At 43.9% G+C, this 72,089-nt stretch overlaps 2 pseudogenes; both read left to right on the forward strand.

Annotated features, from left to right (window-relative positions):
- Positions 1 to 6,161: 6,161 nt before the first annotated feature.
- On the forward strand, positions 6,162 to 6,825 carry LOC148033286 (uncharacterized; annotated as a pseudogene).
- A 204-nt stretch (positions 6,826 to 7,029) lies between these two features.
- Positions 7,030 to 17,563, forward strand: LOC148033287 (uncharacterized; annotated as a pseudogene).
- Positions 17,564 to 72,089: the final 54,526 nt, after the last annotated feature.

Below are 72,089 nucleotides of genomic sequence, written 5' to 3' on the forward strand. Positions count from 1 at the left end.
TCACATGAGATGTAAGCTACCTTTAAGCACTTATCACCAAGCTGCCCTTAATCGAATAATTTTTGTTTGAATACTTTTCCTTTGAACATAGGTTGAACAGGCAGGTCTTTGTCAAAGCAACGAACCTAGAGTTGGGGAAGCAAACATGCAACTACTGGTTTATGTTCTTCATTAACCTGTCTTCGTTAACATAATGTGCATAAGGAAGGAACGAAAACATAGGAGCTTCTTGCCACCAAGGGCAAGAAAGCCCATACACTAGCGTATGGGCTTTCTTGCCCTTGGTGGCAAGAAGCCCTTGGCGGACATCAGAACATCAGAACATTCCTTTTGAGCCCGTATTGCACCATTCTTGCTTGTTGCGATTAACAAGAGGGGTACGTGCAAGCTGCTTGAGTGACGGGTGGCCGCTACCTTTCTTTGATGTGAGATTGGTTGGGGATTTTCCTTATTAGCATTGGCTTTAGATTTGTGTGTTGTACTCCCTTGTGTTGCCTTTCCTTCACCCTTATGAGGGGGGACTTTGTAGGCCCGTGCTTGCTAGTGGGTTGGGGGTGCTCAATGTTGTTTTCTTCCTTCTTCTTTCCCTTCTCAACCATAATGCTCGATTGCTTGGGTGCCCCGCTTGTGACTTCTTGCATGTCAATCTTAGGCTGTTGCCCTTCTTGCTGAGTTGAAGAGACTCCTGCCTGGTCAAGAGTGCCATAATCTTTATCTTTTTGAGGGCAAGCTTTGACAAAATGACTCTATGCTTTGCATATGTAGTAGGCGTCAGGGAAAGAAGCAAACCGAACCTCAGTAGTGATCTCGATCCCATTAGCATCAAAGAGTTCAAGAACTTCACACTTCACACAGCTCTCTCTCTTCTTCTTTCTTCTTCCTTTGTCTTTGCACCTCGGTTTTTGCTGCAAGTGCCTTGTGCTCCCCGTGCCCTTGTCAAGACCCCGGTACACCCGGCCTTCCTCTTCCATGAACCCCTTCTGCACTCTGCCATGGCCCCTTCTTCTCCTTGTTATGCACTCCCCTTAGCTCCTTCCCACTCAGGGAAAGGGGCTAAGGTCTCATTGTCTGTGGCCTTAGCTTCTTCCTACCAAGGGCAAGAAAGCCCATACGCTGGGATATGGGCTTTCTTGCCCTTGGTGCTAGTGTGTGTGTATGGTGATGAGAGAGAGAGAGAGAGAGAGAGAGAGAGAGAGAGAGAGAGAGAGAGAGAGAGAGAGAGAGAGAGAGAGAGAGAGAGAGAGAGAGAGAGAGAGAGAGAGAGAGTTATATTAACGTCTTCTAAAGACCAAAACTGGCCTATGAGACAAACTGTGATACAACTGATGAGGTCCAGCTATCCAAAATAAAAGTGCTGAATGAAAAGCTAAAAACTGAAAACTGAAAATACGGTGCTGTGAGTGTGATAAGTGTCGTGTATGTGTATGTGCGTATGTAGCTCTGGTACTCCAGATAATGGGTACAAAAGGGGAACAAATGTCGGCTGTGATAGGGGAACAACTGTCGGCTGTGATAAAGTGGTGCAATGTGTATATGTAACAGATGCAGGGAGATATACTATCCTGGGATGTAGTAGCAGTCGTCGAAGTCGCTAATAGCAGGTGATCCCTCCTGGATGCAGGATGTGGTACATCGGCGGTGGAGAAAGAGCAAACTGGAGATCTGAGATCCAATGTATCGAGTGTCGTCGGATCTCAGTCTGCTGTCGATGTAGATCAAGAATCCTCCGGATCTCCTGTCGGTGTGGCTGTCGGGTCCGAAACCCACGGATCCTCATGCGGCGTCGGGTACGCTGGTCCTCAGCCTGCTGTAGTGTGAGCCTGGAGGTCTGGCTGGAGGCTGGTACAATAGCTCTCACTCTGTCTGTTTGAAAGAATTGTGTAATAGTCGTCTGGGTGGGCCCCTCTCTGACTGGGACCCGCTGTGTGCTCTGCTCTCTGATGTGCCATGCCTCTCCCAGAAAACGGCCAAATGATCTCTGATCCATATCAGTCATACATCCCTGAAGTGAGCTGCTCAATGTGTATCTAGATCTCAACTCTGAGTATGCCGGGCATCTGAGAACAAAATGCTCCTCACTCTCCACCTCTGATCTGCAAAGGGGGCATATCCTCTCGTCCCGCGGGATGCCACTGGCTCTGCCACTCTCAATCATAAGCTGATGTGATGATACCCTGAGCTGTCCAATAAGAGCTCTCAATCGATATGGCATATAGATCTGCATATATCTCAGAATCTCTATGAATCCCTGCTCTGATATCCTCAAGAACTGTGTATAATAATGTGCCATCTTCGATGGCAGTGGCTGTGCAGGGCTGACCCATGTCCTTTGTATATAAGTATGCCATATCTCCTGTCTGATGACTCTGTTCCTCTCAGAGAGAGAGAGGGTGTAAGTGGGAGCCTGAGTATCATATAGAAGAGGTGGGAGTCTATCAATGTCCAGCCCATGTCTGTCAAACCAAGCTCTAGTCTGTGCATACCATGATGTGGTATCCCCCGCTCGAGCCATCTCCTGAGATGCCATATATGCTCTATATGCAATGCGATCTCTGTCCATATCCTGAAATCTGTGTAGGAAGCAGACTGTCTGAAATAATGCCTCGACTAGCATGGGCGGTGTGGCAAGCTCTGCTCGCACAATGTCATGTGGGATTGAGGCCTTGCTGCGAATCAATCTAGATATCATGATCACCTGAGGTCTCTCCATCAATGTCCATACATAATCGGCAAGGCCTGGCCCCCATATAGCTGCTCCATACATCAGTGCTGGAGTGACTAGAGTATCAAAGAGCCACCCCTTGGTGCAGGGCTCCTGGAAATGTGCCTAATGACACTGTCGCTCCATAAGAGCCAATGCTGAGTATCCTCTAGTGAGGCGGTCACGAGCTGCCTGTGTCATCGAGAAAGTCCCTGAAGCTACTGTAAAGGTGACTCCCAAATATACATATGATCCAGTGACCTCAATACTCCCTCCTGCTGCCATGAAAATACTCTGTCTGCGTATCTGGGCTGATGTATGGAATATGAGAGAGAGAGAGAGAGAGAGAGAGAGAGAGAGAGAGAGAGAGAGAGAGAGAGAGAGAGAGAGAGAGAGAGAGAGAGAAAGAGAAAGTTATATTAACGTCTTCTAAAGACCAAAACTGGCCTATGAGACAAACTGTGATACAACTGATGAGGTCCAGCTATCCAAAATAAAAGTGCTGAATGAAAAGCTAAAAACTGGAAACTGAAAATATGGTGCTGTGAGTGTGATAAGTGTATGTGCGTGTGTAGCTCTGGTACTCCAGATAATGGCTACAAAAGGGGAACAAATGTCGGTTGTGATAGGGGAACAACTGTCGGCTATGATAAAGTGGTGCGATGTGTATATGTAACAGATGCAGGGAGATATACTATCCTAGGATGTAGTAGCAGTCGTCGAAGTCGCTAATAGCAGGTGATCCCTGCTGGATGCAGGATGTGGTACATCGGCGGTGGAGAAAGAGCAAACTGGAGATCTGAGATCCAATGTGTCGAGTGTCATCAGATCTCAGTCTACTGTCGATGTAGATCAAGAATCCTCCGGATCTCCTGTCGGTATGGCTGTGGGGTCCGAAACCCACGGATCCTCGTGCGGCATCGGGTACGCTGGTCCTCAGCCTGCTGTAGTGTGAGCCCGGAGGTCTGGCTGGAGGCTAGTACAGTAGCTCTCACTCTGTCTGTCTGAAAGAACTGCGTAATAGTCATCTGGGTGGGCGCCTCTCTGACTGGGACCCGCTGTGTGCTCTGCTCTTTGATGTGCCATGCCTCTCCCAGAAAACGGCCAAATGATCTCTGATCCATATCAGTCATACATCCCTGAAGTGAGCTGCTCAATGTGTATCTAGATCTCAACTCTGAGTATGCCGGGCATCTGAGAACAAAATGCTCCTCACTCTCCACCTCTGATCTGCAAAGGGGGCATATCCTCTCCTCCCGCGGGATGCCACTGGCTCTGCCACTCTCAATCATAAGCTGATGTGATGATACCCTGAGCTGTCCAATAAGAACTCTCAATCGATGTGGCATATAGATCTGCATATATCTCGGAATCTCTATGAATCCCTACTCTGATATGCTCAAGAACTGTGTATAATAATGTGCCATCTTCGATGGCAGTGGCTGTGCAGGGCTGACCCATGTCCTTTGTATATAAATATGCCATATCTCCTGTCTGATGACTCTGTTCCTCTCAGAGAGAGAGAGGGTGTAAGTGGGAGCCTGAGTATCATATAGAAGAGGTGGGAGTCTATCAATGTCCAGCCCATGTCTATCAAACCAAGCTCTAGTTTGTGCATACCATGATGTGGTATCCCCCGCTCGAGCCATCTCCTGAGATGCCATATATGCTCTATATGCAATGCGATCTCTGTCCATATCTTGAAATCTGTGTAGGAAGCAGACTGTGTGAAATAATGCCTCGACTAGCATGGGCGGTGTGGCAAGCTCTGCTCGCACAATGTCATGTGGGACTGAGGCCTTGCTGCGAATCAATCTAGATATCATGATCACCTGAGGTCTCTCCATCAATGTCCATACATAATCGGCAAGGCCTGGCCCCCATATAGCTGCTCCATAGAGAGAGAGAGAGAGAGAGAGAGAGAGAGAGAGAGAGAGAGAGAGAGAGAGAGAGAGAGAGAGAGAGAGAGAGAGAGAGAGAGAGAGAGAGAGAGAGAGTGAGTGAGTGAGTGTGTGTGCGCAGTAAGAGACGAGTGGTGTGAGGCTCAAGGTGTGTGTAAGAGAGTGCGGGTGTGTGAGTTAGACTGAGTTAGCATGAGTGTAGAGGACCATGATCTTAAATTTTTGACACCAATATAATATTAAGCGAAATGTTAGGGAATAATCATGCCTCCACGAAAGAGACAACAAGCAAAAAACATAGGGAGTTCGGGTAAGGAGTGTGCGCATCTAGTCCTACAATAGATGAGAGTGGCGGCGATGATTTCTCTCTTATCCAGGTTCTTGTTTGTATGCTTTTTCTAGGGAATATTTTATGTTTCTTGTATTAAGATTGCCAGTTTCTAAGTTCTATGTTTCAAATGTTTCTAGGTTTCTAAAAGAAGACAAAAAGAACAAGTATTGTCTCAACTGGCTAGTAGCACTATGCAGTCCATGTGTAGTGAGAAAGAAGAGCAAGGGGAAAATGAGGTGGTGGAAATTATGAAAGGCGGAGATGTATTGGCTAAATGCAAGGTTTTAGATGTTTCAAGGTGCCCACCCATTCCCTTTTATAGGATGTTTCCATACCCTAGGGTTCAAGGTTTGAGAAGTGACACTTCGCTACTCAAAATAGCCATAGAGGGTGAAACTTACTGTCTAGAGAAAGGTATTTTCATTGTCTCTGTTGTCTCCCCTTTGGGTGTTGCAATTTCGGTGACAAGTGAGACGAGGGCTTCATGGGATGCCCACTGGCAGGCTCTAGATAAAGAGTTTGAGAATGAGTTGAGAACCAAGAAGGGGTTGTCTTTTCTTTCCAATAAAATGTTCTATGTGTGGGAGGGGAACCATCGCATAGTGGCTTGGATGGAGCTCATTACAGAGAAGTATAAAGATGATAAAGAATGGCATTTGAGAGTCTTTAGCACTGTTGTTGATCCAGCTAGACTCAGTGAAGTCTCCTTACTTGCTAGCTTTCTTCTCATGAATGAGTAAGTTCCTCTCAAAACACAATGCACATGTGATCCTTCTCATTAAATGCATTTGTATTAAATTTTTGTTTTTTTTGGAAGCTTGAATGAGCATGCAGTCATAGTCACAAATATGAAGGATACATTGGTCAATGCTGCAAATATTTGTGAGTGTGACATTAAATCCTATTTGCGAGAGCAACTTGCTAATGTGGCTAAAACCTTGGAAGCCAAAAAGAAGCTTGAATCAAAGACTTCACCCCCATGGTTTTCGTTGGCTAGAGAGGATTTGGTCCAGCTTGTTTACCAGGTAGATATATATTTGGGCTCTTTCTTGTTATGAGAGGATTAGAAAGTATGATATGCAATGATTTTCCCAAAATTTTGCAGGTTGAGTTTCAAAAGGAAGTAAGGACCAAAGTAGCTGAAGTGATAAAAGGTCTAAGTGTGGAGGAGAGGGCTTTAAAAGAAAAGGATATCTCCACTGATTTGTGAGGAAAGTACGTTGATCATATGCAAAAAGTATTGCAATGTTTGATTTGTTTAGAATTATTATTGTTTTTTTTGTCTCCTACTAATATGAAATGGTTTTGGTATATTTATTAGGTTTTGAATATTATCAATCCATCCCTTGGTAAGGAATGGAGAGAAACTTTGTTTTCTCTTCAATTTGATGGAGCGAACACCATTGTGGGTATTGAAAAGTTGAATTTGATAGAAATCTCTTCTGTCAGTGCAGAGAAAAAGATAACTTGGTTGAGATTTCTTGAGAGTTCAAGATCTATTTGCAATACCCATGGTATGCCATCAACAAACACAGAGTTTAGAGCGTAAGAGTTTTTTACTTTTCTTGCTTTATCTCTATGCTTCATAGAAAAAGATTGTCTTTGCTTTGCATGTTTTTGTGCCTTTCATTATTTCTATCATTGTAGGTGGTTGTCTAGGGAACTATTGCTAGACATGATAGAAAAGAATGCACTTCATTCTTTGGAGCAAAAGATAAGAATAACATCTACCACAGAGCATCCAATTAATTTTCCTGATGAGCCAACTCTTCATGTTTACTTCGCATCCATACGATACGAGGGCAAAAAACATATTTTTGGAAACATTAAGAAAACTGGTGCTAAAGAAAAGTCCCAAAAAAAAAGGATCAACCTATTCAGTCCCATCTTGATGCAACTGCTTGTCGATTGCTCTATCGATTGGTTTTCTATTTTAATGCCTTTTGTTTGACATTGTAGTGTGTAGTTTGTGTTGGCTTGGATAAATTATCTTTGAATATTCCAGGTATTTTTTGCACTTGAGAGACCTCAAGCCGCTTGTTGATTTGCCCAAGGCTTGTAAAACATGGGTGGATATCATTAACAAAGAGTCCACTATGTATGGGGAGAATATGATTGCTCTCTCACCATTTGAGATTGAGACATGCCCTTGCCCCATGTATTGCCAAGTGAGAAAGCTAATTTTGAGGAATGGAAAAAATTAAAGAAAAAGGGTGCAAGTGGTGGCTGTGTGAGTCAAGGTAAAGTGGCTTCCACAACTGTCTCCTCTCTTTCCTTAAGCTTTACTTTTCTAACAAAGAAGTGGTTTTGAAGGTGATCAAATAAGGGGCAAGGAAGCACAAAGGGGTGAGCATGTTCAAAGAGGCAAGCAAGCTCAAAAGGGCAAGCAAGCTCAAATTAGTGAGACACAGAGTACATGTGACTTTTACTTATTTCACTTTACATATTCACGTCTCATGCAACTTAGAAAAGGCTAACTCTCTATGTTGGATACTTTATATACCTTCCTTGTAAAATAAAGATTTATGTTTCTTTATGTTTTTTGTTTTAGATCGTGAAATTTTTGTTGATGAAAATTCGCCACCACTTGATGTTGGTATGCATGGCAGCTTTCATAGTGGTATGCTTCTTTTTTGTAACATGGCCACCGTCTATTAGTCGTCCAAGCATGTTTTAAAGGTCCATCGAGAAACGAATCTAAGCATCGTTGCCCGGCACTCCCATAGAATGTTACGGGGTTTGTCGCTTAGGGTTTCCCCAGTCCGCCTTGCAACGGAACGTTCACGGTCCCACTAGGAACGACTTGAAATCTGGGTCCCTGGTGGTCAAGGTCTCCTGATAACATTTTAGCGTCGGGTCTCAGACATTCTACTTTATGTAGAGATGCTCAAGTCAAAGCAGATCCATGCCGCACTTGGTTCAAAGAGAATGGGAAATGAGAAGGATGCATTGCTCAACCTCTCTGCCCGTAGTGCATAGTCCCATTTCGGTCCCCTAAAATGACATGAATTGAGTTCTAACCTAACCATACCTAAAGGTAAAATGATGGTAAAACCTTATGATAAGCCTCCCAGTTCTCTGGGACCACCTTGCTGTAGGATGGACCCGTTGGGGATTCCGCCCACCTGCTTCCATTGATAGCTTTAGTTTTCTAATTAGGTCCTATCACATTAATGTGCGACATTTATAACTAGCTTCCTTAATTAAGCCTTTTTGGAAACATGGTTCATTCGTATAATTTACAATACCAACACACAAACAAAACAACCAATCCTTTTGACGATGATGTTCTTTAACTTATTTTCCTGTTAATCTTTGTCTCCTGCCCATACAGGAGAATTTATGTATCCCTTCTGTCCAACAGAAGTACCTGGTCCACATCACATGGCACCACAATTTCTACCCAATATCTAGAATAGGATCTTCCAACGCCCTAGACATTGGGCTTATGACACTCTACAGCTTCGTTCCGGACTCGACAAGGGGTGTCTAGAGCTCCACTGACCCCAAGCGACCTAGGAGTGAGACACACTTTCCGTGGTTGGCCTTTTCATCACTCGACCTTAGACCCTGAATAGAGCAGTGCCCTCTTAGGTTGAAACATGGCGTGACCTTGGAGATGATCCACCAACATAAAATATCCTTAATTAATCCAATTAGAAAACACGCACAATCAAGGCAATCAACCTAATTGTTAGGGGTAAAGGGACCTTTGCCTAGCCGCCCATGCATTACTACACTGATAGTCACCACCACTGCACATTGCAGGTGGCAGGCGCCCATCATGGTCACTTTATTCTTTATTCTTTTAGTGACAGTTTGAATAAAGGAAGGCCCGGTCACACATTGTGACTGTTGGAGTTCCCATTTCTAGTCTCTCCCTTTCTTGCTCTTGCTCTTGTTCTCCCGCCATAGCTCTCGAGCTAACTTTCAATCCGTCGCTCCCTTTCAACTAGTATCAAAGCTTTGTTTTTCGATTCTTGAGCCGGTAGCCATATTCGACTCCTTTGAGCTCTTGTCACTCCTCGGCTTCTCGAGCACCTTCCCGGCATTGTTGGGCACCTTCAAGACATTACATTAGAGGTATTTGATCATTTTCTTCAGGGTTTACTTCAGTTCTTAGGTCTCACAGGCTGTAAACAAGTTGTGGGCAGCCATAGCTCACACCTCTTGGAGCTTTCTTCTCCTGGATCTTGCTTTCAGCCTATCAAGGCTTGCTAAGGCTTGGTGTAGGCCTTCTTTGGTCCTCATTTGTGCCCCCTTTGGGCCCCATTGTTGACACGTGGGACAGCAGACCCCCCCAGCCAGCTCATGTTTTTTTTGCGTCTGTTTCAAAATCTGGCCCAAAAATCACTTTTTTGTCATATCTCGGGCATATTTAGGCAAGGTAAGAGTCTAAGTTGGGGTTTTGGCACGCTTTGGACGTGATGATGATGTTGGATTTGCCAAATTCTGATGACAAAATCTTTTGCAATAGATTTGAGGTCTGAGACAACATGTATTTATATGCCTATGCTTGTTTGGGCATGACTACATAATTGGTTTGATGCCTATTGCATCCCGATTGATTGGGGGATTGAAGCTACATGTAATGCTATGATTTTGGCCTGATTTTGGGGCTAGAAATATACAGTTTATAACAGTAAATGCATGCTGAATACTCTTGGGCTGAAGCTATCTTTCATGCTTTGACATATGCCTATTGGTTCTGGATGTATGTCTTGGGTTATGCTATGATGTATTGATCATCGAGGGACGACTTTGAGCTTGTCATTGAATCCGGATGCTTTTGGAAGCTTGAGCTTATTTCAGCCCGCACTTATTGACATTGGTATATGCTTTGACAGTGATGCTTCTTGGGTATATGCATACCCATTGTGCACGGCTTGATGCTCATGTCACGGTTGATTACCCTATGCATACGTTGAGCTTGAGTGCTCATTGAAGCTCCACCTTGGATGCATTTTGGATTATCTGGAGTAGTCTTCGATGTTACTTGGCTTGTCAGAGTTTGGATTGGGATGTATTTGATGTCTTACATGCTTATGGATGCTACATACGGATGCTCTACCGCCTACATGTTCGGGATGTACTATTGATGTATTGTCTTGGACTTATGTCATTGGCACTGTGTCTTGCCTTGGCTTGAGCTCTTGAGCTCGTACATCCGGCTTTTGTGCCAGTGGGAGCATTCTTGAATACTTATCAGACATTGAGCAGGTGATACTTTTATGCATTGAGCCGTTACATACCATTGAGCAGTTACAAACACTTGACATTGGGACTTCTTACCTTTTGGGATGATACATCATATGTCTTGGTTCACTGTATGCTTATGAGCTAAGTCTCAAATTTGGATGCGTATCTTTTTGAATTGACACCTACTTGTGTCAAGTTTTGGTAGGGCAGGAACACTTTGCCCTGTTGACTGGGGGGTGTGCCTACTCACTGGCAGATGTTTGTATGACATACTTGGGTGTTGGATTCATGCTTATCGAGTCATATGCTTATGCTATGCTCGTATGATGCCGGCTTTGGTCTTTGCAATATCTGATTGCCTTGGGATCTGATTTTGGCACTGTTAGCTCTTTTTACTGAAATCTAAAATTTATTACAGCAAGCATATATGTATGGATTGACATGGATTTTTCATACTGAAACACTCTGAAATGATGTACTTTCACTAGTACTTGGTGGACAGCAGCTTTGGTTCCACTTTCCTCGCCATTTTCCCTCGATTTTGGTGATTTTTTGGTCATTTTCTGTAGTAAATAGCAAGCAATTTTGGGCTATCTACAGTCTTCCAGCCTGCATTATGGCGAGTTCGCCGTCCATTGATCATGCTATTTTCAACATCACTAAGCTTGATGGTACGATTTACTCTTATTGGAAGAGCTAGATTTGGTAGGTATTGGTGCAGAAATCGCAGATTAAACCTTTGAGGTTAAGCGGGCATCCGCCTGCAACTATGCCAGATGAGGAATGGCTTGAGCTTGATGAGTTATGCAAGTCCACCATTGTATTGTCTCTCACAGAACATGATCACTACAATGTATTTTAGGAAGAACAGAGTGCATGGCAGTTGTGGGATAAAATCAAGAATCTCTATGACAAGAAAAGTCCAGCGAGTCAAATGTATTGGCTGAAGCAGCTTATGGATTTGCGCATGAAGGAGAATGTGACTATGTCTGCTCACTTGAGCCAGTTCCATTCTATACTCAAGAACTTGACTTCGCAGGACATCACTTTTGCAGAGGATGTCACTCCTCTTTTCTTGCTTGGTACTCTTAATGAGTCATGGGATGTATTCTACACTGCATTATGTGCCTCTACTGCTACCTTGAAATTATCTGATGTTGAGAGTGCTCTTCTGCAAGAAGAGGTTAACCGTAAGAATTTGGATGCCTCTCATGTGTCTCATGCTATGATAGTTAGAGGCAGGAATGATGGATATGGAAAGCATGGCAGTGGTAGTGGCCGTGGATGGGATTCTCAAAAATCTCGGTCCAAGTCTCGTGGGAAGTCACGTAACAAATCCCATGGCAGGAATGCCGATGTTACTTGTCACCATTGTGGGAAAAAGGGCCATATTAGGCCACAATGCCATGAATTACGCAATGAAAGGTGCAAAGATAAGGGGAAAGACAAAGTGCAAGATAAGTCTTCTGATCGCAGCATAGTACCTGCAAAGTCCAGTGTTAAAATTGAAGAGATCAATGTTATGCAGCCTGAGAATGTTGATGATGATGATTATATCCTAGCAGCCTCTTCTAGTACTTCGCAGATGAGAGAGATACACTCTACATATGCACAGTGTTGGCTCTTGGACTTAGGTGCGTCCTTTCATGTGACACCTTGCCAAGAGTGGTTTCATTCATACCATACTGTTTTGGGTTCTGTGCGCTTGGGTGATGACAGCTCTCTTGATATTGTGGGCATTGGTGACGTTAGGTTGCAGTTTCCTTTTGGCAGCAGTTTTGTTATGCAGGATGTACGTCATGTACCTGCTTTGACACGCAGTCTCATGTCAGCTGGATAGCTTGATGACGCACGTTATCATGTATCTTTTGGAGACTCTGCATGGAAGATCACTTATGGCAGACTTGTGATTGCGAGAGGTGCCAAGGCTGGCAGTCTCTACCCCTTGATTGTATCAGCTTCTTCCCTTGATCATGTTTTGTCTATGGGTTCTATCCCACATGTATCTCTTTGGCATGCCCGTTTGGGCCATATGTCTTTGAAGGGAATGAAAATGCTTTCTAGTTTGCAGTACTTACTACCCCTTGATTATGCATGTTTTGATTCATGTGAGCATTGTCTTTATGGCAAGCAGACTAGGTCTACACATAAGAAGTCTGGTAGGCCACGCATGAATGAGCCCTTGGCATTGGTACATTCAGATGTCTGTGGGCCTATGCCTTGTCAATCTATGGGTGGTGCAAAGTATTTTGTCACGTTCATAGATGATTTTTCATGGAAAGTTTGGGATTATCCCATTAAGCTGAAATCCAATGTCTTGGATGTGTTTCAGAGATGGCTTGCATTGGTTGAGAACCAGTTTGGGTGTAGGCTAAAATGCCTAAGGACAGATAATGGGTGTGAGTATGTCTCACGTGCTTTTGAGCAGTTATGTGATGAGAGGGGTATTAAGCATCAGTTGACCGCCCCCTACACCTCCCCCCCAGAATGGTTTGACTGAGCAGATGAATAGAACCATCCAGGAGCGTATACGCAGTATGCTTAGTCATGCAGGCCTACCATAGAGCTTTTGGGCTGAGGCAGTTAGTACAGTTGTGCATGTCATAAACATATCACCTTCTAGTGGTTTGGATTTCCAGGTTGCAGAGGAGGTATGGACTGGAAAACCCCCCTCTTATGCGCATCTCCATGTCTTTGGATGTGAGGCATTTTGCCATATGCCCAGGGACAAGAGAAGTAAGCTAGATCCCAAGAGTGTCAAATGTCATTTTCCTTGGTTATGGGGATGCAGGCGAGATGGGTTACCGTCTCTGGGATCTGCAGGCGCGGAAAGTCATTCGCAGTCATGATGTAGTCTTCCATGAAGACAAGATGCATAGGCAGCCTGAGAGAGTTGTTGAGATTCGCAGGGTCATATTTCAGGAGGAGCCGAGAGCTCCCGCATAGCCAGTTGGATAGTCTACAGCTGCAGTAGATGCTCATGGTCAGGGCATTGGACAACAGCTGGGCAGGTAGCTAAGCCTGCTGTGAGACGGTCTACTAGAGACAGACGTCCACCAGATCGATTTCAGCCCTCAATGCATTATGTCTTGGTTACAGATGCAGGAGAGCCTTTCACTTATGATGAGGCTATACGCAGGGGTGACTGTCACTCCTGGGAGAGGGCTATGCAGTCTGAGATAGACTCCCTGCATAAGAATGACACTTGGGATTTAGTTTCCTTGCCTATGGGCAAGAAGGCTTTGCCATGCAAGTGGGTGTACAAGCTAAAAAGTACCCCTGGACACCCCAAGCCAGCATACAAGGCTAGATTGGTAGCAAAGGGTTTTAAGCAGGAGCATGGTGTGGACTTTGATAAGGTCTTTTCTCCTGTGGTTAAGATGACCACCTTGCGCTTAGTCTTGGCTTTGGTTGCTCAACTTGACTTGGATTTATACGAGATAGATGTCAAGACGGCTTTCTTACATGGGGACTTGCATGATGAGATTTATATGGAGCAGCCTAAGGGCTTTGCAGAACCTGGCAGGGAGCACCTAGTGTACAAATTGAAGAAAAGTCTTTATGGCTTGAAAGAGGCACCTAGGGAGTGGTATCATAAGTTTGTTGCCTTTATGCAGTCATCACAAGGCTACAACCGGAGTGCTATGGATCCATGTCTTTACACAAAGAAAGCTCGTGATGGTTCTTTATTGATTTTGGTACTTTATGTGGATGATATGCTGATAGGCAGGGAAAGCTCATGATGAGCTAGATGCTCTTAAGGCTCAGCTCAAGAAGAGCTTTGAAATGAAAGATCTAGGACATGCCACTCACATACTTGGTATGCGCATTAGATGCGATAGGCATCAGGGACTCCTCTACTTGTCACAGAGGGAGTACATTCATAAAGTCCTTGAGCGCTTCCGCATGTCAATCCATCGCTCCCTTTCACTAATGCCATCTTTCAAGAAAACATTCATTTATTTCCCATGCGACCTATCATTGGAAAGTGCTTAAAAAATGGAATCTATTGAGCTATAGAGCACTCGATTTCAAGTTATCGTGTTCAAGTTATGACAAATCCAAAGATTTGACCACGTGTCCCAAACTTATGGAAAATTCCCATATTCCTCAATACGGTGTTTCTTGTCAAGCTTTAGTCCTCCCTAAATAATAGTGTACCAATATTGTGGCCTTTTGTAATATAGTCATGTCGTGTCCCCCAGGAGGTCAGTCATCATAAATATATATATGTATCACATGGGTTCAATATAATGGATTTTTAAAATGTCATTCTTACACATTTTTTACATACAAAAGGGTCCCATATAAAGGGTTGCTTATAGATTGAATACAAAAGGGCATTACTGACCCCGGCCATGTATTTACCATCAGACACAAGCACTTGGAATAATCATCCAGATCACATCCCAACAATCAGTTTAATGCAAAAGCATTTAGAACGTTATTCGATCAATCAATAAAAGCAATAGTGTCCTTTTCCAAACATTGCACGGATAGTCGCGATAACCATCACATATTCGCTCTCCCCCTTGGATCAAGAGTGATTCCATATAAAAATTATTTATCACACCCTTCTTTCAACTAAGGCATTTGTTAGGGGTTTTAACACTATACAAGACATAAGTTGCATTAGTCACTTATATTGATCGATAACCCAACCTTCTTTCGGAGGAGTAGTGGTCCTTCATTTTGACTTGATCTTCTCAATCCCTTGAGCTCTCTACTTGCCTTTGGGGCCTGGAGTTGTTTGTATCTAGCCCAATCCCCAAATTTGGATTGATAAACATAGTGTTTATTGGGTGGATCCCAAGGAAACTTTGCCTCTAATCCCTATGGTCATTGTATATACTAGTTAAGCACAACATCAAGATTCCCAATCTAATGGCATGAGCTATTAACAAGAGTTTGGCAAAGGTCTAGAGCTTTGAAAATGATTCCCTTCTAAAATAAGTTGCTTGCCATGCAATCTATCGGACATGCGAGTTGCGACATATACCTTTGAAGTGACAAAAAAATGTGCCTACTATTGCAAGGATGGCGGGAAGATGGCCATGCTTGAAGCCTTGCAAGCTGTTTATAAGTTTATCGTATGGCATCCAAATACAATTAACTTTTCTTAATACATGCATTTGGGCAAAATTCAATCTTTCAAATACTTACATGCAGTTTATCCTTTTCAATGTCCTATTCTTGAATGGCATAATACAGCCCTAACGTGTCTCACGCGATAATCGAGCAAGCATCCAATAATCTGGAAATACATTACTTACGACCGGTATTGCATGTGGATTGGCAGTGATGCCCTTTCCCGAGGCTTCGTTGCTTGTTGAGGGACTGCCATCTGGGTGCGACAATCTCTGCTTGGGTGCCATCTCGGATCTCTTTTCTTATAGACATGCTTCACACAGGACTTTCGCTTCTTGTACTTGATTAGCGAGGGTCGATTGGGGAGCAAGATGAGCTGGCAGTCGTAGGATAATCACGTGGAACGTGATATGGGTCCATGGCTAATGGGAGAGAAGGAATGCGTGTGTACACCCTCTTTCTCTTTCTCTCTTCCTCCCTCTTTCTCACCTTCTCTATCATTCTCTCTCTCTCTCTCTCTCCCTTCTCCATCTTCTTCTTCTCCTCTTCTCTTTCTCCCTACTCTTCTTCTTCTTCTCTCTCTCTCTCTCCCCCTTCTCTCCTTCTTCTTCTCTCCTTCTTCTCCTCTCTCTCTCTCCCTACTCTTCTTCTTCTTCTCTCTCTCTCCCTTCTCTCCTTCTTCTTCTTCTCCTCTTCTCTCTCTCCCTACTCTTCTTCTTCCTCTCTCCCTCTCTCCCTTCTCTCCTCCTTCTTCTTCTTCTTCTCTTCTTCTTCTCCTATCTCTCTCTCTCCCTACTCTTCTTCTTCTTCTCTCTCTCTCTCTCTTCCTTCTCTCCTTCTTCTTCTTCTCTTCTTCTTCTTCTTCTTCTTCTTCTTCTCCTCCTCTTCTTCTCTACTCTCTCTCCCTCTCCCTCTCCCTCTCCCTCTCCCTCTCCCTCTTCTTCTTATTCTTCTCTTCTTCTTCTTCTCTCTCTCTCCTTCTCTCCTCTCTCCCTACCTCTCTTCTTCTTACTCGAGTAGCAGAGCAGGTCGCAGCCTTCCTAGCCTTCCATCCCCTTGACGATGGGGGTCTATATAGGTATTTGGGGGGGGGGGATGTGGAATGAAGGTGGAGGGGTGGTCTTTCCCCACCCACCATCTGTCATGGCAAGTCGAGAGGTTGGGGGGGGGGGAATAGGCCAGTGGCCTTCCTCCTCCCACGTCGCCTCCTCGTCAACTCCGCTGACGGATGTCATCCCTGCCACCTTCTCTCTCCCCGCCACGTCCTCTTCATTGCGCTAACTCCCTCCTCTTTCCTGCCCTCTCACCACCTGTTGGTGACGACGGGGGGGTTTCGTGTGCCACAACGAAACGTTGCATTTTTATGGATATACGCAAGTTGATTGTTTTGTATGTTATGCTTGTTGTTCATTCATTATACTTGCCGTGATTATTTAGGTCCATCCTCACATCCTAGACCACCGTCCCAAAAAGAATATGTGCCACTCTTGTCCATACAAGGGGGGGCTTCTTTGTATTTCTCTATCTTTTTGTTTGGATGTGGAGATTATATTTCTATGGGTAAGGATTTTTCATCCTCTATTAGAAATGAGGATTATGCAAAGATCCATACATTTTTTTCTGAAATCAATAAATTGGGGTGGATTATAAGAAAAAGAAAAAGACGATGGCATGGGTTGCTGACTTTGTGCTCTTGGATCTTCCCATGGACTCTATGCATGGACGAGATGGTGTTCCATTGTGTTAGAAGGTGTCGGAGGATCATATTCGGCATGGACTTGGAGTGGCAACAACTTGTTTGGCAGACTCAGGATGGGTTGTTTGTCTTGCCTCCATTTCAAGTGATTCTTTGAGTCAGAAATATATAAATAGGATTGTCAGGTACTTGTGAATAAGATTGTTAGGTAATTATCAATGCTTAAAATGTATTTCTTTCTGTCAAGGGACTCTCCCCCGTGGGTGGAGAAATATGCCTTGCGGTGGGAGCTGGAGATTGAGCGTAGATTCATAGTTGAGGACTTAGAATTCATGGATAAGGTTACGATTGAGGGTATTGCCGTAGAGGTATTTGACATGGTTATTGTACACTTAGTTTTCTTGGTGCTTTGTTGTTCTTGATTAGTTTGTGACATGTCTTTATTTTTTGTCATTATTGTGCGACAGATGGATGCCTTCTACTTTTACATGCTACGACGTCGAGGCTACATGGCCTCTTTACGTCTTCAGGAGAGTGCCACATTACGACATGATCATGGTGTGCAGTTCTCACGGCATGTCATTCATCACTATTTGCCAGATATTGCGAGGGTATTGGAGGTTGGCGAGGATGCACATTTGAGATGAGGTGTGCATCAGAGTGTCAGATTTGTGTGATGCTTTCTAGAGGCTCTTTGTCCTCTTGGAGGATTGGCCTTGGAGATGGGTAGCGATACAACCTCTTTGATGCCGTGCATGCATTGCATCTAGCCGCCCCTGTTATTCTTTTGATAGTGACGTTAACATTGCTGGTCGCATTCTACAACCTTTGGTAGAGGGACCTTCTGCAGATACTAGAGATCAGTCTAGCTCAGACAAGGAGATTTCAGAGAGTGAGCCAGTGGATGATGCATATGTCTTCCCTTTTGATTAGTATGGTTACTACTATTGACTTGTGTTTTGTCATGGTTTGTCAAGGTTACTACTATTGAATTATTTAGGACATTATATGCACTCTAGGATGATATGCTTTTGTGTGTGAGTTTTTGCCATGTGCTTTGAAATGTTAATGAAATGTAGTTTATAAAATTCTTATTGTAGTGTACTACCATGTTATGTGGAGGAAGTTGCAAGGGAGATGAGCAAGGGTGCCTCCTATGATACAATCAAGACAAAAACCAACAAAGGGAGAAGAGTGGGATGTTGTTTTGTAGATGATGAGTGTGGAGAAGAGAGGGTGTGAAGTGTATTGAGCTTTTGGTGTTGTGTTAAGACAATGACTATTGTGCTAAGAGTATGAGTATTGTATGGGTTGATTTGAAAAATTTGATAACCTCGGGTCTTTTAATCTCTATCATATGGTTTAGTGATCAAATTTGAGCATGCGTGGAGTGTTTTTTGTTGCTTCAAGTCATGGTGTTGTAAGTAAGGTTTGAGAGTTTTCAATAAACAAATAGAGTAGATAAGAGGTGTGATTTTGGTTCTATAGTGATTGAATTCTATCACTTCTCTTCGTGTTGCCCTTTTTTACTACTCCGCTCAGTCTTTGCATGCTTGGTTTCTGTCTCTGCTTGGTTTATGCATGCTCAATTTAAAGTTAAACTCTCCTAGGTGAAGCTCCTTGTTGCTTCTACGGCCTGAGCTGCCCTCTTCCATGTCTAGGACTTCTTGTTTTGCCAAGTTGTCAATCAAGTTGATAAGGCCGGGTAGATCCACTTCCACAATATTGTCTATCCTTGTTGCATTTGGATTTTTGGTTGTGTCCTTCGCTTGGTCCTACTTGTGGGGATTCGATCACCCTTCTATGTCTTTGGGTCTTCTCTTACTACTGGTGGGTTCCTTCAAGTTCTTAAGTCTGGGTGTGTTCCTTGTTAATTACAACCAGTCCTCAACTTACCCTCACTCTATGCGTGTGTGTGTGCATGTACTCTTTTCTGTGCACTGTGCGAAATCAGGCTTTTACCTCTTCTCAACTATGCTTTGAGGGCTGGAAATCAGATGAGTGAGAAAACAAGTGCCTAGACGACTCTAGCACTCTCGTCATGGGTTTAGCTTGATAGGCTTGTACACTCGATTTTTGGCCATCCTCGCACGTTTATAGGGTTCTTTGCTATTCGCTCCGCTCAGTCATGATTCGTTAGTACTCTAAGACTCCACTCAATGCTGCTGCCGGGCTTGATCGCTAGATGGTTGACTAATGTTGCCTCTATGCCTGAGTCTCGCTGATCCCTTTGTTCCTTGTGCCAGAATGGTGTCTCAAGCATCTGTATGGTCTTCAGATATTCGTACGGTCGGTGTCTAGGTGGTTTGGTCCAATTTTCAAAACATTTTGGAAAGATCAAACTTGGCCCAATAGGTCCGAATTGCAGGGACCAACTGGCTGATTTAGACGGGCTGAGTGGTGGGTGTCCAAGCCGATTGGGCCAAGGGCTGAATACGGGATGGGCCGAGGGTTGAATTTTGATGTGTCTAAGTTGAGTGGAGCTTCCACCTGTCTGAGTTGATTGGGCTGAATGGGATCCGAGGGCCGAATACGAGACGGACTAAGGGCCGAATTTCGAAGTGTCCTAGTTGAGTGGGCCGAGGGCCGAGTTTCCAATTGTTTGAGTCGATTGGGCAAATGGACGAATGGGAGTGGGCCAAGGGCCGATTCTAGGATGGCCCAGAATCGCCGTTACTTGGACAGGGCTGAACGCGTTGCGTTTTTTTCTGAGTCAATGCAAAATTCGCAGCACCGAGCAATTGTGGCCTTCACACTAGTCGAGCACCTGTAGATCCTACCTACGCATGAAGGAGAAGGTGTGGGTATACCTGTAGTGGGCAATGAACTTGTCAACCATGTGATTGAAGTGGGTCTACGCAATGAAGCTCTCTCTCTCTCTCTCTCAAACAAACAAGGTTTCAAATGAGCTCCCCCTGGTCTCCTGGCTATTAAAACCCTCCTCACAAGGTTCTTGCCACTCCCTCTAACCTTAACCTACTCTAAATGCAATAAGAATCGAAAGCAAAGTATTGAACTAATTTTTCCTACTGAATTAACCATCAAAAACCAAAATTACTTACTTGTAGCACAGATTCAAGACCCAAAACCTCTTATCTATCTCAAGCTCCAGTTCTAAGATGAAACCCTTACGCCACAACCCATGGACCACTTATTGTTCAAGCATTTCGAGAGAGTATTAATGGCTATCTCTCACATAGTCGATGCGCTGTCCCTCTCTACGAGTATAGTGAGCTTACCTTGATGCCCGATTGAGTTGCTTCCTCTCTCAAGCACTCCGATAGATCCACGATTCTTGATGCAAGCTCAAGCATCCTCAAACCTCCACCTCTGAGCTCCATCCTCCATAACCATGTGTGAGATGAGAGAAGAGAAGAGAAGAAGAAGAAGAAGAGAGGAGATGGAGGAGGGCTTCACCTCCAAGATCCCTTACCCTCACACACTCACTCCTTCACTCACTCACACTCCCTCCCTCAAGCACTCACAAGTAAGCAAGAGAAGAGAAGAGAGAAGAAGAGAAGAAGAAGAGTCCACTTTGCCACACACCAAAGAATGAGCTCTCATTCACCTTTTGAACTTTATATGTAAAGCCTTGTCCTTTGCTTTAGATTTTTTGAATTTTCCACCTTATTCATCTGAGGGTTAACACTTATGTGCTCTTGCTACTATTTTGAACTTGCCTGATGTAGAGAGTGCTCTTCTGCAGGAAGAGATCAACCGTAATAACTTGGATGCCTCTCATATGTCACATGCTTTGATTGTTGGAGGCAGAGATGGTAATGGAAAGAATGACCGTGGGTATGGACGTGGTAGAGACTCGCAAAAGTCTAGGTCTAAGTCATGTGGTAAGTCATGCAGCAAGTCTCGTCGGAGAAATGCTAATGTGACATGTCATCATTGTGGCAAGAAGGGTCATATATGTCCATAGTGTCATAAGTTACGCAATGAGAAGTGCAAAGAGAAGGGGAAAGACAAAGTACAGAAAAAGTCATCTGATCGCAAGATGGGTCATATATGCCCATAATGTCATAAGTTACGCAATGAGAAGTGCAAAGAGAAGGGGAAAAACAAAATACAGAAAAAGTCCTCTGATTGCAACATTATGCTTGCAAAATCCAGTGTGAAAATTAAGGAGACAAATGTCATGTGGACTTATGACTTTAATGGAAAGTACATACTTGAAGCTAGTTCTTGTGATACGTCGTTGATCGAGGTTCACTCTATGTATGTGTAGTGCTGGCTTTTGGATTCTGGTGCTTCATTTCATGTTACACCATGCTGTGAGTGGTTCCATTCCTACCACACTGTCTCTGGTTCAGTTCGCTTGGGTAATGATAGATCACTTGCTATTGTTAGCATTGGGGATGTATGGCTACAATTCTCTACTGGCAGTACTTTTCTGTTATAGGATGGACGCCATGTACATGTGCTTACATGCAGTCTTATGTTTGCAAGGTAGCTTAATGATGTTGGGTTTCATATTGCCTAGAAGATCACACATGGTAGACTTGTGCTTGCTAGAGGTGCCAAGGCTGGTAGCCTCTATCCTCTTGTAGTTGATGGGTCATTTGTTGACCATGTTTTGTTAGTGGGTTCCATCCCACATGTATCTCTTTAGCATGCCCGTTTGGGCCATGTGTATTTGAAAGGAATAAAAATGCTGTCTGGTTTTGTAGTACTCACCACCCCTTGACTATTCATGTTTTGATTCATGTGAGCATTGTCTTTATGGCATACAGACTAGGAATAGGCATAAGAACTCTGGTCGGACACACATGGGTGAACCCTTTGCATTAGTACATTCGGATGTCTGTGGCCCATGCCTAGTCAGTCTATGGTGGGTGGTGCAAAGTATTTTGTGACGTTTATTGATGATTTTTTGCGTAAAGTCTTGGCTTATCCCATAAGCTTAAGCTAGATGTCTTGGTTGCGTTTCAGAGATGGCTTGCACTGGTTGAGAACTAGATTGGGCATAGGTTGAAATGCCTTAGGACTGACAATGGGGGAGAATATGTGTCACATGCCTTTGAGCAGCTATGTGACAAGAGGGGTATTAAGCATCAGTTGACCGCCCCCTATACCCCACCCCAGAATGGTTTGACAAACTGAGTGGATGAATAGAATCATCCATGAGCGTGTATGCAGTATGCTTAGCCATGCAGGCCTACATCGATGGGTTGAGGCAGTCAGTACAGTTGTGCATATCATAAATAGATCACCTTCCAGTGGTTTGGATTTTTAGGTTGCAGAGGGGATATGGACTGGGAAACCTTTGCCTTATGCACATCTACGTGTCTTTGGATGTGAGGCATTCTGCCATGTGCCCAAGGACAAGCATAGTAAGCTGGATCCTAAGAGTGTCAAATGAATTTTCATTGGCTATGAAAATGTAGGTGAAATGGGTCACCGCCTCTGGGATCCACAGGCGCAGAAAGTCTTCTGTAGCCATGATGTAGTCTTCCATGAAGACAAGATGCATAGGTAGCATGAGAAGGTGGTCGAGATACACATAGTTATATTCCAGGAGGAGCCACGTGCTCCAGTACAACCTACACAACTAGATGGTCAGCTTGCAATAACAGTTGGTACATATGGCCAGGGTGTTGGACAAGCAACAGAGCTTGTCGTAAGATGTGGTCTATTAGAGATAGACGTCCACTTGATAGATGTGAGTCCTCGATAGATTATGTCTTGGTTACAGATGCAGGAGAGCCTCTCACCTATGATGAGGGTATGTGCAGGGGTGACAGTCACTCTTGAGAGAGGGCTAATATGACTTGGGATTTGGTTTCCTTTCCTATTGGCAAGAAGACTCTGCCATGCAAATGGGTGTACAAGATGAAAAGTACCCCTGGACACCCCAAGCCAGCTTATTAGGCAAGACTTGTTGCTAAGGGTTTTAAATAGGAGCACGGAGTTAACTTTGATGAAGTCTTTTCTCTTGTGGTCAAGATGACTACCCCACGCTTGGTTTTGGCCTTAGTCGTGCAGCTTGACTTGGACATGTATCAGATGGATGTCTATAGTAGGAGTTCTATGGATCCGTGTCTTTACATGAAGAAAGCCCATGATGGCTCATTGCTTATTTTGGTACTTTATGTGGATGATATGCTAATAGCAGGGAAAGCTCATGATGACTTGGATGCTCTTAAATCTTAGTTGAAGAAGAGCTTTGAGATGAAGGATTTGGGATAGGCCTCTCACATTCTTGGTATGCACATTAAGCGCAATAGGCATCAGGGACTACTCTACCTCTCACAGAGGAAGTACATTCATAAAGTCCTTGAGCGTTTCCGCATGCATGACATGAAGCCTATTGGCTGTTCATTACCTTCTTATGTGAAGGTCTCACATGTCGATTATTTGCAAATAGATGAGTAGAGTACCGGGATGGCCAAGTTCCCTTATGCATCAGCCATGGGCAGTTTGATGTATGCCATGATAGCCACTCGTCCAGTATTACCTTTGCAGTTGGTGTTGTGGTACGCTATATGGCTACACCTGGCCAAGAAACATTGGGATCCTGCGAAGGGTATCATGAGATACCTAAAAGGCATAGTAGATATGTATATTTGCTATGGCAGCCAAGATATAGGAGTTGTGGGGTATACAAACTTCAATTATGTAGGACATGTAGATAATAGGAAGTCCACTTCTGGCTATGTATTCTCCTATGTTGGAGGTGCTATGTCTTGGATGTCTAGGGTTCAAATGTGTACGGCTCTCTCTACCACTAAGGCCAAGTATGTTGCAGCCACCACTAAGGCTTGCAAAAAGGCCATATGGCTGGGCCGTTTGGTTCATGACCTTGGGATTAATTCTATACCTACGCTGCATTCGGATTCTATGAGTGCTATTTAGCTAGCCAAGAATTTGGTCTTCCATGCGAAGACGAAATACATTGAGGTAAGGTATCACTTCATACGTGGGGTCGTTGGAGGACAAGTCTATTGACCTTATCAAGATTTCCATTGATGAAAATCCTATCGATTTGCTCACGAAAAGCCTCACTACTGAGCGCTTTGCCTTCCGCAAGAGATTGATGGGCATTGGATGAGATGATATTTTTCCTCATCTTGTTGTACATGTGTACATTGTAGTGTCTTTTCTATTTCTTTTTCACTCCTCACTGGGGCATATTTACCTTTAAGTGGGAGGTTGTTGGGGGTAAAGACACCTTTTCCTAGCCGTACGTGTATTACTACATTGACGGTACCTGCCATTGCATACTGCAGGTGATGGGCGCCCGTCACTGTCACTTTATTCTTTATTATTTTAGTGAAAAATTGAATAAAGAAAGACCGAATCACACATTGTGACTATTGGAGTTCCCACATTGTGAGTCTCTCTCTCTCTTGCTCTTGCTCTCCCATGCAAGCTTCTATTCTTCTCACCTTTCAAACAGAAGTACGCATGCTTCCTTGCTCCTAGGAAGAGTGGAAATTTGTATTCGTAAAGGCTTCCAAAGCAGTTGAGGAGTTAATTGCAACTAAGATATCCAAGGAACAAGAAACCACACAACGTCTCATTATGTCGTATAACAGAACCGCAGTCATGGCCACAAACCAAGAAATTGCTCGATTGCAACAGGTTGCCGACAACAAATCCTCCTTCTTGCAAAAATGGTACACTCTTCGATTGCAATGGGAACTAGAAGGATGCCAAATCATGACCAATGCTGAGCAACGACATGCAACGAAGTCATCAAAATACGACCCAATATATGTAGCTCCAACTTCCTATAGGGTATTGACTACCATTCGTAAAACCAACCTCTAGAAGAACACATTAAGGGACATCCTTATTTAGATCGCATCCTCATCGAGGAAGAGTTGCACATCACTAGTTGAGTGGACTTGGATGACTTCTTGCTTGATGTCCTCACTTATATTACGCATGTGGGCATACACCCTTTGGACATGGACAGCTATGCTACTTTAGAATATAACCTGAATTTCTATGCTTGGCTCATGCGATAGTAAAACACTAAGATTATGTGCTGCAAGCCCTTCATCCTCTAAACCTTTAATCCTAGGAAGGATTCTTCTCAATTCAAAAGGAGGGGGAGTAAGGTAAATTAAACCAAACACATAAGAAAAAAAATAAAGGAAAAGCACACATGGGGGATGCTAACTCTCAGATGAACAAGGTGAAAAATCCGTAAAATCTAAAGCAAAAGACAAGGCTAAGGCAAAAGTGAAACAAAAGACAAAGGCACGCCAAGAAGAATCTGGAAACACAAGAAGTGTAGAAAAGTCCTAAATTAAGGAGAAAGGTCTACAAAAAAAAGCGCATGTCAACACTTTTATAAAATAGCGCAAGGCGCACCATGATTTATTTCAAGAGCACCAGGCTCTCACCCGTGTAATTTGTAAAGATAGATGGGCGGTAGGAAGGAAGCTAGTGATGGGACCTGAAATGGGCCAGCACTGGCTATAGCACTAGCCGGACCTCATGCTCACGACACACAAACACCCTCACGGCCTCGCGGACCAGGAGCGTCAATATAAGACTGAAGGACAAACTGCCCTAAAGCTTAATTCCTGCATTTATAGTTCATAGTCCAACATTTCCCTAAAACTCCTCAGAGGGAGATCCCAAATACATTGGCAATGCCACGATCACACACACATAGGAGGCACTCCACCGACTAATAGTCGGAGCCCCACTGCAGCTCTCCTACATCTCAGGGATTGGCCCTTTGATGCGCTGCTAAACATATAACACAAACGAACACAAACTCCTCTCTTTTATATTTCTCGTATTTCCAGGAGATATACCATGCTTCCTCACTTCACAGTCCCTTAGGAAACCGACCCTCTACCCTACGGCAAGGGATAACCTCACACTCTCAATCGTGGCTCAAAGTCCTAAGAAAACAATTGCTATGTAGTCCAGGAGATTTTTCATTCGATACCATGAACCATGCATAGTGCATAATGTGAATGGTTTAGTGCACAAACAATAGAAAATCAGCATTGTATATCGTGCGAAACCAATCTTTTCATGATTTCCATGCTAATGTTTATGTATTGAAACAAGGAGAGACACCGAGCCTTACGCTCATGCTGCCTTTTCCTTTATCTTAAAACAACGTCCTATAGCCATGATGCAACACATAAATCAGATTTAAGATTGTACTTTAATGCTCAAACTCTCCTCTCACCCTACCGTTTAATGTTTTGCAATCGTTGATAGGTGTAAGAGTCATTTTTATGTGTATTTCTTTATAGAGAAAGTGATAAATACGGATAAAACCATAGAAATGAGGGTAAACGGAGGCTAACCTCATGCTCTACCTTCATTATACATTGCACAAACACTTATTTAATTTTCTGAAAATTTTCTTTTATCGTTTCCTAATTTTCTCCCATTTAAAATCTATTTTTCACCATTTTTGGTATTTTTCTTCTATTATTTTCAATAAAAAATGACTAGAAATTGAAATTGATTATGGGTTGTGGGCCTTAGGTTCTTTGATAGCAAAATTTCAGGTTTTATTGATGTTATATTTCATGTTTCCCCTTTATTTTGCAAAAATCCCCAATTTTGCCTCTTAAACGCATGTTTTACAGGTTTTATACCATTAATTTCGCTCTCAAAATTGATCACCCAAAATGGAAAAAATGGAATTTAAATTCTGCTCTCAGCTAGGAAGATAAGAGGACAATGGGAAAAATGGCCTAGCCACAGTCGGGGCAGCCATGTAAAAAAGGGGATAAGGGGATGACCACCCAAAAGGGATTTAGGGTTTTTTTATATAAAGTTGAAAAGTGAATGAGAAGCTCATTCTTGTGTGTGGCCAAAAGTAGCTCTCTTCTTCTTCTTCTTTTTCTTCTTGCTTGCTTGAGCTTGTGTTTGAGAGAGGGAGTGACGGTGTGAGGGTGAGGGACGATGGTGGGGGAGAAGCTCTCCATCTTCTCCTCTCTTCTTCTCTTCTCTTCTCTTATCTTGTCTTGCTCACGGCGATGGAGCTTGGAGCATGGAGCTTGATGATGGAGCTTGCTTGAAGCTTGCACTTGGATCGTGGAGCTACCGGAGTGCTCAAAAGAGAAGGCAAATCAATTGGGCGTGAGGTAAGCTCACTACACTCGTAGAGATGGATGGTGCATTGGCTATGTGAGAGATAGCCATCAGTGCTCGGCTTGGAACACTTGAAGCAATGAGCGGTCCGTGGGTCTTGGCCGTTGATCGCCTCTACGTTTTGGTTCCGTTGCCGAGACCAACGGATTCAAGCCTTGAGCACTTGCACGCTTCGAATAGTGCATTGAAGTAGGGTTTTCCCTGAATCGGTGCTTGAGGTAGATAGATAGGAAGCAAGGGAGTTTAAAGAGGTGTTTGATCTCCTTAGCAAGTAAGTTTTTGGTTTTTGGATTTGGAAAGATAGGTTGGAGTAGTGTAGGTGTTTTCCTTATGATTTTTGCTTGCATTTAGAAAGGGTAGGAGCAAAACATTTGAGCATGTAGTAGGGTTTTTTGTTGCTATATAACAGGCTGAAATAGAAAAAAGAAGGGCAAAAAAAAGAAAATTTGGGTTAAATGTTGGTAAGGGGAGCAAAACTAAGGTGAATGCAGGCACATTGTTGGGGTCAAGGCGTGGTGGCGTAGTCGTTGCCATGTTATGCCACGCCTTAAGGGAGGCAGCCCATTGAGTAGCTCCTTGCACCGGGCCTCCCTTTCTTCTTGCCATCGCCTTGGACCTTGGAGACTTGGGTTGCTTGGTTCGTTTACCAAGATGCTTTACTCTCATCGCCAAGTCAACTACTTGGGCTGTTTTCTTTGGCCTCTTTGCCAGATCTTTCTTGCTTGCTTTGTATTTGGACAAGCCAGTTGATTCAGCCTGCCTTCTTGCATGGAAGGTGCAGTCTTGATGCATGGCACCTCTTTGGCTCTCCTTAGCCTCATTTGGAGTTGAGGTTCTTGGTGGGGGGTAGACTAAGTCGTCACACTTAGCCCGGATTTTGGGTTGTGGAAGTAGAAGTATTCTTGAAGTTCTTGGGGTGATGCCCATTTGAGAGGTGCTTGGTGTGTCACGGATCCATATGATCGGGATGACAACTCCTTACACTGTTTGCAGCCTGAGTTCCAAGATTTCAATATTTGTTAGCATTGAGTATGGTCCCAATGGGTTCCAGAGTCCAAAGACATTCACCTTAAGAGTGAGTTGGAGAGTTCTCCAAGGCTCAACTAGCAAGGTTCCCTTCCGTGGCACTAAGTCACCTTGATCGGACCATATTGCAAGCACTCCCTTATGCTCTCCCTTATTTGAGGCTTTGCCATATGACTCCTTCTTTCCAAGCTCATAAGGGTTTGTCTCTTTGGGTTCAAAGGCATAGCCAATGACTCCATTGTTGAAGTGCAGTTGGTTCTTACTTTGATCCGATTTGGTTGGGATGGGGTATGGCCTTAGAGTTAAAGCTGGGGTTGCTTTGTCCTTAGCCACGATTTGAGCAGGGGGGTTTTGGAGGCATCTTCATTTTCCTCTTTCATCCTGGCTCTGTTGTCCTGCCTCTGTTTCTTGGCGTTTGGTTTTGCCTTCTTCGTCTCATTCTCATTCTCTTTCCCTTGCTTTTCTTCCTCTTGTTTGTTGTCTATCTTTTCTTATTTGGCCTTCCTACCTTGATCTATCTTTTCTTGCTCTTCTTGTTCTAGCCTATCTTCTTCCTTTGGCTTTCTAGCTCTCCATACTTGTTCTTTCAACTTGCTTTCTTTGTCTTTTTCTTTGTGCTCAATCCTTTTTCTAACTTTCTTCTTCTTGTTTTCTTCTACTTGTTTTCTCCTATCATGGTCTAGCTTCTCCTTTTCCTCTTGTTTCTTCCTAGCTAACTCCACTTGTTCTTCTATCTCTTTTGTTCTACTTTCTTGCCTCATCCTTTGCTTGATCTTCTCTATGGCTTCATCTAACAACTCTTTCTTTTCTTCTTTCCTATTATCTTCCTCTATCTCATCCCATATTTTCACGATTCTCTTCTTAAACTCTTTTCCTAGCCTATCATCATTGAACTGTGAGGGTTTGGTTGTCTTTTGTTGTTGGGGTTGTCAGGGTCGAGGTGTTCCAAGATCTGGGTTGAGATCATCCTCCCCCTCTTCTTCTTTCTTGTCTTCTATCTCCTCTCTCTTTTCTTTTTCTTCACCTATATCATCATCTAAAGTGGAAGTGTTGGTTCCATGTAGCGGATGCCCTGTCCCAGGTGCTTTTTCCCTTCCTTCCTCATCTTCTAACTCTATCTCTTCATCTACTTCCTCATCCTCTTCTTCATTAGAGGCATCATGTGCCTTGCAGGAGGGCGCCAACTTGGCCTCACCCTCCATCTCAACGGGTAGAGGTGTTCCAAGATCTGTATCGAGCTCATCCTCCCCCTTCTCTTATTCTAACACTGGTTCTTCAACCAACTTGGCTTCTTGTGGGTATAGTGGCTCATCCCTCTGACATGTCCACCTTGCTTCCTCTTCTTTTCGGTATCCTAACTCCATCATGATGTTTTCTACTTTTGAACTCACATCCATTTTCCAAGCTTCTCCCTTCACATAATATTCCATCATTTCTTCTTCTTCTGGGACTTCTTCAGTTTGGCATTCTTCGAGATAGGGGTAGTCGGTGTAGAGGTATTATCCTTCCGAGTGGTAGTTGTCAAGATTGTGGGAGAGAAGGAAGGAGTCTCGCTTGAAGCTTTCTTGCTTGCACAATGGGGGAAGACACACAAGGGTGGAGGCTGAAAACAGTTTTCCTCTTCTTAGTTGTGTAAGCCAAAAGAACTCAAGTACAAAGAAATAGAAGAACCCCATATATGGGTCTCAAACCAAACTCAACTAACTAAGGTGGCATACTAACTGAGCCACGAACTAGAGTAGATAAGGATAGCTATCATGTAGCTATTATTCATGGGCGGTGTACCAACCGCGTCTGCAACTGACAAGTCGGTGACATAAATGCACAACGGTCACCCTGGCGTATCACGAGTGGAGCTCGATATCTCAACACTCCCCCTCGAGCTCAATCCCAATTCCTGCACACCAAGCAGGTCTCTGAACTTGCGCAACTTCTCTGCGCCCAATGCCTTCGTGAATATGTCAGCAACCTGATCCTCTGTGCTGACATAAACTAGATCAATAAGACCTAGTAAAACCCTCTCTCGCACATAGTGATAATGCACCTCAATGTGCTTTGTTCTAGCATGATAGACTGGGTTATTTGCCAAGTGTATACTACTCATATTGTCACAATAAATGACAACTGGCCCATCTGTAGACTGATGCATATCATAAAGTAGCTTATGTAACCAAGCTACCTCACATGCAGCCATTGCTGCACCCCTGTACTCAGCCTCTGTGCTCGACAAGGCAACTGTAGGCTGTTTCTTGCTGCTCCAAGTGACTGCAGCACTCCCAAAAGAGAACACATATCCACTGGTAGATCGTCTATCAGAAATGCTACCAGCCCAATCAGCATCAGTGTATCCATGCAACTGTATTTGAACCCCAGTCTCATAAAATAGTCCATACTGCAATGTGGACTTCACATACCTAAGTATGCGTCTAGCCGCATCCAAATGTGGTTTCCTTGGAGCCTGCATAAATTGACTTACCAATCCAACAGCATAGCTCAAATCTGGCCTGGTAATAGTCATATAAATCAAACTTCCTACTATGCGTCTGTACATAGTAGGGTCTTCTAGAAGCTCACCTGCATCTGTGCTCAGCTTCACATTTTGCTCCAAAGGAACTGAAATAGGCTTACAGCCTGTCATCCCATATTTGGACAGCATGTCCAATCCATACTGCCTCTGCAAGAGCTGTATCCCACTTGGTGATCTAATCACCTCAATGCCCAAGAAATAACGCAGCTCTCCCAAATCCTTCATCTCAAACTTCTGCTTCAATAGCATTTTCACATGAAGGATATCTTCATCACTGTCACCTGTCATAATCAAATCATCAACATAAATGACAAGCAGCATAATACCTTTCTCTGTTTTTCTCACATAAAGTGAGAAATCTGCCTTGGAAATCTGAAAGCCAATAGTGACAAGATACTGTCCTATCTTGTCAGACCATGCTCTAGGTGCTTGCTTCAAGCCATACAAGGCTTTCTTCAACCTGCAAACAAACTCAGGATGAACAGCATGCACATAACCTGGTGGCTGCTCCATATAGACCTCTTCTTGCAAATCACCATGCAAGAAGGCATTCTTTACATCCATCTGATGTAAAGACCATCCCTTTGATGCAGCCATAGCAATGACTGCTCTTACGGTTGCCATCCTTGCAACCGGACTAAATGTTTCTTCATAGTCAATGCCATATGTTTGTGCATACCCCTTGACTACTAATCTTGCCTTGTATCTGTTCACAGAACCATCAGCATTGTGCTTCACCTTATAAACCCACTTACAGCCAATTGCATTCTTACCTTCAGGCAAAGGTACTAACTCCCATGTAGCATTTGCTTCCAAGGCATCCATTTCTTCATCCATGGCTTTCTCCCATTTTTCTTTTCCCATGGCTTGCTCAAAAGATGTGGGTTCTGGTTCCTGTATCACTTTGACCATATATGCATAGTGAATGGCTGTAAATCCATCATATTTCAGCCTATCCACAGGATACCTAGCTCTTGTAGACCTGCGCAAAGTAGGTTCACTCCCAGGTGCTCTCAAAACATCCCTGGTCTTCCTTACTCCAGGTGTAACAATAGAAGGAATACCCAACTCATCATCAATGCTCTGTTCTGAGCCACTGGATTCACCATCCACATAAGAGTGACCTGCATTCACATCAAACATGGGCTGATCAACCTTCTCTTTTCCTTTTCGTGATACCTGCATACCACTATCTGCATTGCTTTGAGAAGATTCTCCTGATCTCAATCTGCCTGTCCATGGTGAAGAATGTGAACCACTGCTAGAGGACGCTCCAGGTCCACTAATATTTTGTGACTGCTGCTGTGAATTCTGTGTAGCATTACCATTTTGTGCATCTTCATCATCAATCACATTTACTGGTTTATACCAGCTACTCATCTCATCAAAAACAACATCTCTGCTCACTGTAAACTTACGAGTAGAAGGGTTATAGCATCTATACCCTTTTTGCTGCAGAGAGTAACCAATAAAGATGCACTTCTCAGCTTTTGGATCCAACTTGGATCTCAGCTCATCTGGCACATGTACATAGGCAATGCAACCAAAAATTTTCAAATGAGAAATATCTGGTTTCCTACCAGTATACCTCTCCTCTGGAGTCATTCCATGTATTGCTGCAGTGGGAGTCCTGTTCATTATGTAGACTGCTGTAGCAACTGCTTCAGCCCAATAAAAATCTGGCAAGTCTTTTTCATTGAGCATGGCACGAGATACCTCTCCAATATGCCTGTTTTTCCTTTCTGCAATTCCATTTTGTTGTGGGGTATAACTGCATGAATATTGCTGCTTTATGCCATGCTCCTGCAAGAACTTTGCAAACTCATTTGAGAGGTACTCTCCCCCTCCATCTGACCTTAGGCATTTTATCTGCAAGCCTGTTTCTTTTTCAACCATAGCTTTAAGAGTTTTGAAATGCCCAAAAACTTCACTTTTCTTTTTCATAAAATACACCCAAACTTTTCTGCTATAGTCATCAATAAAACTGACAAAATAATGACAGCCTCCAAGAGATGCAGCTTTAGTTGTCCACACATCAGAGTGAATTAATTCCAATGGCTTCTCACTCTCTTGAACATGTCTAGGAAATGGTTTCCTTGCCTGTTTTCCAAACTGACAGGCTTCACATACCTTATGCATTTCTGCAACCTTGAATTTGGGCAATCCTGCAACAATATTTTGGGCCTGCATTGATTTAAGTCGCTGTACATTAACATGACCAATGCGTTTATGCCAGATATCAATATCTGCAACTACACCGGTCCCATGTGCAAACATTGCTGCACTCAATTCAGACATGTCTGCATCCAATGTAAACATTCTGCCCTTCTTCTTTCCTTTTGCTATCAAGCGACCTTTATTTTTCATATCCTCAACAAAGCATCCATGAGGATTAAATCTGACCTGCAAGCCCTGTTCAACCATTTGACCAACTGAAACCAGATTCTTGGTGATATTCGGGACATGAAATACATCGGACAGGTATTTCTTTTTCCCACCCTGCATAGACAAGGGAATTTTTCCAATCTGCACAATAGGATGTGCAGTATCATCACCAGTCTCCACAAATCCTGGTTTTTCCATTTTCCTTGCATCCTCCATCCATTCTGCATGACCTGTCATGTGGTTTGATGCACCTGAGTCAACATACCATACATCATTGCTTTCTTCTGCACTTGTCATAGAATTGTTCATGTGCTGCACCATGAACAAATGCTCATTTCTGTCATCACCCTGTCTACTAGAAGATGCATAATTCCCTTGTTGCAGTTTTCCATTCATGATGTCATTCTGCTTTTTATAGCAGTCTTTAGCCATATGACCCATTTTACCACAGTAGTAGCATTCAACATTACTGTTTGCATTTTGGCCTCTTTGCCATCCACCACAACCTCTTTGGCTCCCCCTGCCTCTAGAGTTACCACGTCCTCCTCCATAGGACTGGTTTTCTTGAGTTTGCTGCATATTCTGATTTCTGCCACGGCCTCCAAATCGGCCTCCTCTACCTCTGCCTCTACCTCTTCCAGCATTTGAGTAGAAGACAGCTTCTTTTGAAGTTCCTCCTGAAGAAGATGCACCACCATTTCTCTGTTCCTCAGAAATTAGAAGAGCAATCAACTCCTCAAAATCAGGAAATCTTTCACGAACTGAAATGGATGTCCGAAACTGTGCATAATCCTTTCCTAGACCATTCAAGGTCACAGAAACTAAATCATCATCTTCCACTGGCGACCCAATGGAAGCAAGTGCATCTGCAATCTTCTTCACCTTCATGTGGTAGTCGTTGATGCTCATACTTTCTCTTTGCACATTATGCAACTCTTGCTTGAGCTGCATTTTCCTGGCTTGCGTATTTGTGCTATACATTTTTGACAAAGTATCCCATGCCTCTTTTGGCGTACTTGCATCCTGAATATGCACAATCATAGAGTCTGAAATACTGATAGACAGCCAATACATAACTTTCCTGGCTCTCTCATGCCATGTTTTAAATGCCTGCATTTGTTGTTGATTGGGAACATCAGGAAGAACTGGTTCTTCTTCATTTCCTGCAACAAATTCCCAATATCCTTTTCCCATAAGGAAATTCGTCATTCTAAACTTCCATGCCTGGAAGTTGTTCTTGTCAAGCTTTTCAGTGACAATCTGTGAAAGAGAATCAGACGCCATTACAGAATACTGCAAGAAATTCTGTCACTGCAAAAAACACAGCTTCACCCTCACAAGGGCAAATCTGCAAAACTGGCGAAAGTGGTATTTGACCACACAGTCACTTCCTAGTGACGATTTTGCATAAACAGGAACCAAGGATGATTCTGAAACTCCCAATGTCTCTGCGCACAAGCATATGATGCAATTTCTACAGTAACTTTTCACCGACCTGTAGAACAGTGGTCGCACAGCATAAAACTGAGCCTTTTCTTGAGTGCGTGCAGAAAACTTCCGTCTGCAAAACAGGCCCCGAAATGGCCTCAAATCAAAAAAACAAGGTCGCCAAGGGCTAAAGCCCTGTCCCGCAGCATATACTGCCCTCTTGCTTCACCGCGAAGGGCGTCTCAACCTGAGACAATGCACTCCTGCAATTTCCGGCTGTGCTACCTGCAGAGATCTGCTCCCAAAACAGGAAATGAAAGCAACACTGCTCCTCTTACCAGACCACCGCGAGCTTGGCTTGCTTTCTTGAGCTCCTTACCACGAACAAGGCTCTGATACCATGTCAAGATTGTGGGAGAGAAGGAAGGAGTCTCGCTTGAAGCTTTCTTGCTTGCACAATGGGGGAAGACACACAAGGGTGGAGGCTGAAAACAGTTTTTCTCTTCTTAGTTGTGTAAGCCAAAAGAACTCAAGTACAAAGAAATAGAAGAACCCCATATATGGGTCTCAAACCAAACTCAACTAACTAAGGTGGCATACTAACTGAGCCACGAACTAGAGTAGATAAGGATAGCTATCATGTAGCTATTATTCATGGGCGATGTACCAACCGCGTTTGCAACTGACAAGTCGGTGACATAAATGCACAACGGTCACCCTGGCGTATCACGAGTGGAGCTCGATATCTCAACAGTAGTCGATGGGGACATCTTTAGGGTAGATGTATCCATCTCCTTCAGGAGGGTATTCATTGTCGAAGTATTGATATTCAGGGTAGCCTTCAAGGTAGTAGTCTTCTGGGTAGTAGTCAGCGGGTAGAAGTCTTTAGCTTCTTCTTGGGGGTGAGGTGTTCCAAGATCGGTGTCGAGCTCATCCTCCCCCTTGTCTTCTTCTTCATCTTCATCCGACCATGTTTCTTCTTCTTCTTTCACCTGTTTCTAGCTCTCTTGCCTCTTTGGTTATTCTTTGGTTGTTTTTACTCCATTCTTCAACTCTTGGACTCTTTCAACCCGCATCTTCTTCACGTATGGCTCACCCTGTTCTTTGGCTTCTTCAGATCCAAAGGCAGTCTCCCAGTTCCACCTCAGCATGATTTTCTCTTGTAGCTGTGTGTCGAGTTCTTAGGCCATCTTCACTTGCCATAGTCTGGTTCTCTCTTGCACCATGATCAACTGGTAGTCAACCTCTTGTAGGTCTTCATCCAGCACTTCAGCCTTCTCTTCAAGATCATCTTCTTCAGCGTGTCGATGGTTCTCCTTGTTTGCTCGATCATTTTGAGCCGCAACTCTTTTTTCCTGTATGAGATTTTGAGCCAGTGACATAGCTCATCTTCCTCTTCAAAAACAGTATCTTCCCACAGCCTCAGCTCTTTCTAAGAAATTTTGAATGGTATGCCGCACGCTCCTATCACGCCACGGCTCCCTCTCAACTTTGTTGGCACATCAGGTTCTATTCCCACTTTCAACATAAAACTCACTTGGGAGGGCGTCGCGATGTGGCACGTCGTGCCATGTCGTGTCGTGTTGCACCGGGGTTGCGTAGTGTCAAGGTCGTGTCATGTCGTGTCGTGTCGAGGTCACTGCATCACGTTGCGTGATGTGTTATGGTAGGATCTCCTCTACATCCGTGAGCCTACTCCCCTTTCGAGCTAGTATGCTCCACGCTAGAGTTGTTCTGATACCAAGTGTTACGGACCTTTACAGACTTCATGGTAAAACCTGTCATGAGGCACAAAAGGCACAGTGGAATGGCACACAAGATATATCAATAAGGAATCTTTGTATTCATGATATCAAAAAGGGACTACATTGAGGCACCTCTTAGGACTACACCCTCGTGACACCGCACATGTGAGGGTTCACCACCGAGCATAGGGAATCACACATAGAGTGGAAACCAAGCAGAGCTTAGAGTCACAACTACTCTTTATATTGGAGCATTTGGTGATAACACCATGGTATAGCTACAAAGCCCATACCCTTACCACCCCTCCTATCCCCCCCCCTTGGGACCCCTGCAGAGGGGGGTCTGCCCCCTTTGGACCTCCCCCAAGTGGGCTAGAGAGAAAGCGCACTCTACGATAGGTCCTCCAAATTAGATCCTAGTGTAGTAATGGATTTGCACATGCATAAACTCTCACTTACAAAACAAAAACCGAAAGCCGATACTCGAACAAGGACAAACAGAGACCCTAGAATCTCAATGGGCCAATCTAGCCAACAAGGGCAAAAAGGCCACACCACATGTTGCATTTAAACTACATCTAGTCAGAGCAGAATGCAACAATATCAAGCTGCAACTGCGAGGATGACTGGACACAATAGTTCTAACGATAGATGTACCTTGAATGACACTGCACAGACAACCCAATACATTAGTGGAGAATCCACATCTAGTTGTGTAGTTGGGGACTCAAGGGCATTTATCAAAAGGCTTAAATTTATAAGCTAAGACTTGGAAGATGAAGACATAGTACCGCCTGCTTATCTTAGGGTCAAACTCACTGCAAAAGGGGAGCACTATGTTGATTCTCTTATCGATGAAGTAGCTAATTTCAACATTTTGACCTATGAAATATGGACCCTACTAGGCCAACTAGAGCTCACACCAACTGGTGCAACTCTTAATCCTTATGGGGGGCACCGACAAGCACTTATAGGGAAGTGCAAAATCCTTATAACTATTGAAATGGAAAGCTTGCCTATCCTATTCCACGTCCCTCCAAATAGTGCTAATTGTGGAAAGGAAACCCTCTTGGGACGACCCTTCAAAAGGGTGACGAAGTGCGAGGCCGACTATGTAGCATAGAGGATACACTTGACACTATCGGGTGTGAGGATAATCACAATTTTGAGTAAGGGTGACCTCATTAAACCTTGAAGGAAGGACATTGGAGCCCCAAGAGGAACACCAAGGAAAAGGGGATTCTACTGCAAGAAAATCTATCTTATAACATCAACAAGCTTTTATTTGATTCTTTTGATCATCAAAACAAAGAAAACAACAATTCTTCATGCAGCATCATAGTAGATATCTCCCACAAATTTGATAGAATCAACTATAATCTTCAACATCTTCATAAAATCCATCAATAGAACAAGGAACACAAAAGAATACACCATTTTTGAATGGAAATCAATCACATAGTATTCATCTTCAATGTCTTCATAGTTTTCTCTCTCAATCTCTCATATACAGTTACACTGTTTTGATAGATTTTTCTATCTCTGGCTCTCTCTCTCTCTCTCTATCAATAGTACATCATCTCCTTACTACAATACTCTATAATGACTCTCAATAATCCTTCTTAGGTCGTGGATACACCTCCCAAGAGGTATGTCTGATGTGAAGAGGCACCAAAGCCACTACAGTGTCTCTTCATAGCTCACTACTGTCACTATCACTCCAGTCTTCTCTTCAGTCTTCAGCAGTTGCTTCTTCCAATTGTTTTAGCTCTTTTGAACTTAGATTCATCCTTTCCAAAAGTTAGAAAACTTTCCCAAAGTCACACATATATTCTACAGAACACTTACAAAAGATCTACAGAATAGTACAGTACAGTACCAGAGCAGATACAGAACAATTATAGAGCAGAGACAGAGGCTCTACAGAAGGTTTATAGAGGGTTACAGAAGGTCATCAAAGAATAGTAGATCCTCATAATTCATACTAAAACCATTCCAAACTATCAAAAACTATTCAATAGGCCTTCAAAAGATTTCAATCTTCATCAATCATCAATCTATGCTTCATACAGAAGAAAATCAGAACAAAACAGAAGCTATACAAAAGGTATACAGAACCAATCAGAACTGCAACAAAACCTATCAGAACATCACAGAGCCTCATATCTCCACAAAAAATCATCATGAGCTTCCAAAAAATAATCAATATCATCCAAAAAACTCTCAAACACTTTGTTTAACAACCATACATCACTCTAAATCCATCAAAAATCAATTATTCTCAGACCTCAAAAACAACAAAAATCAGTCAAAAATTCAATCTTTTTCCACTCTCAATAGACATGAAACATTTGGACATACTAGGCAAGTCTAGTGATGAGAGCAAGGACTTGTTGAAAGAGTTAATACAAGCACATGTCAAACAGAATGTTGAATAGAGAGAACCAGTGAGCGACGCCATGCTTGAAACAAGAAGGTCAGGAGACAATGCCAAGGATAGGCTTTGGACTTACAAATATCATAGAAGACCACAAAAGAAGCCCAAGCCTTATAGACGAAGGTATCAATGGAGAGCCAACACAATGCCACGATGGATATCCAAAGCGTTGCTATGTGCTCAAGGGTATTACGCAGGTAATCAATGGATTTGGGTACCAAAACCCCCTACTAAACCACCTCTATCAACTGAAGTCCAGGACATATCAAGAGCAAAGAAGCGCAGGAGGAAATCTAAATGAAAAAACAAGTCTCGAGTCAGAAACATTGGAGTGACCGAGCCCCTCACGATTGAAATCAAGAAACCAAATGGGACTATTCGAAGGATAGATCCTCTGCCAAGCATGCCTAACAAGAAGATGTCAGATGTAACCATCGAGTGTGCACAAAAGCCATTAGTGCCCAAGGAGCCTTTGACTTTCCAAGGGGATGATGAGCACCACAGGCGCAATGTTGCTTATGATAAGGCTAATTTCTCAATAAAGCAAATGGTAGAGTCGTCTAATAGCCACTATGACACGCTCCTATATAAGCGCATGCAACTCATCTCGGACAAGGAGACTGACAAACTACGCTTAATTGTGACATTCAGTGAAGTGCTTTGCCAACCAAATCTCTTAGAAATAGAGTAACTAAAGCGACAATCAAAGGGTTGAAGTCAATTTGAAAAACATTGGTTTGAAAACCATGTTACAATGGCTGAACTAGGAGCCCAGATTATGACGGCGGGTCAGAGGAGCAATTGGCCAAATGGTGGTCTCAAAGAGACCCAACCTATGTGGCGCCAACTTCCTTTCTAATGCTGATTGCCATGTAGGGTATGGACTTAGTCAGAACTAGCCAAGAAAACTCTCTGGTTGATAAGGTTCTCACTGAGGAGGAGGAGCTACATGTTGCAAGTATGCTCGGACAAGGTACGATGCTACTCGATGTTGCAAAATATCTGTTGTTATTGAGTAGGCTGCTGCAAGTACTGGATGGATGTGCCACACTCCAGTGCAATCTTGAGTTCTAGAATTGGTTTTTATCCTCACGAAGTGACATGGGTTTATAAATATGTACATAAATAAACAACGAGTTTTGTAACTGTGTATAGATAATACCAACACACACAAGCAATGATAGCCAAGCACATGGAGATAAGTTTGGGTTTGATAGGCTGAGCTCCTAGGGTCCTCCTCTCACCACACGTCTAGACGTTGTGTGACCATTCTTGCCTCTAGGTGGAGGGCATGCAGTCCTCATGGCTGCCATGGGAAGCCTTGACCAACACCTCTGAGGGTGTGCATGAGGCGCCATCCCCTTCTACAGGCTTTCCCCCGTTTTGATCTAGCCTTTCGAGGATGAGCCCTGTCCCATTTCATCACAACCAAGCCGTGCAACTTGTATGAGCAAAGATTTGCTACTATTGGGTGGAATATGCCCCGCATTCGAGGTAGGACGAATATCATCATGGGGGCCATGCCTCTACAGCAACCACTGCATGCCTCACCTCACCCCTCCTTGCCATATGCACTTGATAATCCACTGTTTAATCTTTCTCATGCGAATAGCTCTATTCTGCCTTAGGGCCTAACCCTTGGTTCACATTTTGCAAGTTCTTCCACAGTAGCTTAGCATGGAGCACACAATCCAGTTGACCTATAAAGAAGCTCTCCTCCATAGAAGGGAGCATACGACACAAGCTTCTCCACCAGAACACTACGTACCTACCCTAAAAAGTTATGCATCGAGATGAGGCCCAAAGCGACACCACCCAGGATGCAAGCTGAAAACTCCCCAGGCCACGGAGAGGAAGGCACAAGGGAATGCCCGGGGGGTAGTGACCCCTGCCCTGCAAGCCCTCCCTAGACGCTTGGGCACCAGGTGCTCAAAAGAAGAAAATGAAGCAAAAAACAAGAAGGAAATTTTTGAACTATTTCAAAGCATTCAAAACAAAAAGAAAAGACAATAAAAGAAAAAAAAGAAAGAAACAACGAAAGAAAAACAAAAAAGCATTCACAATCACAGCACAACACCTAGGGGTCCTCAAATTAGGTGCATCCAGTGACCTTGGTCGACTGGCTCCATCCCTAGTCCCCTAGCCCCTTTCACATTCCCCACAATTGTTCAGGGAACGTCAAGAGTAGGACAGACCTAGGGAGCCTGTCTCGCCTATGGTTAGACTTGTCACCTTGACCCATTTGCACGATTCCTTTTTTGCACTCCACTTCAGTACCATTGCAATCGATCGTGGTAAGCAACGCACAAATGACCATGGAAAGTACACCGTAATCGTTAAGCAATCCAAGTAGCTTTTAGCTACCAAAAGTTAAGGTGTTGATGAGTTCAATTATGCTACATTATGTTATAGCACAAATGATGTCTCATCCACCTTCATGAGTACTTCTCCTCAACATTGACAACTTTTTCCACCCCATTGAACCCTTGCTTCATCCACATCTTGCTACGAGGCACCAGACTAGCAGTCTTCTAACTACATATATCTAAGTATGCACAAGCACTTACATACTATCTAGACCACACTCTATACGCAGTTTGGATCCTCAAGTGAAAGACATTACTCTCAACTCGCTTAGAGTTCGACCTGTCTCCCAAAGTAATCAAGCTACATCTTGTGCATAGTAAAAAGACTAGTGCTATCCCCACGGAGAGACCACATATGTGAGGTTTCTAATTGCAGGTATTGAAGACTCCAACGAAAGTGTCATCAACTCTCCATCAATACTCAACTCTAAACTCTTTTCCATTTTCATCATGCAAGCCCATCAAAGAATCGTCCTGCGTAGAATCCCCACACACCCTTGTGCCAGCTAGTACTGCAATTCCCAACACTGAACAACCCTATCCCCAGCTCCAACAACCCTATCACCAACCACCCGTGCCAAAAACGTGCCCCACCAACCTTCATCCACACCACCACTAAAACTCCTCCAAGGCAAACCACAACTGTCTCTTCCACCCACGTCTTCAGTGCATGCAAAAGCCTGCTACCTATGATGGTGAGTGCCATGGTACTGGCACTCGTCTAGGAGGGGGGTAATGTTAACCCTCAGATGAACAAGGTGGAAAATCCAGAAAATCTAAAGCAGAAGACAATGCCAAGGCAAAAGTGAAACAGAAGATGAAGGCGTGTCAAGAAGAACTTGGAAACACAAGAAGTGCAGAAAAGTCCTAAATCAAGGAGAAAGGTGCATACAAAAAAGCGCATGTCAACACTTTTTTAAAATAGCGCAAGGCGCACCATGATTTATTTCAAGAGCGTCGAGCTCTCAACCGTGCAATTTGTAAAGGTAGATGGGCAGTAGGAAGGAAGCTAGGAAGATAGGAGGAGAATGGGAAAGAAGGCCTATGTAAAAAAGGGGATAAGGGGATGACCGCCCAAAAGGGATTTAGGGTTTTGTATATAAAGTTGAAAAGTGAATGAGAAGCTCATTCTTGTGTGTGGCCAAAAGTAGCTCTCTTCTTCTTCTTCTTCTTTTTCTTCTTGCTTGCTTGAGCTTGTGTTTGAGAGAGGGAGTGTGAGAGTGTGAGGGAGTGAGTGCGTGAGGGTGAGGGACCGTGGTGAAGAAGCTCTCCATCTTCTCCTCTCTTCTTCTCTTCTCTTTTCTTGTCTTGTCTTGCTCATGACGAAGGAGCCTGGAGCATGGAGCTTGAGGATGGAGCTTGCTTGAAGCTTGCACTTGGATCGTGGAGTTACCAGAGTGCTTGGGACAGAGTGCTCGGGAGAGGAGGCAACTCGATCAGGTGTGGAGGTAAGCTCACTAATCTCGTAGAGATGGATGGCGTGTCGGCTATGTGAGAGGTAGCCATTAGTGCTTGGCTTGGAATGCTTGAAGCAATAAGTGGTCCGTGGGTCTTGGCGATTGATTGCCTCTACAGGGGACCTCAATGTAGGATGAAACAACTTATGATTGAGGAAATGTCAGTAAAATTTAAAATCAATAGACTACTTGGAGGAAAAAGTCTAATTCTATACTAAAAACATTTTAATCTGCCAAGCATGAAGTTTTTTCTTTCAGCAAGTGACAGTTTGGAAAAGCACTAATGATAAACCATGGTTTATGACAGAAGTTGAAAATGTCACAGCAAGATCAAGCCCATTGCCTCCCCTTTATGGAAGAGAAAAGAGCAAAGTACGGCCTCTCCCTTGAGAATCACGCGTACAACCACCTCAGATTTAGGAGCATTCACAACATCGAAGAGGTAGTGACTAGTGAGGAGGCCGTTAGGAGGATTGTAGACTAATGCAACCTCGCCAAGGACATCAAAAAGTTTAGGCAAGAGCATGACTACACTAAGTGCATGGAATTCTTGAGGACATAAGACCAATGCAACCTCACCAAGTACATCAAAAAGTTCAGACAAGAACCCAGACCACACTAAGTGCATGGAATTCTTGAGGAGCTATGACCCCGAAAAAGAGTGTGGGATAGTATCCTTGGCAAGCAAAGAAGGAATCAAGCAGGTGCAGGTTCTGCTTAGCAAGGCCTTGGTGGAAAAGACGTTGGGATTGGAACCAAAGGTGGAGAAGAGGTAGAAAAGAGATTTCTATGCCATGTTGGGGATGAGGAATGAGAACGTTTGATGAATGATGGCATAAGCATCCATGACATTCCCAACATAGAGGTCAGGTTTTGCAGGCCAAGGTGATCCACTCCCTCTTCTTCAGCCAAATATACAATTTGCTCATAAATAGGATCAGCGTGCTCATGCTAGAGAGCATGGTGGCTCATTCACCACATGAGGTGGATTGGAACAACTAGGTTAGGAAGACCATATGCCAATCAACTAGAGCACTAGTTGATTGGAACAGCTACGTCATTCACCACATGAGGTGGATTGGAACAGCTACGTCAGGAAGACCATAGGCCAATCAACTAGAGCACTAGCCCTTGGAAGCAGACCGATGGGTGGAGAATCCCCAGCATATAAAGGAATGAACAGGAAGAAGCCCTTAGCTAAATCCTGATTTATAGGGTATGAAGGAGCCTTGACCCCCCTTGATGGACCTAAAAACGGGCCGGCACTGGCTCATGCACTAGCCGGACCTCGTCACTACGCACAAGACAACCCCTCGGCCTCGCGGCCAGGAGCGTCTATCAAAATCTCTGCCTTCCTAAACATTGCGTTTGTAATACGTTGTAGTCCAACTAATCCTAACCCAATATTGCTCCTCAGAGGGAGTCCCTTTCACATAGCCAAAAGGCTCGAATCACATACACATGGGGTTCCTCCTACGGCTGAATGCCGTCAACCCTCTGCGACTCTCCTACACCTTGGGGATTGGCCCCTCGATGCGTCGCTCAACATATAGACATTTCGCACAAAAGTCGCTCAAGGTACCAAATAAGCGTATCCAGGAATGTACCATTGTCCTTACTTGATTCCCCTTTAACCCTCGTCTATCCTACAACATGGGTATCTCACTGCCTCTCAACGTAGGTCATATCCAAAACCAATTGCAATGCATGTCCAGGAGCTAATCACTGATACTCTTAAATTCTTTTCATGCTTCATGCAGTGGGTGGATGTCTAGTGCTCAAACATCTAGCAAAACAGTATCGTGCACAAGTGTAAATCATTCTTTTAATGGTTTCCAACTACCGTTCGTGCTTCGTTGCATGGGCTTAGCACCGAGGTGATCCTCGTGCTACTAAGCTCTTGATTTTAATTATCATCCGTCCTAAATGCTATGCATAGAAATCAGCAACTTTCCCATCATCTCACACGGCATTTAGACATATTTCAACTTCTCTACCCTTCCCCGTTTAAGTAGTGCATCGTTGGATAGGTTTATAGGGTATTTTCTCATCATTTTATGTGGAAAAAAAACAGAAAAAGACACACTAGAACAAGAAGATGGGGTTGAACTGAGGCAAATCCTCATGCTTCAGTCCCCACAACCATTCACCAACATTATTCTTATTTATCCTTATTTTTCGGACCCCAAAATGCATTTTTCCCCTATTTTTCATGGTTTTTTCCCTATTTTCCCTTATTTTCCTGCATTATTTAATTGCTGAAAATTCAAAACAGGTTATGGGCTGTGGCCCTTAGTTCCTTCTTGCAGAAAAATGAAAGTTTAGTTGATGTTCCTACCCATTTTTCCATTTCTATGCCAAAAACCCTCATTTTCCCTTGTTTTTCATGTTTTACGTGTTTTAACATATTATTTTGAACCACAAAATGCATATTTTTCTGATTTTTTGATCATGACCAGCAAGAACTCATAGAAAACAGCATCATGAACAATTATTATCCCACATGAACACCATTTCATCCATCAAAAGCCATAAAAACTCAAATTTCCTTTGAAAATTTTAAATTACCGCTTATTTGCGTGTTTCGGGTTTTGTGTCCATGGCTGTAGATTTGGAAAACAGCAGCACTTCATGTCCAGCAACATCACAAATCACCATTCTCAGCCCGTATAGCAATCCGGTCCATGCCGGACAAGCCTCCATCATTCTTTCTTCTTCCTTCTTCTCCCCACCTGATCTTGCCTTTAGAAGAGAGAGAGGGAGGAGAGAGAAAGACTAGAATCAGAAATTTCAAACCAGGCCACCATTGCGCGAGCGAAGGGCGGCGATAGAGTCTGCATACGGAGGGGATTCACTGCCAATGATCACTCGGGGGGGTTGTGTGCAGCAGGCATGTTGCCTCCATCAAGATCATGGCGCATTTTTCGGCGCATCCTGGCGTTGATCTTCTCCACGATTTGTTTCATCCATCCTCTCCCAAACTTTCATGTGACATTAAATTTTGGGCCCCAAAGGTCATGCCCACTTTGGCCAAAAATAAGTCCACCTTTTCAAATCTTGACCGGTTTCTTGGCCATTTCCCCGTCCGGACTCCGAATTGAGCTCTGAAAAATCCTGGGCGTCCGGCTTAGCACCCCGCATTGGCCAGTAGCTCATGTCAACCCGCACGACTGTCTAAAAAATTATGAAAAATCAACAAGTGTCGCTCGGGCGCCTTTAAAGCACTTTGGCGCTTAAAATCATCCTAGATCGAGCCGCCGCCTTTGATAGTGAATATTTTTCCCTCGATATTCATAATTTTTAGCTATTTTTAAGCACTTCCCGTCACCTAAATTCCGCTCTCATTGGCGACCACGGGATAGGGCGACTCAGCCCGTCGAATCCACGAACATATCTGCACATAAACAACCAAAGAAGCATCAAACTGATACAAAATAAATATATAATAAAACTCAGCACAATGCTTCCCCTACCCCGGGACAGAACCAAAGCATGATATCCACAAGGAATAGGCCTAGCATCATCTAATAGAAGATCGGAAGTGAGTCACTAACCAGCTGCTCCAACACAGCCAAACTAAAAGAACTGTCAAAGAGGTTGCCCTAAGTGGTAGTCTGAACTACTGACCAACTAAAGACAACCCAACTAGGAGCTCCTACAAGGCGAGGACTCCTATAGCCTGATCAAAGAATATTTTCTTTCAGTACATTTCTTCTTTTGGGGTTTTTATTTTATCAACATACTTGGGCATGTAAAAAGGAGGGAGCTGAGCGTAGTGACCCAAGGAGAACAGGGCATCGGTCTCAGGACCTGTCTCGGCACCCAAGAACCTACCAAGCCCTCGCAAGGCGACACTTAATCCTTTTCTAACGCTCACTTTTATTTTCGCTCCAACCTTCCTGGTTTTGATATTATTTTTTCCAGCAAGAAGCCACCCCTAGGAAGACAAGGTATCGGCCCCGGGTCTGACTCGTCCCCAGGAACCTACCAGGCCTTCGCAAGGCAATGATCAACGGCTTATATATTTTCTTTTCTTTTCTTTTCTTTGATAGGGGTTAGAACCCCTTTTTACACACCTTCGCATTTATATTCATCTTTTAGGATATTCAGGATTTCTTGGCATCATTATTATTATCTTCTGGCAGGCTTCTCTAACTGCCTCACTACTAACAGGAACTCCAAGAATGGCTACCTAGCAGGCTAGCAGAACAGAGCCACTAAGACTTCCTTCTAAAACAGGTCTTTCAATGTCTAACAATGTCTTTACAGGAGGCAATGACTACTCCGACCTCCCTCAAACATACTCAACCTAAACCTGGGACTTCATGCCTTGGTTGCCGGTCCCCAAAAAAAATAGATCCCCTCGACAAGTACAAATACACATATAACAGGAAAGAAAGGTACTCGTAAAGGAGAAATATCACCTGGAGTGGCCACAAGAAGCTTCCATTGCAGCAAAGGCTCCTCCAGGCTCCACCAAATTCCACGAACCACGAAATCTGTCCAGCACAACACTAAAACAAAAACCCAATTAAACGTACCTGCACTAGACAGGAAAATGGCCCTCTTGGCCTAATGAAATCAGACATGACTTTGCTACAAAACTGAATCGGCCCTCTTGGCCTAACGAAATAAAACAATACTATGCATAACATCCTCCTGGAAACAACTATGATAGACAGCAAAGCATACTATTCCCAGGGAAAAAGGGCTTGTAGCCCTAAACTAGGTGCAGTAGATTATGACCTATCCCTCCTGCGTATATCGCAAGAGGTGTTCGCATCACATGTCGTCTGTGGGTCCGAGATAATAAAGGTAGATGAGTCTCGCTTACCCTCTGCATCACCCAAATCAACCATCGTCTGCCAAAGAGGGCATGTTCAGAAAGCATACCCCACAAACGACCAGGTCCTGTCTCACCATCAATAGATATATCGGAACAAGGGCCACAATTAAAGAAGAGGTCCTCTTCATACGCAAGATTAGCCAATGAATCGGCAAACTGATTCCAATTCCGTGGAATCAGCTGAAAAGACACTCTATCGAATTCGTCTAGCAGGGCTATGGCAGTGTGATGGTACATACAAAGGATGGGGTTCCGTACCATGTACGTCCCATTGAGTTGATTTAAAACCAACTGAGAGTCCCCTTTCACCAACAACTGGCGGATACCACCCTTCTTTGCAATATTCAAACCCATGATCAGGGCTTTGTATTCTGCCATATTATTGGTAAAATTCGCCCCGAGATAAGCAGCTAACTTCATGACAATGCGTCGTCGGGGGTCTCGGATGACAACTCCTACACTTCCTTTTTTGCATGCACCCCTGGACGCCCCATCAAAGTACAAGGTGTACGTCCATAAAGGGTTTACATATTCTGCCATCCTGAACTCTACTCGTAATTATGGTAATCGAAATTTAGCATATTCAACGGGTGGACTATAGGCTCCATCCCTCCATCATCATTGAATTCAACAGGGATGCTCGTCAAAAGTTGTAGGCAGTGATGGCAGAAGACCTTGATTTCCCAAATGAATGTCCCGCCTTCTTGCTCAATCACCTTGTATCCTTTGCTCCACCAAATGAGCTTTCCCTGATGATATCTCTGTTCCAAATATGGGTGTTCTAAATAAGGGATCAGACGACCCATCAACCTCTATCACGATTTCCTTGCAGATGTTTGATCGATCTTGCCTAGACCTGCAAAGCAGTCATAGCATTAGTGCAATCAGAAGTAATAAGGTTTAATCTTATTAAGATTAACCTTATTTTTAAATTCTATCCCCTCAAGGTCAGCTAACAACACTGTGGATTTATTCTTTCCTATTCTAACGATCTTATAGGGCCCATCCCATTTGGGTTCTAGCTTGCCTGGGAATAATTCACGTCGTGCGTCATAATACAGAACAAGCTGTCCTTTCTTGAAGGTATATTTCTTGGCTTTGAGGTCGTGTAGCTTCTTCATTCGGCGCTTCGCCACTTCTTGGTGCAATAAGCTCTGCAACTTAAGCTCATCTAAATGTGCCAGTGTCGTCAAGCGCTCAAAAAGAGCGTCTTCATCGCTCAAAGAATGATTGATGGCAAACCGAATAGTCGGCAGCTCAATCTCTAAAGGCAAGACACACTCCTCCCCATATACTAACTTGAACGGGGTATGGCCAGTGGCTCGTTTGAAAGTCGTATTATAGGCCCACACTGCCACGTATAACTTTTTATCCCAATCCCGTTTCTTTTCCGACACAATTTTGGACAGGATGCCTACAAGCTGCTTTTTGGTGCTTTCAACCTGACCATTAGCTTGCGGATTATATGGGGTTGTCTTGTTATGCTTGATGTTCCACAACTCTGTCAAACCTTTGATCACCTTATTTAGGAAATGGGTTCCGCGGTCCGACACTAATTCTTTCGGCGGACCAAACCGGCATATTATCTGCTCTAAAAGGAAACTAGCAGTTTCTTTAGCATCATCTTTCCTTGTTGCACGTGCTTCTGACCACTTTGTGAAGTAGTCAGTTGCTACAATAATGTACCGCTTTTGCGTAGTCGATGACGGAGTAATAGGACCCACAAAGTCTATTCCCCACTTCTCAAATGGAAGTATCGCCATAATAGGGGTGAGTGGTCGTTTCCTATTCTCTTGACTATCATGTCGTTGGCAAATATCGCATCGCTTAACATACGCAAACGCATCCTGGAAGATGGCAGGCCACCAATAACCTGCTCTTAAAGCCTTTTGTGCTGTGAGTCGTCCAGCAAAATGGCCACCGCAAGCAGAATCATGGCACTCTTCCAAAATGAATGGCACCTCGTCAGGCGTCACACATCGGCGATAGATGTCATCAACCCCTTGCCGATATAATGTACCTGCGATCAAGGCAAAATTTAACGCTTGCTGCTTAATTTTCCTTTTCTCAGCCTTAGATAATTCGGATCCCGCCTCTCCCGTTGATAAATAATGCGTTATTGCAGCATACCAGGAGGGAATAGATGCCGTATCTATTTTAAATATCATCTCCATGTCACTACCTTCAGCCACAGATTCTTTCGGCTCCCCAAAGTCCACTAGACATTCCACGATGCCTTGCAACCTTGGTGGCTTACTCTTGATTTCATAATCAAATTCCTGTAAAGTGATCAACCACTTCGCTAAACGATCAGGCGGCTGTAACTTATTCATCAATAGTCGAAGTCCCTCCGCCTTCGTATAAAGCACGACTTTCTCATAGAGAATGTAATGCCTAAACTTCTTGGTCCCAAAGACCATCGCTAGACATAATTTCTCCATGTAAGTGTAATTGATTTCGGATACCCCCAGCTTCCGACTAGCAAAAGCAATCGGGTGGTACCACTTCTCTTCCCAAATTTGGGCTAAACAACAGCTGATACTATACATGGTGGCTGCTGAAAATATATAGAACACCTCACCTCTTTTAGGTGCTTTTAAAACGGGCGCTCTTGCTAGCTCTTGTTTCACATCCTCGAATGCTACCTTACAAGGGTCACCCCACACAAACGAACAGCTAAAGGACAATAAATTTGTAAGCGGCAACGTTCTTTCTACTAAGGCATTAATGAATCTACGGTAGTAACCAACCGAAGACAGAAAGCTATGAACTTCTTTCGGAGTGCGTGGTGGACCCATGGCAACTATAACTTTGACCTTCTTGGGGTCTGTCGCAATTCCTACCGAACTGACCACATGACCCAACAATAGCCCATAAGGTACTCCAAAAGCACACTTCCGTGGGTTTAGGGCGATGCAAAATTGTCTACAGCGCTCAAAGCATTTTCTCAAAATGATCAACTGCCTTTCTCTCACGGTGGCAGCCCCTAAGTCATCAATAAACACCCTCAACTCTTCAGGGGATATGTCACCGAATGTCTTATCTGCTGTTCGTTGCCACGAACCAGGCGCATTGCATAAACCAAATGCCATCACATGGTACGTGAAAGTACCAAATACAGTAATAAAAGTTGTTTTCAACTTGTCCTCTTCTGCAATTGCCATTTGGTTGTATCCTGCAAAGCAATCCATAAACGAATATATCTCCCTACCCGCTAATTGATCCAAAATCTGGTCAATAAATGGTAATGGGTAGTAGTCCTTAACTGTCTGCTTATTCAGCTCCCTAAAGTCTACACACAAACGGATCTGATTATTCTTCTTCTTTCTAATCACAACTGGCGAACACCATTCCGTGTGTTGCACAGGAAAAATCAAACCCGCTTTTCGAAGCTTCTGTAACTCTTCAAACAGCCCGTCCCTCAATTCGAAAGGCATACGCCTTACTTTCTGCCGTACAGGACGACTGCCCTCTTTCAACGGAATTGTATGAACAGCAAGACTAGGAGGAATGCCTCTCAACTCATCATAACTCTAGGCAAAGATATCACGGAATTCCTGGATCAAGGCCACATAGTCCTCCCTTTCTGCTGTGCTGAGCATAGAGCCTAATTTGATTGGCCGCGAATCATCAAGCGTACCAAGGTCTAGCTCGATAACATCTGCATCCCTTATACGATCTTGGCCCTCTATCGGCTCATTCAAAGTGACCTGATAGATGTCCTCCGTGGTGGATCCCTCTTTGGACTCATCACTCGATGATGTCTCACTAGCAGATAAATCTTCTAATGTCTCCAATTCTGTAGAAGATAGAGGAGCTCTCTCACTCTGCGGGGACTCAGGATAAGCATCAACCACCACACGCTGGGCACCTCTGCCGAATAACAGTCGACCAGCGGGTATATCTACTTGGCAATCCGCTTGCAAGATCCAAGGTCGTCCAAGTAATACTTGGTAACTTGGCCACCCTGCAAAACGAATCACCCTAAAGTCCAACATGCATTCTACATTTGCAACAGTGACATGGACCTTAGTAATGCAGCCTTCCGGCTGTCTCAAACTATCATCTGCCATTCTGAGAATTGTGGAAGTATCTTTCTGAATCGCAAGACCCAACCTTTCCATCAGTTCAGAACTCATAATGTTAACAGATGATCCCGTGTCGACAATGGCATAATCTACTAATATCCCATCGACATAGGCTGCAACCCTTGGGCAATGCTTCTCAGCATGCTCGAACCAGTCATCACCAACTCGCGCAATACCCAAAGGTTCTACGATATACCCGGTACGTAGGATCTTTCTAAATTCCTTGCGTACTCCTGGGGAAAGCTTAATAAGCTGTAAAAGATTCACATCCGGCTTGACTTCGCAAAGGGAGCTCGCCAAATCGAATTCATGAAAGTTCGATAGAGCTCGCTTTTCACGCCAAACCATTCGCTCTTTAGGTCGCTGAACTGGCTTTATTGCCTCTTTCTTAACTTTCACCTTCTTCTTCGGTGCTTCCTTATCGGCTTTACTCTCTACGGGCTTCAAAGGTCCCCCTTCTAGGGCAGGATCCAAAACTTGCGTTCCTTTGTCGCCTTGTTTAGGGTTTCCGTCGACAGGCTTATCCATGTCGGCTTCTCTACCCTTTTTACCTCTTGTAAGAACAGCACGCAAATTAGAGGTTTCAACATCATTAACGCGTACAGCCTCAATCAAACTAACCCCACTACCACTTGGTAGCTCTTCCACTGTAGTCTTTGGTCGTTGAAGTATTTGTTTAGGCCCATTTTCTGGCTGGGAGTCATTTCCTTGGCCACGATGATTGACAGGCCCTGGTTGCCGACTTCCTCGCTGGAGGGAACTAATCTTACTCCAGCAAGTAGCCGCTAAATGGCCAGATTTCCCACAAATATCGCACTTAACATTTGGGCAATTTCTTGGATAGTGCTGCCCGCCACACCATTTGCAACTAAACCTCGACGGTGCACCCTCCTCTGGGTATCTACTTCCTATCAAATTTTGTTGTTTTTTAAGGAAGTTGACATCAACAGCTATTTGTCGATACTGCTCCGTAATCATGTCGGTATAATGCTTCATCATGTCCTTAACCTCGCCAAGAACAATGGAAGAACTCGACTCATAGCCTTGGTCATTACCATGTCGCTCCATCGGCCTAACAATTCGATTAGGCACTGGTTGTTGAGCCACATGCATGGTGTTAGAATTGACCGCCTGGCCTCCACCATTTGGAGCCAGTTGACTGCCCGTAGGCATCGACATGCTAGGGGGAGCTGGTAATAAAGGGACATTCTGCATCATGCTCCCTCTCCCATTAGGGTTAGCCATCGCTATCCCTTGGCCACTACTGCCATTGGCTATTGCCATATTGTTTCCCAATACTAAACCCATGTTCGAATTGCCGCGAGAAGCATAGGCTGCTTGTAGTCGGGATTCCACCTCTTGTGCTCGTGTAATGGCAGTATCTATATCCCCCAAGGGGACACTACTCAACTGCAATTGGATATTGAAGTCCAACCCATGTAGGAAATATTGCAATTGGGCAGCTGCGGGGATAGGAATAGAGGTGTCCAACTTACGGAAGACCTCTTTTATCTTCTTCGCATAAGCACGAATATCCTCGTGTGGATCTTGGCGGGTCACGTTGAGTACACGCAACCAATATTGCCCACCCCTTTCAGGGGCAAACTCCCTTCGAAAAGCTCCATAAAATGCATCAATGTTCAATATGGTTCCGGCTTCTAAACCATGATACCATGTAGCTGCTCTTCCTTTGAGAGTCATATTGAAGAACATCATCAAATGTCCTTCCTCTCGAATGCGACAGTTAAACATCAGCTTTTGAAACTCTCTAATGTGGAGTTCCGCATCTTCCTCAACTAACCCATTAAAAATGGGTAGCGGGTAACCTAGAGCCGGCAAATCCGTCGTTCCTGCTGGAATTGCAATAGGCTGCGCCATGACGCGGATTCGATTTGCACTAGGAATAAAGACCGGTGGGGTTACACCTCCCGTACTTGACGTGGACTGGCTTATAGAAGGAAGGGGAGCACTAGAGCTTCCACCTTCTCCTAACTTACTGCTTGGGGTCCTAAGACCACTAGATCCACTCCCTCGTAAGGGTTCAGCACCGCTACGCTTAGGGGAATATCTCCTAAAAATTTCAGCACGTCGCCTAGCTCTTTCGTCTCTTTCTTGCTTTTGGATTTCTGCTAGACGATGCTTATCAATAAATAACGGATCAATCTCAGTTTCCTCTGGCATAAACTGCTAGTTGGTCCTTAAACAACCAGGATTCGAGAACCGCCACTTTTAAGCAGCTCCCGGCAGACGCACCACTGATGGACCTAAAAACGGGCCGGCACTGGCTCATGCACTAGCCGGACCTCGTCACTACGCACAAGACAACCCCTCGGCCTCGCGGCCAGGAGCGTCTATCAAAATCTCTGCCTTCCTAAACATTGCGTTTGTAATACGTTGTAGTCCAACTAATCCTAACCCAATATTGCTCCTCAGAGGGAGTCCCTTTCACATAGCCAAAAGGCTCGAATCACATACACATGGGGTTCCTCCTACGGCTGAATGCCGTCAACCCTCTGCGACTCTCCTACACCTTGGGGATTGGCCCCTCGATGCGTTGCTCAACATATAGACATTTCGCACAAAAGTCGCTCAAGGTACCAAATAAGCGTATCCAGGAATGTACCATTGTCCTTACTTGATTCCCCTTTAACCCTCGTCTATCCTACAACATGGGTATCTCACTGCCTCTCAACGTAGGTCATATCCAAAACCAATTGCAATGCATGTCCAGGAGCTAATCACTGATACTCTTAAATTCTTTTCATGCTTCATGCAGTGGGTGGATGTCTAGTGCTCAAACATCTAGCAAAACAGTATCGTGCACAAGTGTAAATCATTCTTTTAATGGTTTCCAACTACCGTTCGTGCTTCGTTGCATGGGCTTAGCACCGAGGTGATCCTCGTGCTACTAAGCTCTTGATTTTAATTATCATCCGTCCTAAATGCTATGCATAGAAATCAGCAACTTTCCCATCATCTCACACGGCATTTAGACATATTTCAACTTCTCTACCCTTCCCCGTTCAAGTAGTGCATCGTTGGATAGGTTTATAGGGTATTTTCTCATCATTTTATGTGGAAAAAAAACAGAAAAAGACACACTAGAACAAGAAGATGGGGTTGAACTGAGGCAAATCCTCATGCTTCAGTCCCCACAACCATTCACCAACATTATTCTTATTTATCCTTATTTTTCGGACCCCAAAATGCATTTTTCCCCTATTTTTCATGGTTTTTTCCCTATTTTCCCTTATTTTCCTGCATTATTTAATTGCTGAAAATTCAAAACAGGTTATGGGTTGTGGCCCTTAGTTCCTTCTTGCAGAAAAATGAAAGTTTAGTTGATGTTCCTACCCATTTTTCCATTTCTATGCCAAAAACCCTCATTTTCCCTTGTTTTTCATGTTTTACGTGTTTTAACATATTATTTTGAACCACAAAATGCATATTTTTCTGATTTTTTGATCATGACCAGCAAGAACTCATAGAAAACAGCATCATGAACAATTATTATCCCACATGAACACCATTTCATCCATCAAAAGCCATAAAAACTCAAATTTCCTTTGAAAATTTTAAATTACCGCTTATTTGCGTGTTTCGGGTTTTGTGTCCATGGCTGTAGATTTGGAAAACAGCAGCACTTCATGTCCAGCAACATCACAAATCACCATTCTCAGCCCGTATAGCAATCCGGTCCATGCCGGACAAGCCTCCATCATTCTTTCTTCTTCCTTCTTCTCCCCACCTGATCTTGCCTTTAGAAGAGAGAGAGGGAGGAGAGAGAAAGACTAGAATCAGAAATTTCAAACCAGGCCACCATTGCGCGAGCGAAGGGCGGCGATAGAGTCTGCATACGGAGGGGATTCACTGCCAATGATCACTCGGGGGGGTTGTGTGCAGCAGGCATGTTGCCTCCATCAAGATCATGGCGCATTTTTCGGCGCATCCTGGCGTTGATCTTCTCCACGATTTGTTTCATCCATCCTCTCCCAAACTTTCATGTGACATTAAATTTTGGGCCCCAAAGGTCATGCCCACTTTGGCCAAAAATAAGTCCACCTTTTCAAATCTTGACCGGTTTCTTGGCCATTTCCCCGTCCGGACTCCGAATTGAGCTCTGAAAAATCCTGGGCGTCCGGCTTAGCACCCCGCATTGGCCAGTAGCTCATGTCAACCCGAACGACTGTCTGAAAAATTATGAAAAATCAACAAGTGTCGCTCGGGCGCCTTTAAAGCACTTTGGCGCTTAAAATCGTCCTAGATCGAGCCGCCGCCTTTGATAGTGAATATTTTTCCCTCGATATTCATAATTTTTAGCTATTTTTAAGCACTTCCCGTCACCTAAATTCCGCTCTCACCCCTTATCCAAGAGGCGATAAAAGAGGCACAAGATGGAGAAGAGGGAGAAAATGAAACATGTGATAGGTCACCTCCTTAGCAGGACAAATAATAATCAAGCGAGAGAACGGTTAGTGAGGAGGAGGGAGAGCAAGAAGCTCAATCTAGAAGAGGAGGGCAAGGATGCCTAAGAAGAAGAAGACACAGAGAAAACATGAGGAAGAGAGGAAGAAAAAGGAGGAAGCGGACCTGCAAAAAGCCAAGAATGAGTCAAGAAGAGCTGAGGAAGAGAGGAGTAGAAAAGCCACAAAAAAAGAGGAGTTGAGGAAGAAGAAAGAGGAAGACATTGAGCTAGCCAAACAAAGATCAATGGAGCAACAGGGTGAATAGGGCAAGATGGACACCTTGACCCTAGGGAGAGAGGAGACCCCATGATTAAGCATTCAAGTACTTGAAGGCATGCCGACCATGGCACAAGAGGGAAAGGGCAAAGCCCCCATCAATTCCATCCCACCCCACATGGTGCCTACCCCCGCAATGACAACGCCCACACAGAGCACCCCAGCCATGGTCGACACCACTAATCTTATGGCATGGGTACAATATTTTGTTAACAAAGAGCTAGCTCAGGCAAAGAGCATGAAAGCCTTGACTATAGGGCAAAAGAGACCGGAAGTAGTAGTAGATGACGAGTCAAGGTAGGACCCTAAGTGGCAAAAGGTAGGGGCCTCCACGACTCCCATCCCCACAATTGTGATGCCACCCACTAACTACGACGAGCTCCTCCCAACTGGAGAAGGTGAAGGAGAAAAAAAGAATAGTGATGGCTGAGTTGGAAGCTGAGAAAGAGTCGGTGGCATCCTTTCAACTGGAAAAAACTCCGCAGGTTGCCATGTGTCAAAAAGAAATTAGTGAGATAAAGGCCAAGCTCAACACAAAGGAGGGAAAGGAGAAAACTTGGAGGCAATAGCTCGAAGGCAAGAACCAGGAACTAGTGGCACTACAATGCAAATATAAAACCTTGAACTATAGCACTAGGACCTGGAAGCTCAATTGCAAAGAATCCAATCAGGCATGGAAGAGCTGGCTGAAAGGGAAATAAAAAGGAAACCAGAATAGGAGGAGTATCATCAAGAGATCGAAGACCTCGTAGTCAGAGTATTCCTAGAAATAGATGAGCAGGAGAGGCATGAGAGAGAGATTGAACACTTGGAAAAAGAGAAGGAGGAGCTCATCCACAAGGGCAAAGAACAAGAGTCGATCATAACATCCCTAATACGCAAGCAGGGGGAGAGCTTCGAGAAGATTATGAAGAGAGCCAAAGAGGGGGCAACCCACAATGAAGGGAACCCTAGCGTGCCACCTGACTCAAGTAGAGAAAGACAAAACACTTGCAAAAAGCAAAGTAGAGGCCGCCCAGATGAGCTTCCAAACACAACAACGTGCCTTCTTGAACACCCTATTGGATGTCACACATGCAGAGAGGGAGAGTCCATAGAGGCCATGAAGAAGAATTTGGGAATGGCTCACAGAGCCCTGGGAGTAGGCCTACAGATGTTGACACCACCTAGGGGAGTTGGCCCAAGGCTAGAAGAGCAACACCATTATCTCCTATTGGCAGGCCTAACCCCACAGGAATCTGATGCACTTGGATTCACTAAAGAAGAGTAGCATGGGCCAAGGAAGGAGAGGGAGGTGGATATGAACTTTGAAATGGGACCACACAAGGAAGAGCTGGTCCTACCGCCTCCTTCCTCGCAGCCTGAAGAGCAGCAACACGTAGACACCTCTGCAAAAAGAAAGGTGGCACTGAGGGAAAGAAGAAAACAAATGGTGGAGGAAACAAGAAGAAAATAGAATGCCAAGGGAATGAGGGCACCCTAGGCACCTATCCCACCATGTGAGGACGATGCCCCATCAAGCTTCCATGCCGACCTTGTAATCTGGGAGAGGCAAGAAATGGCCAAGAGACCCTTCGACTTTAACTTCCAATTCTCCACCACCTTGCGTAGGGTTTTGCCCATCAAGGTGGTGGAGGAGGTGATTAACATCGGAGGCAAGCTCGGAGAGAAATGGCTAGAGGAGAGAGAGCAGAACCCCACATTATGGGCCACTGAAGATGCCCTACCCTTGAAGGGTGGGAGTGGATTTTGACTCCAGTGTCCACGGTCACTATGATTTCCTAATAATTTATAATCCACATTGTACTACATATGAAGATGCCCTCATCTTCACATTAGAAAATTTGTATGATACCCTAATCCACTTCACCAATGAATGCTCTTTATGCCCTGACCCTACCTTTATTATTACTTGTAATTACCTTAGACTACTTAGGATACTCCTTAGGCAAGACCTCACTCCGTAGGAGTGCGGCCTCCCAATCCTCCATTTTGATCATAACACTATAGATAGTTACGCGATGGCTCGACTAATGATGCGAGCTGCTCTACTACCTTCATTTTGCTTAGCTCTTCTAGAGGATGTGAATGATAGCCACTTCACTTGCTACAATCATCCATTCCTCTCCACCACCACCTTTCAAGTGTACCTAAACCTCAAGGGGTATCTCCAAAGCCACCAATTCCTTAACAAATCTATTAAGCCCCCTTCTCCACCTCACTCCAATGATGAAGGCTAACTTCTGTCATGACTATGTAACTTGGACACCAAAAGAAGAAGAAGACAAGGAGGTACAAAGAGAAAAGGCAATCAAAAGAATGAAAATGAAAAGAGAAATAACACGTAGAAACAACAAGCTGCACGTACGCCATCGTCACTGTACCTAGGGTTCTCAAGTTTGGTGTATTTAGTGGCCTCGGTCAGCCGGCTCACCCCCCAGCCCTTTTTGATTCCCCACGACACATGCTTAGGGCACATCAAGGGCAGGACATATCGAGGGAGGTAGCACTCACCTATGGTTAGACCTGTCACCCTAAGCTACACGCACTGCACTTCCTTATGCACAAACTAAGTCCTCAAGTGAGGGACAACACCCAACTAGCATGAGCACAATGCACCGCACAACAAACTGAGCATACCCCCAAGTAGTGCACCTTCATTTCTTTTAGGTATAAACAAAGACCCCAACCACCAGCTCCGGAGGTCCCATCATCCATGCAATGCACTTCCCATCGTAGGCAAAAATGTCACCTTGCGAGAGCAACAAAGCAGGGGCAGACCGCAACAACCCCATTCAAAACGTGAATGAAGAAGCTCATTTGCAATAGTGCAAGAGAAGGCAACTGTGGATAACCAAGAAAGGGATTTGTCCAACACGATATTCAATTTTAAGAATGGATCTGCCTAATAGCCTCTCTTCTCACAAGGATCTGTCTAACATGATATTCAATTTTAAAGATGGATTTGCCTATCAGCCTCTCTCCACGCAGAGATTTGTTCAACATGGTATTCAATTTCAAAGGACAAATCCCCTCAATGCTAGCAACAGAAAAGGACCCACCCCAACTACATCTTCAATTTTAAGGGCCGGACCATCCAACACCATCCCCCACAAGGGCTTGTATACACACTCAAAGAAGCCATCTGGCTACACCCATTCCACCTTTCAACTACTACACATCAGTGCCATGGGACTAGCACTAAACTAGGAGGGGGTTAATGTTAACCTTAGCACAAGAAGAAAGCGGGAAAAAGTGGAAAAAGCATAAGTCAGGACCTAAAAGAAGTGGCCAAGAGGAAATCAGACACAATGAAAGAGGCAGGAAGGAGAACGACTAAAAGCGCAAGGGCGGCCTAAAAAACTAAGTCAAAGGTAAAAGCACATTTTAAATACAAGGCACCCCTAAAACTTTTTTAAAAGAGCGCCAGGATCCCTCCTGTGCAAATTGTAAAAGGGTAGATGGGCATAAAATAAAGAAATAAACCAAGTAGAAGGGAATGGAAAAAATGACATTTCCACAATGGTCAGTCATGTAAAAAAGGGGATGGGGGTCCATGGGATTTCAGGGCATGTATATAAAGTTCAAAAAGTGAACGAGAGTTCATTCTTTGGTGTGTGGAAAAGTTGACTCTTCTTCTTCTCTCCTTCTCTTCTCTTGCTTGCTTACTTGTGAGTGCTTGAGGGAGGGAGTGTGAGTGAGTGTGGGAGTGAGTGTGTGAGGGTGAGGGATCTTGGAGATGAAGCCTTCCACCATCTCCTCTCTTCTTCTTCTCTTCTCTTGTCTCATGTGTGGCTATGGAGGATGGAGCTTGGAGAAAGAGGATTGAGGATGCTTGAGCTTGCATCACAAATCATGAAGCTATCAGAGTGCTTGAGAGAGGAAGCAACTCAATCAGACATCAAGGTAAGCTCACTATGCTCATAGAGAGGGATAGCACGTCAGCTATGTGAGAGGTAGCCATTAGTGCTTGCTTGAAATGCTTGAAGGAATAAGCGATCCATGGGTCTTGGCGGTTGAGCGAGAGAAGCCCCAACAATGAAGGAACCCATCAGTAGGACAAGAGTTTGAGGCATAGCTAGGTGATTGAAACCCCATGCGTAGGAACCAGCTAAAAACACAACAAGGGAGCCATGCACAACAAGGACATATTCCATTGGAGAAGTGGATCAATCCGCGACCTGATTAATCTTACCAACAACCTAGTGGAGTATGAGACCACAAACATGGCAGAGCAAAGCATAAACCACCATGGACGAGATGAAGGGCTCGACCTAGGTGGCTTTCAAATAGAAATTTAGCACCTAGTCACCAATTTTATGATTTACAGACCCCAATAGAACACCATGGTACATAGCGGACCTAGAAGAGGAGAGAAGACTGGTGAGAAAAGTTTTCATGATATTATAAACTATAATCGGGAGCAACAAGCCATAACTTGCAATAGAGCATAGAAATGTGAGAGATCCAGCGAGTGTTAGCCCTAGCAAGCAGAAATAGGACAGGTCCTGATGTAGAGGGGGAAAGAGAGTTAGAGAGAGATCTTACGCTATGAGTGAGCTTCTCATGAAGCGACTGTTAGACAATGCCTTTGCCAAGCGAAGTGCCACTGTGATGGCAACCTCATTGCTTGCAAGATTAGGGGTCACTTAGGGCTCCAAGAGCCTGCCTAAAATCCCGATAGTCACAAAGTAGCTAAACAAGTACCGGCCAAACAATGACCCATATAGCTTTGTAGAGCAGTTTGAGCAAGTCTGCGATGCCAATGGCCTCATCGATCTTACTTTGTGCTCGCAAGATTTTGGTTTGTGCCTAGGAGATAAGAATATGAATTGCTACACGAGTCTAGACATTGCTAAGAAAATTGACTTTAACAACCTCAAGAGTCTCTTCATTAAGAGATTCCCAGAGGATGGGTACTTTGAAAACCTGCTAGTGTGGCTGATGAATGTCAATAAGAGGGATAAGGAAGATACCCAAGATTACATGACCCACGTGAGGAGTCTCTTCAAGAGAATCCCAACTAGTGAGCGATCGACCGAGAGAAGAGTGTCCATAGTATTCATTAATGGAATACGAAGCGAAGAGCTCTACAAGGCCTTGGCCGACAACTCAAGCTTACAATGAGACACACTGACGAGGGTCTTTGAAGAGGCCATTAGATTGGATGACTAGCTCAAGGAGAGAAACTTTAGGAGCTTGCAAATTGAGAAGAGACGGCCTCTAGGAATTTCGAGTGAGTTTCGAGGACAAGCAAAAGGTCAAGCCCAAGTACTCAGGATAAAGGCAAGGGCACTGACTCAAGCCATGAGCTAGTAGAGATGAAGATGGAGCTAGCTAGACTACAAGAGATGATGAGACGACCAATGCACCCCCATGTCCAATGCGTGCATTGTGGAAGAAACCACATGCCAGTTGAGTGTCAAGACCCTTGGTCCTGATCTTGTGCTAATTGTGGTAGGTTTGGGCCACAACGCCATGCATTGTAGATTGCCAAGGAGACTATTGTACTTACAACCATATAATCCACCATACTTAGCAAATAGGCTGCCAAAATTCTTCAAAAGGGGAGCCCCACTGGCTCTTTCGACACCCAATGATGCCAAGTTAGCCATTCCTAGGATGGAGATAAACCCTACGGGCATACCTAGACCAACTAGACCCTACATGACCCATCCACCAAGTGACACCCTAGTCCACTATGTGGAGGATCCAAATGATGAAGAGCCTTACGTACACCCTTACATCTCATATGATGAAGAGGGCAATGCAGTCCTTATGGACTACTGACCAATACTAGTGATGGCGTTAGGTAGAGGGAGAGGTAGAGGCTTAGGAGTGCAGACCCAAGAGCTAGACCTACGATCACCCAGGACATATCTCTTCGTGCTGCCCTGAATGGGAGCAAGCAAATTGAGACAAGGCTAATCAGAGATGCGTTGAATGTGGAATCACATACCTCTTTGTTGATTGCCCTAGACAAAAGCCCTCCTCTAACTTGGCAAATGAGCCCTCAGTCCCGTTGGGATTGTTTGGCGTCGAGACACTTGATGGCCATGCCTATCCCATTGCATGTCATGACCCGTGCATAGACAAAGCAGGTTAGCATATCATTGCCAAGGCCTAGCAACTTAGACGCAACCTCAATCGGAAAGAGAAGCTGTAGGAGAAGGAGAAATAAATTGGATGCAAAGGTCACGCTGAAAAGGGAGAGTGCCACAACGCTGTCTGTGGGAAAGAAAGTGACGGACGCAGAAGCACAAACGTTAGCCCCAAGGACGGCTGAAAAGGGAAGTGCAAAGGTCAAAGGAGTACCCCAACCCAAAGCTCCAACTCAAAGCTATCGAAAAGGTGAAGGAGTGGGTAAAAGAAGCTTAGGAAGACCTAAAAGATGCCAAACCCATAGTGGAGGATGAGATAGATGATCTCTTAAGCATAAGCACGCCGGTGTCACCTCCATGACCAAAATCAAGAGATGTGATTGCACCACAAGTAGCGCCACATAAACAAAGCCTAAATGCTACAGGCTAGTGAATCAACCAAGGCCATAGGCTAGGAAGTGCAGAGATAGGAGAGTGGCAAGCAGCTAGCAATCTCCTCACCTCATTGTGATAACCACCCCTATGATGCTAAGCTTAGGAGATTTTCTTAGGCAGCATCTGCCACTGTGGCAAGAGCTGAAACAGTGGGTTGAAGGACCAATGGGGCAAGGTGCTGCTGACTTGCATGAACACAATGTAGAAACACAAATAGTCATGAAGGGGATGGGCTATGATATCTTGCTAGGCAAACCCTAGATGCACAATGCAAGAGTCATAGAAGACTGGGGCAATGGTCTAATCTTCCTAATTGAATGGAAGCAGTAAGAGTAGAAATGGACACCTACACACCGGTACACCTAAATGCCATCTCCATTATACTGAAGGGCGACAGCTAGGATAGAAAATCTTACGTGCCATTGACTAAGTATATCCCTTGCCTTGAGGATGAGCGAGATTGGATGCATGTCCTTGCTACAATCGACCTACTATTCTCGGACAACGAGGAATACGAGCAAGCTATTAAAGCAATTGGCAAGACCCGAGAAGAGCTCTTCAGTGGTGGGCAATCCGCGTGATGGCTAGGAATGTGCAGAGAGGACCCAACTTGGTCATATTCCAAGTGTCGAACAACAAATGAGAGCTCCATGAGATCTTAGAACACCTGATCTAGCAACCTGTCAGCAAACTTTAAATCCCTCAAAGATCTCTTAACCAAACCTAATTGACGATGGGCTAGAGGAGGAACGCCTACGAAAGATAGATTAAGAGTCTAGAAGGTTGGAAGAAGAACGAAGAAAGTAGCAACAAGAGGAGGAAGAATGACTAAAGAGAGAAGATGATGAGCAGATGGCTCTTGCCCTCAGATTGTTAATGGATCAAACCTCCTGATCGGAAGAATTGGGAAGGATGAGCCTAGAAGATGCATCGGCACAAGTAGCAACAAAAGTAGCTCAAGGACCTACAGTGGTAGGCAAGGGAAAGGCTCCATTAGACCCACCACTGCCCATCATGGTTACCACTACTACCACCACATGAAAAACCTCTAAGGCAATGGTGAACCAAAGCAATGTGGTGGCATGGATGTAGTACTTACTAAGCTTGGTGTAGTAGCTTAGCCCTGCACCAAGTGGAGGAGCCCTAATGCCAAGGACAAAGAGGCTTGCTATTGTAGATGTAGAGTCAAGAAAAGACCCAAAGAAGGCCAAAGTAGAAGCCTCAACTATGTCTATACCCTCAGTCATACCAAGATTGGCATAGTATGATGAATACATCCAAAAGCTACTAGGCCAACTAGAAAAGGTGATAGAAGAGAGGAAGGCAATAATGGCGGAGTTGGAAATGGAAAGAGATGCATTCTTAGCTTACTAGCTAGAGAAGAAGAAGCAAATACCCACCCAGCATTGGCAAATAAGCGACCTAAGGAAGGAGTTGGAAGCAAAGAAGGAAGAAGAGAGCACAAAAGAGCCCCAAGATGCATAGGCAGGGGAGTGATAAGGTTGGAGATGGGTTTCTCAGTCCTCTTACAGCACAAAATAAGGACATAAAAGAGTACCTTGATCAATTGAGGAAAATCGGAGATGAGCTCATTGAGGAGCTAGAAAGAGTAAGGATCCAAGCCTATGCAAAGTTTGGTAAGGAGAAACAACAAAAGGAACGTCTTCTTAAAGAAGTACACAAGGCCAAGGCACAGAAAGATGAGGTGTTAGCCAAAAGGTTGGTAGAGGTGGAAAACCAACTCCATGCAACCCTCCTAGAGCAAGAACGATTGGAAGAGTAACTGAACTACCTCATATAACATAAAGAGAAGATGCTCGAGATCTGGAATGAGTAGGAACAGATGGTAATGATATTGTCTTGATGCCATAGTTGGGGTGTAGAACAAATAGAGGAGAAGGCCAGGGCTTGGGAGGAAAAATCCGCTAGAAGACTCACGAACCTTCCTAAACACCTTGCCCTAGTGAAAAATGAATGAATCATGGCACTGGCAAGGGCAAAAGTAGTGGAGGTAGGCATGGAAATCTAGCAGCAATCCTTCTAGAATATGTTGCTGCATGTGACCCAAGTCGAGGGTGAGGATATAGTAGAAGGACTAAGAAGGAAGGTGGAAATTACAAGAAGAGCCTTGAGATATAGTCTCTATGAAAAGGCACCAAAAGAGAGCACTAGCCTAAGCATGGAGCAACAACGATAATACCTGAGGTAGGCTAGGCTCTCGATAAAGGAGCTAAGGAATTAGGATGAGCCGGAACAACAAGATCAACCATCCACTGTAGCCCATATAGAACCACCAAGAGAAGAAGGGCTTGAGTGAGGCTAATATGAAGAAGAGTAGACACATAAGTCAAGCCCACCACAGTAGATGCAAGCACAAACAAAAGAGAAAGGTGAGGAAGCCACCCTTGAGAGAGTTGTGGAAAGGAAGCGTAAGCAAAGAAAACAAGTGGAGCTGGCACAAAGGAGACTCCAAGCAAAGCCACAATAAGTTCCTGAGGTCCAGATCCCACAAAGAGAAGAATGATATCTTGTAAATTGGGCCCAAAAACTAGATGTCTAAGAGTAGTGGGAGAGAAAACACTACCCTTTTGGATTCTCCTTCCATTATCCTTGCTCCTTAGATAGGGTCTTATCTCTAAGAGTGGTGAAGCAGGTGATTAGGCTCGCCCAACGACTAGGAAACAGATGGATAGAGGAAAGAGCAAGACATCCTACAAGGTGGCAGAGAGAGCCTACAAACTGTCAAAAATCACGTGGTGGGGAGACTTACTTGAGCTGCTGCACCAAACACACACTATATACACAAGAGGAAGCTCACTCAAGAATACAAGAAGAGAGATGGATTCCAAAACGTTTTCTTGCTGGTTTCTTCTTCTTCTTCCACACACTATACAATGTACACAAAGTATCGATAAGATACAACATAAAGGAAAGTGGCCTACTAAGTCAAACAGTGCATAACCGACTACACTAATCGACTGGCGGCGCTATGACTTTGCCAGCTGTAGGTAGGTGTAACAAGCTAAATATAATAAGTGATAAGTCAGTGGCCATGTGAGTATCATAATGACCACCAACATGCTAAGTGTAGACGTGCGGACCCATCTAGCCAGGCGGTCCATCATTAATGTCTGCACGTGTTGAGCTTGCCATCTCAACACTCCCCTTCAAGCTCAACTCTATCTCTGCAACTCCAAGTAAGCTTCGAAACTTTTGAAGCTTCTCTGCACCCAATGCTTTTGTGAAAATTTCAGCTATCGGATCATGTGTGCTAACATATATCATGCCAATCTCTCCTGCAAGTACCTTCTCTCTCACAAAGTGATAGTGCACATCAATGTGTTTTGTCCTAGCATGGAACACTGGATTCCTAGCTAGTTGTATGCTGCTCATGTTGTCACAATGAATGACAATTGGACCATCTCCCTGCACGTCCAAATCACCTAATAACTTTTGCAGCCATACCACCTCACATGCTGCCATAGCAGCACCTCTATACTCAGCCTCTGTACTCGATAAAGCAACTGTAGGTTGCTTTTTGCTGCTCCATGTAACTACTGCACTACCAAGGGAAAACATGAATCCACTTGTAGATCTTCTTTCCGACATGCTACCAACCCAATCTGCATCTGTGTATCCAAAGACCTATACATCCTTACCTACCTCATAAAAAGTCCATAATGTAAAGTGGACTTCACATACCTCAATATACTTCTAACTGCATCCAAATGAGGCTTTCTAGGCATCTGCATAAACTGACTGACAAGGCCAACATCATAGCTCAAGTTTGGCCTTGTGATAGTCATGTAAATCAAACTCCCTACTATCCTCATGAATATAGTAGAGTCTTCTATCTCATCTCCAACATCAGCACTCAACTTCACATTTTGCTCCAATGGTACTGAAAGAGGCTTACATGCTATCATACCATACGTGGATAACATATCCAAGCCATACTGCCTTTGGGATAGCCATATACCATCATCACATCTGATCACCTCAATACCAAGAAAGTATCTCAGCTCACCCAAATCTTTTATCTCAAACTTCTTCTTCAAGAAGTCCTTAACTTCAACAATCCCGTTGTCACTGTCACCTGTAATAATTAAGTCATCCACATAGATGACTATGATGACTAAACCTGCATCTCCCTTTCTCACATAAAGTGAGTGATCAGCATCAGAAATACAAAATCCAATATTGACAAGATACTCTCCAATCTTGTCAGACCATGCTCTAGGTGCTTGCTTGAGCCCATAGAGTGCCTTCTTTAACCTACACACATATGTGGGATGCTCTAAATCCTCATAACCTGCTAGTTGCTCCATATACACTTCTTCTTGCAATTCACCATGCAAGAATTCATTCTTAACATCCCTTTGCTGCAAACTCCAACCTTTGGCTGCTGCCAAGGCAATCACGCACCTAATAGTTGCCATCCTAGCAACTGGACTGAATGTCTCTTCATAATCTATGCCATATGTTTGAGCATAGCCTTTTGCAACTAGCTTAGCCTTATACCTGCTAATTGAACTACCTGCATTATGCTTGACTTTGTAAACCCACTTACAGCCAATAGCTTTCTTACCCTTAGGTAAGGGTTCTAAATCCCAAGTCTTATTAGCTTCTAATGCAACCATCTCCTCATCCATTGCTGTATCCCAATGAGCATGGCCAACAACATCCTCAAAATAAGTGGGCTCAACATCCTCAACTAGTTTCACCATATAAGCATAATGGTGAGCTGCATAACCTTCAAAACCAAATATTTTAACAAGATATCTGACCCTGCTAGATTTGCGTACCACCGGATCACTCAATGGAGCCTTTACATTACTATGAGCTCTCTGTACACCTGGCATCCTGACTACTGAAGGAATGACAAGCTCATCATCCAAACTCTCTGAACCCCTAGAATCTCCATCAAATCCCAAAGGACTGGTAGATGCATCATTACTATCCAACACTTTCTTCTTTCCTTTGTCCTTCCTTGCAACACTTATAGATCCACTTGAAGGTGTGGGGCTACTCCTTAGTCTCCCAGACCAAGGGCTCACTGTAGGTGTAGTACCAGATGATGTTTTTGGTCCACTAAGACTCCGTGATTCTTGTTTATCTTTCTGCACATACCTGTCCTGATCATTATCATCATCCAAAACATCACCAGCAGGTGTATACCAACTTCCCATCTCATCAAAGATAATATCCCTGCTCACTCTGAACTCACATGGGACAAGGTTATAACAGTGATACCCTTTCTGCTCTAAAGAGTATCCAATAAAAACACATTTTTCTGCCTTTGGAACAAGCTTCTTCTGTAGCTCATCTGGCACATGAACATATGCAACACAACCAAATACCTTCAAGTGCGATACATCAGGCTTCTTACCAGTAAAGCATTCTTCAGGAGTCATCCCATGAATTGCAGCTGTGGGAGTTCTGTTCATAATGTAAACAGCAGTATGGATAGCCTTAGACAAAAAATGTTTGGGCATATTATTTTCAACCATTAATGCACGTGCAACTTCTGCAATATGCCTGTTTTTTCTTTCTGCAACACCATTTTGCTGTGGGGTATACCTGCAAGTAAATTGCCTCTTTATCCCATGAGTCCTCAAGAAGCCATTGAACTCATTAGAGTGGTACTCTCCCCCTCCATCTGATCTCAAGCACTTTACTTTTAAGCATGTTTTCATTTCAACAGCTGCCTTAAAAGATTTGAAGTGCTCAAACACATCACTTTTTTCCTTCATGAAGTATACCCACAACTTCCTTGAACAATCATCAATAAATTTGACAAAGTATTTGCTGCCACCAAGAGATACATTTTGTGTAGGCCCCCAAACATCTTTATGCACTACATCAAGTATTTTTCTACTCACTTCTCTATCATGTGAGAAGGGTTGTCTTTTTTGCTTACCAAACTGGCATGCTTCACAGAATTTATGCAATTCTACAACTCTAAAAGAAGGCAACCCTGTAACCAATCCTCTGGACTGCATTAATTTCAGCCTTTGCACATTTGCATATCCAATACGTTTATGCCATATTTCAATATGTGCAATTTCTCATTTTCCTTTAGCATACATAGCTGCATCCATTGCAGGAATTCTAATATCTAAAGTGAACATTGGGCCAACTCTACTTTCTTTTGCGACCAACCTGCACTTATCATTAAAGTCTTCTACAAAACAACCTTTTGCATTGAATTGGACCTACAACACCTGCTCTACCATTTGGACAACAAAAAATAGATTCTTTGTAATTGATGGCATATGTAATACATCTCTCAGACTCTTTGTCTGGCCATCATACAAGGACAAGGGAACCTTTCCAATGTGTGAAATTGGGTGGCATGAATCATCACCCGTCTGCACATAACCTGGATTTTGTAAGTCATGCATCTCTCTAAACCATTCAACACGACTGGTCATATGATTAGATGCACCTGAATCGACATACCGTACATCATCATGTGTCCCCTTTCCTGTAACTGCATTCATCATATGCTGCATAACAAACAAACGCTCATTTTTTTCTTCATTCTGTCGTGAAGACGATGCATAATTTCCTTGCTGCAATTTACCACTACGAATATCATCCTTCTTTGCATAGCAATGGGCTGCAATATGGCATGTTTTGCCACAATAATGGCAAACAATAGCAGAATTTCCAGAACTTCTATTCTGCCATTCACCTCTTCCTCTAGAGCTCCTCCTGCCTCTAAAGTTTCCTCTACCTCCAGAAACCTGCATTTCACCAAATTGTTGATTGAACCTATTTTGCTGGTTATCGCTAGCACGTCCTATACCACGGCCTCTCGAAGAGGATCTACCACATCCCCTTCCTGAACTTGAGTAAAATGCTTGGACCTGTTCACCATTTCTTTCAGACGAACCACCCTGCATATTGATCTCTTCAGTAATCATGAGAGAGATCAGCTCATCAAAATCTGGAAATGGCTTCCGTACATATACTAAAGTAACAAATGATTTCCATGCCTTCTCATTGTTAAGGCCACTCAGAGTGGATGAAACCAAATCATCATCATCTGGCATTGCATCAATCGCTGCTAAAGCATCTGCAATGCTCCTCACCTTCAACACATACTCATTGACAGACATTTTCCCTTTCTTCAAGGCATTCAACTCTTGCTTGAGTTGAATCTTTCGTGCCTTTGTATTTACTAAAAACATGCTCTCAAAAATTTTCTAAGCTGCATGTGAAGTTTCTGCATTCCTGATATGTCCCAGCATATTATTATCAATAACTATAGATAGCCAATACATCACCTTTGTGTCTTTCACATTCCACTCTTTCCATGCTTTTAACTCATCTGCAGTCAGAGGGATACCCAGCTCTGGCTCCTTTTCTTCACCTGAAACAAATTCATGAAGGCCCTTTCCTATGAGGAAGTTCATCACACGGAACTTCCATGAAGGGTAGTTGTTCTTGTCGAGCTTCTCAATAATGGGATTTCCACTTTTCTCTGCCATTATCACAAACAGCGCAATCTGTAACCTGCGCACCCACTTTTGGTCAATATAGTCGAAATCACAGTGTACCCTGAAATTGTTGTCCGCAACCTTGCGACTCTAAAACAGGGCCTGAAACGGCCTCAGACGCCCAAAATAACTGTAGATATGTCCAAAGGGGCTTTTCTGCATAATATACAGTGATCTACTTGCACACCAAATCTCACAGCAATCTGAGATTTTTGCTCGACCTGCTTCCGGTGCCTCCACAAGCACTATCCAAGAGAGAGAGTGGAAGAATGGGAGAGATTCTTACTCGTTGCTTGCTTGCTCGAACCTTGCTTCTTCTCCTTCACTTCAGGCTTCGAAATCAGCCTCTCTTAGTGGCGCGGCTCTGATATCATGTCAAGAATTGCGTGGTGGGGAGACTTGCTTGAGGAGCTATTGCACCAAACACACACTGTATACACAAGAGGAAGCTCACTCAAGAACATAAGAAGAGAGATGGAGGCCAAAACGTTTTCTTGCTGGTTTCTTCTTCTTCTTCCACACACTATTCAATGTACACAAAGTATAGATAAGATACAACATAAAGGAAAGTGGCCTACTAAGTCAAACAGTGCATGACCAACTACACTAATCGATTGGCGCTATGACTTTGCCAGCTGTAGGTAGGTGTAACAAACTAAATATAATAAATGATAAGTCAGTGGCTATGTGAGTATCATAATGACCACCAATGTGCTAAGTGTAGACATGCGGACCCATCTAGCCAAGCGGTCCATCATCAATGTCCGCACGTGTTGAGCTTGCCATCTCAACACAAACTATTTGCAAGTCAAGGTTTGGGAGATTCTAAAGACCATCAACGATGGATAGAAGCTCAACCAAATTGATGGTGATGTGTCTAGGACTCCAACCTTGATGCTTGGATGGCCTTCTACAAGAGCATACTAGAGGAGCACAATGATCCCATCTACATGCCATATCCATAGAGAATAGAGGTGGATTATAACCCGAATGTGTATGGTAGGTATGATTTCCCAAAGATCTACAAATGTGAATGCAGGAATTCTAAAGGAGTGCCTAATCTTTATTGATTCAAACATCCACCCATCCGTCATGCACTTCCTTGATGAGTTTTCACCCTGCCTCGACCCCACCCTTTATTACTACTTGTACTTATCTTGGGGCACTTAGGATTTTGCTTAAGGAAAAGCCCATGATGGAGGAGGCTTAGTTGCTACCACCCTTTTTTAATCTCAATATAGGAATTGATAGCTATGCAATGGCCCATCTCATGATGAGGGCCGCGCTCTTGCCTTTCTTTTGTATGGCCATCCTTGAACATATAAATGATAACCGCTTCACCAAAGTGCAACCACCCCTTTCTATCAATGACACCCCTAAATGTACTTGCAGAGTTACATAAAAGGCTACTTGCAAAGCAGCACACCCTTCATTATCAAGTCTCTTAGGTCTCCCCACAATCTAGCTCCTAAAGAGCATTGGGATGATGTCTATCGTGCTTCCTCCTAATGTATTAAATATTTTTTTAAAAAATGAGAAGAGAAAAAGAAAAAAAGAAAAAGAAATGATAAAATTGAAGCATTAAAAAATGAAGAAATAAAATTTGCACATACCATCAAAGTGCCACAAACACTACACCCAGGGACAATTATATCCCTAACCCCTTTCCCCACTTCACACTCAAGGCTTATCAAGGGTAGGACACACCTAGGGATTTTACACTCGCCTAGCTGTCTCCCTAAGTTCCACCCACAATATCTCGCCTTATACATAAACTCAGTCATCAAATGTGGGATAATACCATGAGCTTGTTTGAGGTTCCAACTCCTAGTTTCACTAGCATGGACACCATGCACTACACAATGAGGTAGACACACACCACTTCCTTTTCCTTTTTAGGTACATTCAACAACCTTGAATCAACCACCAACCTTAGAGGTCCCCCATCACCCACTCAATCTATCGTTGGTCTCACAACCTCTCATCCATTTTGTTATGCTTC

The sequence above is a fragment of the Lygodium microphyllum genome, chromosome 7 (genome assembly GCF_053477565.2).
Source record: "Lygodium microphyllum isolate KBCC chromosome 7, Lygodium_microphyllum_v1.1.10, whole genome shotgun sequence".
Taxonomy (NCBI): domain Eukaryota; kingdom Viridiplantae; phylum Streptophyta; class Polypodiopsida; order Schizaeales; family Lygodiaceae; genus Lygodium; species Lygodium microphyllum.